Source organism: Canis lupus, chromosome 30 (assembly GCF_048164855.1).
Source record: "Canis lupus baileyi chromosome 30, mCanLup2.hap1, whole genome shotgun sequence".
NCBI lineage: Eukaryota > Metazoa > Chordata > Mammalia > Carnivora > Canidae > Canis > Canis lupus.
Genome location: NC_132867.1, coordinates 40,652,087 through 40,720,708, shown reverse-complemented (window position 1 = coordinate 40,720,708; position 68,622 = coordinate 40,652,087). Strand labels below are relative to the sequence as shown.

Genomic DNA, 68,622 nt, shown 5'->3' with positions numbered 1-68,622 from the left:
AGCCTGGTGTCTACACCTCCTGTTCTGGCCCCGGGAAAGCAATCGATCCATCTGGTCCCCCGACAACCCCACGACTTGGTATCAGATGAAGAGCCTGACTCTGAAGCAGCTACAAGAGTGGACCACGTGCCAGCGCCAAGGGCGCCCAGGCTGGGCTGGTTTCAGGGTCACCTCCCCGGGAGGGTCAGTATCGAGGTGACATTCACTGGCATGTGCCTGAGTCACTGTGTGGGCGCCACGGGGGGTGCTTCCTCCAAGCAGGGTCGCAACCTTGCCCCGGCTCGGGGGACCCAGGTGGACAGGACCAGCCTGCAGGAGTCATGACCCAAGGCGAGAAATCCGCTCATGTAGGGGGTGCACTGGGGGTGGGGGACCCCGGACGGGGCGGGGTCCTGGCCTGCTGGTGCCGGAGTGCGTGGTGACAGGACAGATGGCTGTCCCCCCGGACCTGTCCCCACTGGGGGGTGGGGCTCCAGAGTCCAGAGCCTGCCGCTGGCAATGACCCAGGCACAGACATCAGTAAACAGAGTGTGATTGACGCCGCCACCCAGGCCACCCCGCCCGCCCTACCCTGACGCCTCCCCCCTGCGGGGCTGCTGGAAAAGCGGGTCTGGGCGCAGAGAGAGAATGCTCTGCACCCCAGGCCCCCGGCCCGTCACTCTCGGCTACCTCCCACCCCCATGCCTCCACCGGCACCGTGAAATGTGTCCACCCAGTGGGATTCTCCCAGACGTGGGACATTACATCCCGCATCCGAGCTCCGGGTTCACGCGAGTTACCTCCTAGCTGCTCCCAGCACCTGCTGCTGCTCTGCGGGCTCAGCGCCTTCTCCTGTCCTGCCACCTCCCCCTGTCCCCCCGCCCCCGCCCCAGGCAGGAGCACAGCTCGGACGTCCAGATGCCCCCTGGCCCTCTCGGACCCCAAGTCTGCACCTGCCCCATCCGGGCACCCCTCACCCCCAGGCCTGCCTTCACCTGCAGCGGCCTGGGCGCCCTGGGGTCCTGCAGACCTGCTGCGGGAAGTAGCTGTAGAACCTTAGAGATCCTGGCACCCCTGCCCGCGCGTGGAGGAGGCAGGTCCCCACCCTGCCTGCAGCAAAGCACTCACCACCATCCAGGCCTGGAGGGAGTTCCTTCTAGTGTTGGTTGTTGTTGTTTTTTAAGCTTTTACTTATTTATTCATGAGAGACACACAGAGAGAGGCAGAGGCACAGGCAGAGGGAGGAGCAGGCTCCATGCGGGGAGCCCAACGCAGGACGAGATCCCAGGACCCCAGGATCAGGCCCTGAGCCAAAGGCAGACAGACGCTCACCCGCTGGGCCACCCAGGCGCCCCCGCTCCGGTGGTTCTCATGGGCACAGGCTCTTTCCCATCCCAGCCCAGGCACCACCGGGGGCCGCACTGCCTTCCCCCCAGAGGACGGGCCCCAGGACACATCGCCTCCACCCAGGCCGGCCCCCCAGCGGCAGGAGAGCCCTGCACGCCCGCCACCACCGTCAGCCAACCCCGAGAGAAAGAACGCAGGAATCCAAGATCAAGTGTCAGCTCACATGAGGCCTTCGTGCCCATTTCCGGGGCACAGAGCTGAGACCAGTGGGCACGGAGTCTCCGGCCCCACCCTGCAGTTTCGAGGGAGCCCAGGCCCCGGATTCGGGAACGGCCCTGCTGGTGCACAGATCCGCTTTGAGAAACAGTGAGGGTCACTGGGAAGGTCAACTCGCCGGTGAGGAGGGCGCGGCAGTTGGAGCCGTGTGAGAGCTGGGGCTCCTCTCTGGGGTCAGAAGCAGCTTCGGGGATGTCGATCCCACAGTCCGGGAGGGGCCGCGTGCCTGGGCCCAGGGCCCCTCAAGGAGCTCGGGCTGGGCAGGAAGGCTCAGCCTTGGAGCAGGAGGCAGTAGGGCCACCTCTGGCCTCGAGAACCACTGGTGTGTGGAGGAGGCGGCGGGCGGGCGGGCGGGCGGGTGGCTTGTAGGGCTGAGAACCTGCTTGCTTCCTCCTTGGAATCAGATGGGGCCTCGGAAGATGCTGGGCCCACTCACGGTGAGCAGGACCGGCTGGTTCCTTGAACAAACACTGACCGTGCTGGCCGTGTTCCGGAAACTCGTCCGGCCTCCTCTGTTGGACGTGCCCTGGGCTTGCGTCCTGACTGCGAGACTGTGGGGGACGCATCTGGAGAGCGTGGCGCAGGTGCCCGAGTGTCAGCTGTGTGGATGGTGAGGGACCCCGCGGCGCTGCTGGGGAGTCGCTCCAGCTGCTGGGTGGAGACAGGCGACAGCAGGGCCAGGGTGAAGGAGGCCCCAGACGTCACTGTCAGCGTCCCATATGACAGATTTGGACACTGAGGCGAGAAGCCCAAAGCTCCAAGCTGGGACTTGGCCCAGACCCGCCGGCCCTGAAAGCAGGGCCCCTGGCTCTCCCGCTCCCCGCATCACCTTGCTGCAGGGACCCCAGTCCCTGCCCACAGCCCCCCAGCACTCATCCCGACAGCACAGACTGGCCCAGCTTCGAACCACCCCCAGTCCCCCGGGTGACAGGGAGCCCCCGTGACAGCTGCTGGCAAGGCTGGGGGGCTGGGGGGCTGGGGGCTGGGGGAGGGCTGCTTCCTCCCCCCCACCCCCGTCCCCTCACCCCCCCCCAGGCACAAAGCTCAGCCCTGGGCTCCTCCCGGGAGGGGCGGAGTGGGAGGGGAAGCCCAGGCAGGAAATAGGGCTGTAGTGTGACCGCTGCCCTCCCAGGTCACAAGGGCCACGAGAAGCTGCTCCTTGTATGTCCCTGGGACTCCCCCAGGGACAAAAGCATTGAGTGATGTCCCCAGGGCCCTCCTAGTGGGCAGCTTGGGGTGCCACCTCCCCCCTTCACCCCCCACTGCCCGGGGCTTCGGGGATCTCTCTCCAAGACCAGGACTGAGTCATCGGCCATCCCACGTTCAGAGGACAAAAGACCCAGCCCGTCAAACCGGGCCCCTCAGAAGGAGCCCTGGGAGCTTGGCAGGGCAGCAAGGGCTCAGCTCACCGCCACCCCGACACACACGCACCCCCAGCTGGATGCAGCCTAGAAGGTTCCTTGCCCTCTCCAGACCTGTCAGTAAGGTGGGGCTGTAAGTGACAGTGACCTGCTTCTGGGGCCCGGGCGTGAAGAGCATCGTCTGGGGCCACAGCAGAAGCTGGTCAGCCCGGGACACCCCCACGTCATCCTCGGCACCTCGCTCCCTGCCCTGCCCCACCCCACCCTCTGCCAGAGGATCACCAACGTTGAGCAGGGGTGTCCAGTCGCCCCCACAGGGTACGCATGAGCTCCCCGACCCCCAGGCTGCTCCACGGACACCCCCCTCGTCCCCCCAACACAAACCGCTGGTCGGGAAACCCGAGGCACTGGGTGTTTCAGAGCTGGAGGGACCGGCCACTTCACAGAGGCCACCCCGGCTGCTCAAGTGCCCCTGAGGCAGCGTCACGTCCCCGGAAGCTGGTTGGGAAGGCAGGTCGCACCCCCACCTGCACCCACCAACAAGAAGGTGCCCCGCAACTGCACACACGTTCTCATTTGAGAACCGCTGTTCCAGAAAGCCTGTCGGATGGAGGGTGCGGGGGCTCCGATCCCGGAGCTCAGGCTCGGGACAGTATGGGTGAGGAGGGCGCCGGCAGGAGAATCGGCCTAGCGCGGACCCAGCCCCCCCTGGCACCCTGCCGCGGCCACCTGCCACCCCCGGGCACCGCTCTGCACTCAGGGCTGCAGGGGAGCAGCCCCCAGACGGGGAGGGGGAAGCAGGTCCCCACCCCAAGGGCGGCCTCCATCCGGGTCTGGCTCAGGTGGTGGGACATGGACACAGGACACAGGAAGCAGCCACGGGGGTCGGGGGCACGAGCCCCAATCCACTCACACCCGCGTCTCCATCCCCCTCCTGCCGCCCCCGCCCTGGGGGTGGGAGGTGCCCCTGAGAGCCACCTGGTGTCAACGGCACCCCACAGCCCCCGGGCTCGGGACTGCTCCATCAGGGTGCGGGGAGGCCGGGCGCAGGGCTGCGTCACCCCTCCTGCCCCCGCCAGCGCCCGGCACCGGGAGCTCGCCTGCCCGCCTGGGAGAAGGCACAGCTCTGGGCGAGGACTGGAGGCTCCCCGTTTTCTAAAGCGGAAGTCCTCCGACCCAGCGGGCCTCCGACGCCTCCAGGGGGACGAGTGCGTCTGTTTGCCCTAAATCACATCCGCCAGTGAGAGGAGGGAAAGGTGAGTGAGGGCGCCCGGCAGGGCCAGCGGCGGGGGGGGGGGGGGGGGCAAGGGCCAGAACCCGTGACCCGCGGCGCCCGCGCAGCAACAGGACACTTTGGAGCCCCTTGGGCAGCGGTGTCTGGGCCGGGTCAGCGTCCGTTACGAGGTGAATCACTGATGGACGCCAGACATCGGGTCATCCGTGGGCGGCCGACCGTGGATCGCCATGGAGACATCAAAACAGAAACACAGGCCTGAGCGCGTGAACGCGGGTCGCCCCGGGAGAGCCAGAGGTGGGCAAGCCCTGCCTCGAAGGGCCCCCGGGAGAGAGGTCGGAACGTAAACCCCAGAACTGCAAACGTGACCTTATTTGGAGAAAGTCCTTACAGACAGAACCAAGGTAGGTGTCAAGAGGACGTCATCCCGGATCATCCAGGTGTGTGGTGTCGCTAGGAGAAGAGACAGGGAGACACACGCGGGGAGGCAGGCCCGTGACCCTGGTGGCTGGGACTGCGGTGACACGGGCACGGCCAGGAGTTGCTGGCAGCACGGGCGGTGGGGGTGCTGCTGGAGGAAGCAGGAGGGTCTCCCGCTGGAGTCTTCAGGGGAGCACACCTGCCCACACCTGTCTCTGACTTCCGGCCTCCAAATACCTTCCTGTTGTTCAGAGCTGTGCAGTGTGTCATCCTCCCCTATGGTAGCTCAGCCACCCAGCCACCCAGCCACCCACCTACCCACCTACCCACCTACCCAGCCACCCCAGACACCCAGCCACCAACCTACCCAGCCACTCAGCCAGCCACCTATGCAGCCACCCAGCCACCCAGTCACCCAGCCACCCACCTACACAGTCACCCAGTCACCCAGCCACCCACCTACCCACCCACCCAGCCACCCAACCACCCACCTATGCAGCCACCCAGCTACCCAGTCACCCAGCCACCCACCTACCCACCTACCCAGCCATCCAACCACCCACCTACCCAGCCATCCAGTCACCCAGCCACACACCTACTCACCTACCCAGCCACCCAACCACCCACCTATGCAGCCACCCAGCCACCTAGTCACCCAGCCACCCACCTACCCAGCCACCCACCTACCCAGCCACTCAGCCACCCCAACCACGGCGGCAGGTCCCAGGACACAGGTTCTGTCCCCACCACGGCCGTGGGATGGGCAGGTAAGAGAGTGAGGACAGGACTCAGGAGACAGCTGGGATTCCCATCCCAGCCCCCACCCCCACCCCAAGAGGCCACACGTCCTCAGATGGCTCCAGAGGCAGAGGAGCAGCAGCCCCTGTACCTCCCCACGAGTGAGCTGGGCGCCCACACCTGGCACAGACCAGCAGAGAACCCCAAAGCTTGCCTATCCCAGCACCAGAAAGAAACCGGCCTCTAGGGACGGGGGGGGGGGGGGACACACACACACACACACTCCCTGTCCTCAGCATCAGAAGGTCACTGGGGCCCACGTGCGGTCTCCGAATTCTCACACATACGTAGGGGTGACCCGTCACCCACCTGGGTCCTCCAGGTCTGACTGGCCTCCCCCTGCTGATGCCCCGTGCACCCCAGCAGCTAGGGATCAGCAAGCCCACCCTTCGAGGTTTACCGGGCTCTGGAGAGGCCCACGCTGGCTTCGGAAAGCTGCGCTTCGGAGCCAGATTATATATTTTTTTATTGATTTCTCGCTCCCGGTGGGGGTAAAGGCACAGCGCTCCCTCCCGGGCTCCGGGTGGCTGACAGCTCCACGGAAGAACAAGCCGCCCCTGCTCCTCACGGCCCCTCCTTCCTGTGCCCTTGGGGTGCCCTTGAGCGCCGCCCAGCCTCTCTCTTGCCCATCTCCAGCACCCGAAAGCAATCGGGTGCTCCCAGCAGCACATAGGCTGTCGGGTCCCCCGAAAAGCTCCTTGATAGGAAAGAGTCTGCTGACCGGCACACGCACGGGGGGAGGCTTTCCCTCAAGGCGGAGACACGGGCGGGAAGTGTCTTTGTGCGATTGTGTCTTTCAAGTTCAAGTACAAATCAGACGCAGAGGGACGCCGAGGAGATGAGAGGCGGGAAACAAAGCCTGGAGGTTGCCCCCGGCTGCTGCCGGCGGGTCTGTGTGCACGTGAACACGTGTACGTGTGTGTGCGCGTGCTGCTTGGGTGTGTGGATGTTGTGCACCTGTGCGCCTGTACGTGTGGCGATGTGCCTTGCGTGCACACGTGCATGCGTGTGTGGTGCATTGAGCACGTGTGTGTCTGTGTGTGCCCATGTTGTGTGTGAGCGTGCATGTGTGTTTTGTGTGTGCACATGGGAGCGTGTGCGCGCGCATCTCTCCTATTGGGTTCTGTTCTCATGAGAGCAGCCTCCATGTGGGTGCAGGGCTCGCCCACCTCCCCCCCCGCCCTCCCCCCACCCCCCCACCCCCCCCACCCCCACCCCCGCAAACCACCCCAAGCCCTTGGAGGAGATCCTGCAGCAAGGCCTCCAGCCCGGTCGCCCCGCAGCTGGGGAGCTGGCCCTGCTGGGGGCCCCGTGGGAGCCGCAGTCTTCAGCTAGGCAACCCCCCAACACATCCTCCCCTCCGCGCCGCCCACACCCCACTCCCACCCGAAGGCCACGGGGGCATGGGTGGCCAGCACCTGTGCTGCAGAGAAGAGGCCGCCTGCCCTTAGGAAGCAGGTCCCGACCTCACCCCTTAGTTCCCAGACTCTGGTGTGCCCTCTGCCCTTCCAGCTGTGCTCCCCGAGTGCATGCACCTCCCCGGCAGCCCCTGCCTGCGGCATCTGGCTGGCGACATCTGGGGCCCTGTGACCCACTCCCCTGGGTCAGGTTCTGGGCTGCCGGCCAGGGCCGCATCCCCTCCTGAAAGGCGTCCTAGGAGTGGCCACAGGAGCTGGCAGGGGGGATGGGGGGGCTGATACGCTGCGTCATTCTGCAGGGGAGGAGACCCCGCCAGGACCTCAGGGGACCCACGGCCCAGGGCTGACCCCTCTGCCCCCTGCCCCCCCCACCCCTGCCCGCCAGGGGCTGCTCCTTCTTCAAATGATTTCACGAACAAGCCAATGAAACAAAGACGACTGGCCCCCTGTGCGGCCTTTCGTGCCCCCCCTGCTGGACATCGGTGCCTGGGGTCAGGGTGGGGGCTCCCGAGGCTCGGAGCCGCCCAGCCCGGCCTGCTGGCGCCTGGCCTCTGCAGAGGTGTGCGTCGGCGGCTGCTTCCCGGGGCTGGAAGCCTGAAGGTGACCTCTGGGCCCAGCCCGGTCTGGGGGCCCGCAAGGCCTCTGCTGCCACCTGGCGATGCACCTCGGAATTACAGGCGGCCTGGGCGGGGTGGCGGTGGGGGGGGCTACAGGGATCCTGGGGCTCAGCACCCTGAGCGACCACCCTGCCGAGGACCGAGGGCCGAGGACCGTGGCCTAATCCTCGGAGGGGCTGGGAAGTCCGTCCCCGGTCACACCGCAGGCCGCCCCACAGAGCGGGACCCCCCTGGCTTCCCCAGCGCCTCCCAGTTTCCCCGCGCAGTGGGTAGCACGGCGGACAGGGTCCTGCCCTGAGGTCAGGAGGACCGGGGTGCAGCCCGGCAGCCCTCACTGTCAGCCAGCAGGGACTCGACCGCCGTCTCCCTAGAGCCCAGGGCCGGCCTGCCCGAAGCCTGAGCGGAAGGAGGCCACGCTGATGCAGCCCGTAGTGGCTGCCCTCTGTGCTCTGGGAGGGGGCTGACAGCCCGCAGAGGCTCCCTGACCGGTGGGGGTGGACAGGGGGCCACAGCAGCCGTGAAACCGCCCGGGGTGGCCCACGCAGGAGGCTGCTCCGGAGCAGGCCCCGGACGAGGGGTCTCGGGACACCTGCTGACGAGGCCAGCATCGGATGGGAGGGGGCGGGGGGCGTCTGTGAACAGCCTCCGGCGTGTCTGTCCTACCCCAGATCCCAGGGCCAGCTCAGGAAGCAGCAGCGTCAGGGCCCCCCGGCCAAGCGACGCCGAGGCAGGATGGAAAGCCGAGAAGGGGGTGGCCACAGTTCCCGTCTCGGGAGCCACGCCAGAGGAGCCCCCGGTGGGGAGGCGTGCTCCCCGAGAGCCTGCTGCCAGAGAGCCCAGGATGGGAAGTTCTCCGGCACGTCCTCTTAGCTCCCCGGCCTGGACTGGGCCCCAGAGCCGCCTGCCCGGCTCGAGGAGCATGAGCCTCCGCCCCAGAGGGCACGGTCCAAGGCCGCGGTCGTCCGCACAGGTGCAGGCAACCACACTCCACGCGGGGCAAAAGCGCAGGCGCCTTCTGAGCACGGCCAGTCTCGGGCAGGACCAGGAGGTGGAGGGAGCCTCGGAGGCTCTGATTTTCCCAAATGCCCAGCCCCAGCCCCCAAGGGGAGTGGCCATCCTTGCCACCCAGCACGCAGCACCCCCACATTCCTTACAAATGTGGATTAGGGGACAGGACAGCAGGGGGGGCTTCTTGTAGGAAGGAGCCGGGGCGGGTGGGGGTGGGACAGTCTGGGATCCTCCCGGCGTGAGACTTCCTGAGATGGAGCCAGGCCCGGAGCAGTAAGTACCCAGTGTGTGCACATGTGTGTGCGTGAGTGCAAGTGCGCACACCTGTGTGCATGCCTCACGTGCCGCCTGCCACCTAATGTGGCGGCACAATGTTTCACCGCCTGTGAACACGGACCACGTCCCAGGAAATTCTCCCGTGTGTCCACCCTTCTTGGAGGAGTACGGGTGCCCCCCCAGAACCATCGCACGGGACCCCAGCAGGGTCCCCAGCATCCCCGGCCTCTACTGCCCCGGAGACGTACCCCGACGCAGCCTCACCGTCGCCTCGCCGTCCATCCAGCCCTAGAGATGCATCTGGGGGCCCACCAGCCAGGGGACCCTCTGCATGGTCACTGTGCAGCTGTGGTGCTGCTGGGGGAGCCTCTGCCCCGAGAGGCGGTGGGTCTCCAGGCCTGGTCGCCTTCCCCACTGGCAGGAGGCTGGACAGACGTGGAGAAGGCCTTCCCCCCGGGCTGGGGCAGGCTGCTGGGACACCAGCCCCAGTCACCAGAAGCCCCCCGAGGGCACCTGCGTCTGTTCCAGGGAGGGGGGCCCCTGAGCACCGCGCCTCCCGCTCGGCGAGGGGGAGGTAGACGTTCTGACCACGCTTGACTGCCCGTCCTCGGGCCATAGGAAGCAACAGGGCCAGGGTCCATACCCTGCAACCCAGGGGAGCCAGGACAGAAGCCCCCCAGAGGAGGTGAGGCCCCCTGCACCCCGACTCCCACGGGCTGCAGAAGGGAGCCCCGAGTCTCTCCCGTCTTCTCCATCCTCCCGTCCTCCCCCAAGGCCCATGTTCTCCACCCAAACCTCCGTCCTACGCAGCACGGGGTCCTTCCCACCCCTCAGCGCTGCCCCCGCACCCCCAGTCCAGGTCCCCGGTTCTCCACACCTCCCCAAAGGAGACAGCACGACCACCAGTCAGCAAGTTGCTTGTGTCACCTGCTCTTTATTGACTGCCACAGGCTGCATTGTCAAGGGTGCCCGGGTTCCCCGGGGGCGGTACTACGGAGAGGAGGGTGGAGGGAAGGTGGTCTGGGAGGAGCAGGCTGCGGAGAGCCCGGGCACACAGGCGCCTCTGCCAGACGGACCTCAGGGCACCCAGGAAACGTGGGTGGGACCCACGGCCGGGTCCCGATGCGGGCGCCCACCAACAAGGGTCAAGGTGCACCCAGAGGTCACCCAGAGGCCGCATCCTCCGGGAGCCCGGGGCTGTGGTCTCAAGCTGCCGGGACGGCGAGGGCCCTCACCAGCTGGCCGGCATGGGGACCTGGGTCCCCCCGAGGCCGCAGGACCTCAGGCCGAGGCCCCAAGCCCTCCAGGCTGCCCTCTCAAACCCTCGTTCCCTCGGAGAGGAGGAGAAAGAAATGGAATCAGGGAAGGCCAAGGGAGACGCACACCCCACGTTCTAGGGTTCCCCCCAGATCGGTGGGCCGTGGGGGCAGCAGCGGGTGGCAGCCGAGGCCGGGGCCGAGCTTAGGACGAGGGCGCAGAGCTGGGCTTCTCCTCCCGCGACACGGGGATGGCTCTCTCGCTGTGGCCGGCGTCCACGCCAGACGGGACCTTGGGGCCAGAGAAGGTCAGCATGCCGTCCGCGGACAGGGAGCAGGAGAGCGCAGACTGGTCCACGTTGGAAGGCAGGCGGTAGCGGCGGTGGAACTCGCGGGAGATGTAGCCGTGGTCGTCCTGGGGGGCACGGGGAGGGCTGCAGTCGGGGACGCCAGCCTCCCGTGCGCAAGGCCCTCGGGGCCTCCCAGGGTCCCACCCGGCGGCGGGGGAGGCCCAGTGCCCCGTGGAGGGCTCCGGCTGAGTGACCGCCCGGCCTCCGGGCCCCCCCGCCCAGCGGATCCAGGCCAGCCTGGGGCCATTCAGTGCCGTGGGGTTGGCTCCTCAGACTCACTTCAGTCCACAGTCACCCGAATGGTTCTTTCCCAGCTTTGCACTTGGGTCAGGCTTGGCCTCCACCCGTGACACCCCCGCCCCAGGCTCGGGGCGTCTGCTGTCCACCGAGCAGGGTCAGAAAGCCATGTCTGTGCAGAACTCTCCCTTCGGCTGACAGCCCTGGGCCCTGGACCCCGGGCCGGACCTCTTCCTCCACGCTGACGCGGTATTGGGGGTCACCCCACCGTATGGGGCCCAGGATGGGAGGGGCAGGAGCCGGGGGGGCAGGGGCTCACACACACACACACACACACACACACACACACACACACGGCTTCTCCAACTGTTACGGGAAAACCCGGTCTCCGACTGCCGGTGAGAGGCCACCCCACCTTGTGCCAGCTGTGGGCCAGCCAGGCCACCGACACCCCGCCCCCGAGCCTGCCTCTGCCACCTGCCCGACCAGGATAATGGGGCCCCTGTGGGGTGAACGCGTGAACACACGCGGTGTTGGGGGCACCGGTGACGGCCAGCCGCCCTGCTGTCACGGCTCACCCGCCCAAGTTAGGACCCTGTGAAAATCTGAGTTGGCTCAGAGCTCGCCGCATCGGTGCCTGGCGTTTCCTGGCATCCCCCCTCCTAGAACCCCCCCCATCACTCGAGAGGTTTGGAGGGAGCCCGGGACAGCAGGCAGGACCCAAGGGAGGCTCCCCGCAGGCCCCGCACTGCAGGGGCTGAGCTGTGACCTCCTGTCCCGGGGAGGCCGCTGGCTTGGGTCCTCCGGGAAGAGGCCGTCCGCCCCTCCCGGGGTTCCGGGGCCCCGAGAAGACAGGTGCACGGCAGCGTCTCCCCGTCGGGCTCACCTGCCTCTCGTTGTGCTTGCCGTGGATCTCCACAAAGTCCTCCAGCACTTTCACGGTGAGGTCCTCCGGGGAGAAGTGCTTCACATCCAGGAAGATGACGAACTTGTCCCGGTCAGATCGGACCTGAAACCCAGACGCTCGTCATGTGGGCCTCCCGGGGAGGAGCGGGGGGCCGAGGAGTTGGGGGTGGCCAGCCCCTGGGTCCCCGCTATCAGGGGAGAAACGCCTTCCACGCACTCAGGGGACAGAGTCCCAGGGACCTGACGGGGGACCGTGCGGTCGCTAGCCCCAAGGCGGTGGTGCGTCCCCTGACTGCCCGGCTGCTGATGAACTGAGGCTGGCTATGGTTAGCGGGGTGACTGGCTACAGTCAGGACGGGGCTCCGGGGCGGCTGGCTGGCTGCTTGGACCTAGCACTTCGGGGAAGGTCACGGCTCCTGGCCTGCCTAGTGTCTCCATGAGCAGCCCCCGTGGACGTGATATGCCCGGCGGCCTGCAGAGCTGCCACCGTGCCCACAGGCCGTCCCTCCGCAACCCCCTCGCTGCGCTCGCTGGGAACGCTCAGCTGGGCTCCTTCCGTTTCTGCAGTTGACCGGCCTTGCACCCGAGCCCGGCTGGCCTCTGCTTTTAGGCCGCGGCAGGGGGGACGACCTAGCCGCTCCAGACCTTGGACCCCAGGGTCTGCCCTAGGGCTGAAGGCCGGTCTCGTCGCTTCCCCTCAGGCCCGGCCCCGCACACCGGGATGGGCCTGCAAAGAGCCCACTCTGCAGCTCCACTGGCTGCTCACGGGGATCCCCCCTGGGGCCGGGGGGTGGCACAGCCCGCCCACCCAGGCTTCCCGGCAGGAGGAAGAGTGTGGAGAGCTGGGGACCCAAAACCGACATCTGCCCTCAACCTGCCTTGGTGGGGCTGCCCTTGGGGTTCCCAACAGCGCAGTTGGTGCATCACAAACCACATGCGGGTCGTGAGCTCATTGGAGGAAAAGACGGTGGTGGTGGTCGGGCTCGGGGTCCCCTTCCAGACGGTCAAGCTGGGCCCAGGCAGGGCGCGGCGGGAAAGCAGCTCCCTACCCTGCGCCGAGGACCAGGCACCTGGAGGACCTGCGCCCCCTCCTCTGCCCCCAGCCGGTCTTACCTCGGAGATGCCGGAATCCAGCACAGTGCGGAAGAGGGACTGGCGGTAGTAGGGACTGATGGTGGAGGACAGGAAGGGGAGCAGGTCATACTCGAAGAGGCCCTCGCCGAAGAACTGGTCAAACAGCCGGCTGGGGTAGAAGGGGCCCAGCGCACGTTTGAACCACGGGTGCTGGATGGCGATGTCCATGTTGGGCGTCGGCGATGCAGGGACCCGGGGCTGGTGGGGAGTCGGGCAGGGGCCTCTGGGCAGTGCACTGGAGAGCTGTGGGGTGAGGCCTCCCTATATACGCCGTGACACAATGGAAGCATTAGGGGGATTTGTCCAGAAAGCGTGAGCTCAGGAGGAAGGCTGCCCGGTCAGCAGAAATGTGGCCTGTGCTGGGCGCCCGCTGCTCCCAACCCCGGGGCCCTGGGGCGCTGACCAGCATGGGGCCCTGGACCCCAGGGGGACGCCGTCCCCAAGGAGCTTCTCCCCGGGGCTCTGCCCCTGCCCTCTCCTGGGGGCCGGGGAAGGCAGCTCCCACCTGCTTCCGCGGCCGTGAGTGGGCACTCATCCCCACGCCCCAGATGAGACGCTGGGCTCAGAGGCTATGCACGGGATCCCCAAATCCCACAGCTCCTGGGGGACAGTTCATCAGTTTCCTTTTTTCTTTTAATATTTTTTTTATTTATTCATGAGAGACACAGAGAGAGGCAGAGATACCGGCAGAGGGAGAAGCAGGCTCCATGCAGGGAGCCCGATATGGGACTAGATCCCAGGACCCCGAGGTCACGCCCTGAGCTGAAGGCAGACCCTCGACCGCCGAGCCACCCAGGCGCCCCCTTATTGGTCTTTATGCCTCTGCTTCCCAGCGCAGCCTCGAGCCCGTGTCCGCGGCATGCTGGTGGAGCTAAGTGCCTCCTCAAAGCACTCGGGCCTCTTTAGGCGTTTCCCTCCCACCCCTGGGCCCGGCCGGTCACGGAGGAGCACTGGGGTAGGGCCGTACCCCACACATCTAAGGTGGAGTCGGTGTTAGCAGTGGGAACTCAGAGCACCCCGCACACACGGCCTGTACCAAATCCTTCCTCCCCGAGCCTCTCAGCGCCTGCTAGGTGCGTACCGCCAGCTGGTGGAAAGGGCTCCGAAAAATCTAAAGGGCCAACCTCTGCTCTGCAAGTATGATTTGGGGGAGCCATTACCCACCCCCAGGCACCAGGCAACAAGGCAGCTGAGGGTCTGCCTTCAGCTCAGGGCGTGACCCCAGGGTCCTGGGATCTGGTCCTGTATCGGGGGTCCCCGCAGGAAGCCTGCTTCTCCCTCTGCCTGTGTCTCTGCCTCTCTCTCTCTCTCTCTCTCTCTGTCTCATGAATAAATAAATGAAAATCTTAAAAAAAAAAAAAAAAAAGGATTTGTCCCAATGGCCGTGTTTCTGGTGCCCCCGGCATTGTCACCGAGCGGAGAGCCTTGCTCTGCTCACCAGCCGTGGGCCTCCGTGGGGTGGCTCAAGCAGCCAGCGACGGCAGGCAGAGACGGAGCCAGACGTGCCCACCCGGTGCTGAGCGCCAAGGGTCTGCCCGCATCCTGCAGACTTGCAGGGGCGCCCGGGCACTCGCCCCCCTCACGTGCCTGCCCCTTCCAGGGTTCGGAATTCCATGTGCTGCAGCAGCCGGCAGGGGCAGGGGCTCCGTGGGGCCTGTCGCCGTGGCCTCCACGGTGAGCCGAGGCCGCAGGGAGAGGAAGCCACGGGCCTGGGCCTGGCTGCTGCCCACCCATGTGTGCAGACTCACCCCCACCTCAACCCCTCACTGCCCTGGATTCTGGGAAAAGAAGACCCTTTCCCTCCGGGCCGGGGGGGCCCCTCGAATCACAGCGAAGAGGTCCCTTCACGGCCACGGTGGCGGCGGAAGGAGCGGTTGGCCACGTACCGAGGGACCCACGGAGAAGACATCCCCGCGCCCAGGAGAGAGGCCTCGGGAGGGAGCAGCCCTGCCCAAGCCGGACCTCGGGCTGCAGCCTCAGGAAGCCTCCACGCCGGGCGGGTCACCAGCCGTGCCACCTGACACCACACAGAACCCTCCAGTAACGAGGAGCGGCCGTGTTTACGTGACCTTCACATTAGCACAGATTTGCTCTCATTCCCTCGCAGACATTTGCTGTGTGAACCCCCGCCCCCCCGCCCCCGAGACCCCTGGCCCCCCGGCCGGCCGACTGTGGGCCTGCTTAGGTCCCGGAGCCGATTTCCAGGGCCTGGAACTGGTCAGGCTCACGGGGGGGTGGGGCCCGTGTTCGGCGCCGACCTCCACGGCCACACCCGCAAGATCTCAAGTCAGTCGGGACCGCCCACAGGTGGACCCAGACCTGGAGTCACTTCGGTCTCTCTGGGGCACGGCTCGGCGCCCTTGTGGCCTGTGTAAGCCGCGAGGTGTCATATTTCGGGGCAAGTGTCACTTTGCACATTAAATATTTCACTGAATTTGAGTAGGATCTTTAAGACGGACCTATAGTCTTCCTGTTTGTTGTTAATTGTTTTAAAGAACAAAGCAGTGGGGCACCCGCGTCGCTCAGCGGTTGAGCGTCTCCCTTTGGCTCAGGTCGTGACCCCAGGGTCCTGGGATCAAGTCCTGCATCGGGATCCCTGCAGGGAGCCTGCTTCTCCCTCTGCCTGGGTCTCTGCCTCTCTCTCTGTGTCTCTCCTGAATAAATAATAAAATATTTAAATAAAAAAAAAGAACAAAGCAGCAAAGTTGTGCTTCTTTGTGCAGAGGGAACGTTCACAAAGAGACCTGCTCTGAGCATCCTGCCTAGGCCCACGGGCCTTGGGCTCCTCTGGGCTACACGTGGGCAAACCAGAAGCTTCTCGAAACTTTGAAACTTTACAAGAGTGCACGGGACCCCATCACTGACCAGGGCAGACCTGAAGCCCGTCGCACTGCCCCCCCACCACGGGTAGACATGACACTCAGAGCTCTCGGGCCCTGCCTCTGTGAGCCTCCAAGCTGCAACCTGCCTGGTCACCAGAGACCGTGCACAAGGCCACAGTCCGCTCTAGGATGTCACAGCGCCGAGGTGCCGAGTCCTGGAGGTAGAGCCACCTGCGTGAGCCAGCCTGGGGACGGCACAGCCCACGAGTCCCAGACCTGAAAGTAGGCCTTCCGTGATGAGATGTTTTCTGAAAAAGTTCTTTGTGAACCCAGCTTTCAACAGACCACTGACGGGCCCACTGGACTTTGATTTTTGTTTTTTGTTTGTTTCAAATAATGCTCTTACTTGAGAAAAGCGAGACTCTGCCACTGTTCAGAATCTGGACAGATAAATAAATTCAACAGTGGGGGAAGCACCCATCATCCTGGCAAACTCTGAGCACTTGTAGAGAGGAAATAGCCAATCTTTCCCGTTTGGCTCGGGGGCTGGTGCTCAGGGGCTTGGGAGCCAACCAGAAGGTGTTCCCAAAAGAAGATGAGCCACGAAATTCCAACAAAATACCAGGAGCCGTGGAGGGTGGGCCAGGGCAAGGACCACCGGGAGGCGGGGGTCCTGGGTGCCAGCTATCAGGCACAGCCACCCATCCTCACTGTGACAAAGAGGCCCCTGCCTCCGAGGCGGGCAGAGAGCCCCGCTGCTTTTGCACTGAGCGGGAGTGAGTCAGACCATCCCCAGTCACGCCCAGCCACCAGGCCTTGGACTGCGGCATTGTGTAAGCCCTGCTGACAAGGACAGGCTGTGCTCTGATGTTTGTGTCCCTCTGGCCCGTCCCGGAGACCCCAGCAGAGGTGTGCCCAGCCATGGCCTCCAAGAGAGAAAAGAAGAGGAAGTGCATGGGTGTGTGGCTCTGACTTCTGGGCCCAGACTGTGCAGGGCGGGGGCAGAGGCAGAGCTGGAGCTCCCGGGGAGGAGGGGGGGACCAGGCCCCAGGTCGCCGGGCAGGGGCAGGAGTGAGCAGGACAGGGGCTTACTCGTGGGTGGCCCCAGGCTGACACTCGGTGCCTCTGAGCCATGCTTTCCTCCCGGGAGCCTGTGCAAGGCTGGCACACGTGGGCCTGACTGTGGCCTTTCTTCCCTGGCCATCTCAGATCTGCCCACGGCTCCCCAGCCTCAGCTTTCTGGAGAGTCTTTGTCACCCTCCACCTGTGCCCCAGAACCTAGATTCTAAGGAGAGTGCAACTGGCCCAAGGCTGTCCCCTGCCCACCACCCACTGCCTGGGGCCCGTCTTGGCCTGAGAGGCAGGTAACCTTGCCATGGGGTGGGGAGGGGGCTGCAAAGCCAGGGCAGGTGGGCAGCCGACGGAGGGCACCAGGTGACCACGAGGTGCACCCTGGGGCTCAGCCAGTAGACGGAGGCCCGGAGGCCTGGAGTCCAGGTCATGGCCCCGCTGCACAGTCATGGTGGCCCCAGCAGACCCCCGCAGACCCCCGCAGGCCGGCTCCAGCCAGCGAGGCCCAGGCTGGCCCTGCCCGAGAGCCCCTGCTCCTCCTGTTCAGCCAAGGGTCTCCCGTAGGCTGGACCCACATTGCAGAGGAAAAGAAATAATTTCTAAAAATCAAAGAAAGGAAAAGTGTGTCTCTGCTAAAGCCGAGGAAGGAAACTGGACTCGGAGACGATTCTCTTTATTTCAGGACGTCTGCTGAGGCCCAGTCCCGCCCGGGACCAGACCTCCCAGGGAAACTGCTGACGCTGGGACTGGGCGGCCACCGAGGCAGGGCGGGAGGGGCGCCCTAGGGTGGGCTTGGCTGCAGTGCGCGCCGACGCCCTGGGCTCTGGCTGGAGAGGGCGCGGGCCGAGGGCCGGGGCCAGGGTGGGGTCCGTGGGTGTCGGGGCAGGCCCCTGGAGAGGCTCACACACGTCGGCGTCCGCGTGTCCGTAGGAGCGTGCTGTGCCTCCGTGTGCGGTGTTCGTGTTTGGGGGAGCATGAGCCACGGGCCCCGAGATCCCCCGTGTCTGACACCCGAGCGCGGCGGGCCCTGTCGGGGGCGCTGTCAGGGCTGCCCGCGCCGCGGCCTGCGGGGTGACCCCTCCCGTTGTCGGCGCGGCCGGCCTAAGCCTGTCCTCAGCAATCTGCTTTCCGCTGCACTCGAGCTGAATGCCAGCCCGGCGCACACAAAGGCTGGTATTTGCTTTATCTACAGGATTCCCATCGCGCCAGCAGTTTGCAGGCGCACTCACAAAGCCCTGGCACCCCGATTTTCCACTCCAGGGACCAGCGGGGCCCACCCGCAAATCCATACGCTGCGGGCCCGCGGGCATGGCCATGCGTCAGCGGGAAGGCACCTGGGCTGAGCCCTCGGCCGACTCTCCGCGGGGTCGACCCCACCACGGCCCCGGGGCGGGGAGGGAAGGCGCTGCAGAGCCCCCCGAACTGCGTGTGACCAGGACGCAGACGCCGTCCTGGCTCAGCGGGCCGTGGGGCCGGGGACAGTGGTGGCACATCTGCTCGCCAGCACTCTGCATTGTCAGTCATCTTTGCCTGGGAATAAAGGGCTATTTCTCGGAGTTTATTATTTTTTACAGCAAAAATCTTTCATACATTCTGAAAAGTGGAGAGGATGGAACAGCGCGCGCCCACACACGCAGCGGCCGGGGTCCACCCGGCTGGGTCCGCCCTGGCTTCTCAGAAAGCATCTCGGGGCAAAGCGAGGGCCCAACGTCCTGCTAGGGGCTGCGACCCCGGGGAGGCGTCAAAAATACAATCCAGGGAGTGAATAACCCAGGACGCAACGTGCAATAATCCACGCGATGCGGCGGACGCGATCCACCACTGGCCACAGCCCCGGCAGGTGCATCTCCGAGCCACGATGTAATGGTGGGTTCCTTCCTGCCGACACCCCACCCAGTGGACCCGCCTTTTATGTGCCCCCTCCTCCCGGCAGCTGCTGGAGAAGCACAGCCCCTAGGGGCCAGGCAGGGTGGCCCAGCAGGCACCCTCGCGACCCACACCACGCTGGGGGACCCCACGACCCCCTACTTCTGGCCGTGTTAGCGGCTCAGTCCCGTTTAGGATGTTGCATTGCTTCTCCAAATGCAACAGGCCTGCCTGTAGCTTTTCTTTCTTGATCTGTCCACACCCGGGTTTGCTATCAGAGCTGTGATCACCTCACAAAACAGGGCAGGGCGGGTGGGGGGTCGGGGGACAGGGGGTCATGCTTCTATTTTTCTTTCCTCTGGAAGAGTTTCTGTGAAATTGAAATTGTTGGGACGCCTGGGTGGCTCAGGGGTTGAGCGTCTACCTTTGGCCCAGGTCGTGACCCCGGGGTCCTGGGATGGAGTCCCACGTCGGGCTCCCTTCGTGGAGCCTGCTTCTCCCTCTGCCTGGGTCTCTGCCTCTCTCTGTGTGTCTCTCAGGAATAAATAAACAAATAAAATCTTCCAAAAAAATTAAGATAATTGTTTAAACGTTAGTAAAATGCCTGTGAACATCCAGGCCAGAAGTTTCATATTTGGGGACATTTTTCCTACCCATTCTGTTCCTTTTTTTTTTTTTTTTTTTTTTTTAAGATTCTATTTATTTATTCCTGAGAGACACAGAGACACAGGCAGAGGGAGAAGCAGGTCCCTGCAGGGAGCCCAGTGCGGAACTCGATCCCAGAACCCCGGGATCACATCCAGGGCCGAAGGCACACGCTAAACCGCTGAGCCCCCCAGGGATCCCCCCAATTCCGTTCCTGTGGTGGTTCTAGGACTCCGGGTCTCCCTCTGCCTGAGCCGAAGGCGGGCTGTAGCTCCTGCTCCTTCCGCACACCGTTCGGCTAGGCCACCTGCCGCACCTGCCGGCTCTAACCTCCCGGAGCGCCAGGACGCAAAGGCGCTCGCGTGCTCTCCTCCGGTCCCATCGTTGTCTCCTTCCATCTCTTCGACTTTTCCCTCGGTTCATCTGGGGGCCGTTCTCAATCTCATCACATTTTTTTTGACACTCAACTCTGGGCTCTGCTGACCCTCTCTAGGATATACTGTTTCCTGTTTCATGCATTTCTGCTCGTGTGGCTACGTGCTCCCTTCCATGTTTCCTGGATTTACTCTACTATTAATTTTTATTTTCTTTGATGTGGTTACCTGTTCGGTGTCTTCTTCGTGTCTCATGTGAGCACGTGGGATGGAAGCCCCTGTTCACCCCCCAAGCTGCACACCGACGAGTCTGTGGTGAGACCCTGAGGCTCGAGGGAACGTTGCTATGTGCTTATTTCTTCCCCATCCTGAGCCCACGCTGATGAGGGGCAGTAAGGGAGACTCTCTCGTGAATAAATAAATAAAATTAAAAAACAAAACTCTGAGGTCAGGGCAGTCCTAATCCCCAGGGATTGCAGGACGGCGGCCAGGGTGTGAGGGGAGTACCGGGGAACCCGCGGAACCCCGCAGGCTGCAGGGCAGAGGCCGAGGCAGGGCAGGCCCCAGCCACTTTGCTGCTCTGCGTCTCGCGGGCTCTATGCAAAATGCCTACCTCTGCTTTTCTGGATGAATCACGCCTCACTGCCAATCACCAGCATCAGAGGTCAGACCCCTCACCCACCCCAACCTTTGCTTCACCTTCTCCACCGGAACCAAGAGCAGAAACCCAGGCAGAAGGGATGTTGCAGGATTCGGGTGGCATTTCTCCCCGCCCCCCCCCCCAGAAAACCTCCGGTTTGCTCTGCAGGCCCTTCAACTGAACAAGCCCATTGATATGATCTAGAACAGTCTCCCTCCCCTGCTTTTTTTATTTTTAAGATTTTATTTATTTATTCATGGGAGACAGAGAGAGAGAGAGAGAGAGAGAGAGAGGCAGAGACACAGGCAGAGGGAGAAGCAGGCTCCATGCAGGGAGCCCGATACGGGGCTCGATCTCGGGATCCCGGGATCACGCCCCGGGCCAAGGGCAGATGCTCAACCGCTGAGCACCCCCCTCCCAGGGATCCCTAGAACAGTCTCCTTCAAAGCCAACTAATGGTAGAAGTTACGTGTCCCTACAGAACACCTTCCCACCAACGCCTCCCTCGGTGTCCCAGTGAATCCCCAGAGACCGTAGCCTGCCTCAGTCGCCCAGAAAACTGACCATCATGTGGCTGCACAGCCATGGGAATGGACGTGCCACAGACCTGCCTGCACCTTAAACCAGTAAAGACACGACATTTTATGTCACGTGTATTTACACACACACACGTGCGCGCGCACACACAGATCCCTGACCGTCACAGGCTCCGATCTGTGTGAATGCCCATGCCTGGAGACCACCCAGGACGTGTGACAAACTTCACCCGGAGGCCCAGAAGACACCCCCACCAAGGGATGCTGTGGCTGGAAGAGGCTGCAGTCGGCAAAGCGGGGTTTGCGGCCGCGGCTGAGCTGTGTTCGGGCTGACCCGCGGCCCCGTGCCCTCGGCCATGCGTGCAGCACCCCTGCCCTCCAGCGCGAGCTCAGCGCCAGCTGCCACTCCAGCTGCAAGGCTCAAAGGACCGTCCGAGGGTCACTGTGACTCTCCCTCCTGGGCTTTAATCAGCCGCTGTGGTGGGCAGAGTGACACCCCCCGAACCGTGCCCCCCCCCCACCGGATGTCCAACTCCTAATCCTGAGAACCTGTATATATGCTTATTCGGCACAAGGCTTGGCAGATGCGATGGAGTCAAACAGCCAGAGTGGGGAGACCCCCCAGGAGTGCCCTGTGCCCTCTTGGGGCCCTTAGACGGAAAAGTGGGAGGCGGGAGGGTCCGAGAAAGAGGACAGAGGTCAGAGCGGAAGGACCGTGAGTTAAGGAATGGGGACCTCCTCTGGAAGCTGGAGAAGCTGAGGATGGTCCCCTAGAGCCTCCAGAAGGAGCGCACGTCTACAAACTCCGTGACCTGCGCCCCGCGACACGCACTTTGGACAACTGACATCCACCGTAAGACAGTTTGTGTGGGTTTAAGCCACCGCGTTCGTGGTAACTTGTCCCAGCAGCCGCCAGGAAGCGACGCGGATGTGCCCGGCACGACGTTTCCTGCCAACCCTGCCAACTGAATCCAAGGTGCGGATCCTGACTTAGATAAACTCTCTGTAAAAAAAGACATGCTTGAGACAATGGGGGAAATTTGAACACAGACAATTAGGTTGTTAAGAAGTTATGTTGGGGAGGGCACCTGGGGGGCTCCGTGGTTGAGCATCTGCCTTCGGCCCAGGGCATGGTCCTGGAGACCCAGGATCGAGTCCCACATCGGGTTCCCGGCAGGGAACCTGCTTCTCCCTCTATCTGTGTCTCTGCCTCTCTCTGCATCTCTCACGAATAAATAAATAAAATCTTAAAAAAAAAAAAAAAAAAGCTATGTGGGGAATGAGATGGTGTGATGTGCAGATCCGGACTGAAACACTGGGGCTGAGAGGTGCCGGGAAATGGGGTAGAGGAAGGGACGTGGCCACGTCGCCGACCACTTACAGAGTGTGTGAGGCTGCAGTGACTTCAGGTCCTACGGGGGGAGAGCTCACCCCGCAGAACATCTTGCTTCTTCACTGCCAGGCCCTTGCTCCTCCTAAGAGCCGGTTGACACCCCACTTTGTGCGTGTGCGGGAACGCGACCAGGCACTGCCTCGGGAGCCACGCTCGGGGTGCCTCCAGTCGGGCTCACTGCAAATCACATCCCGGGAACTGCCTTTGCACTTTGCACACACGTTCCCGTATGAGCATTTCTGTAAGTGAATTCCCAGAAGTGAAATTGCCGGGTCAAATCACCACATTCCCGCCGAGATGAGAGCTACAGCTCCTTCCTCTCTATAAATTCATAAAGGCGGATATAAAGACAGCCAGTATAATGTTTATGTCTTCTTGTTCCTCCAGAGGAAATTGCACAACGTGGCTTTCCCTAAATCTAGTTAGCCACGCATGAAGAGTCCATCACCGGTTGAAATAGATGAGATTATCTCTAATGGTTTTTGTGGGGTTTTCCAAGACGCTTCCCCTATTAGAAGGGAAATAAAGGAAAGCCCCATGATGGCCAGCAGCGCAAAGCTGGCACCTTCGTTCTGCTCTGACAGCTCCCAGCGGACAGATCTGGGCTGGTAGGCGGTGGCCAGCCCTAGTCCTCGACCCTCCCTAGGGCACAGTTTTAGGGCTTTATGAATAAACAAGTTTTAGGGCTTTATGAATACACTTTCTCCCTCTATCTCGAGCCCTCTCAATAGCCAAGGGCTGACCAAGGTCTTCGATGCTCCGGGCAGCCTAGGGAGCAGGCACTCTCGCATCACCATGTTTGCAAATTTAAGAAGTTTGGGCAGAGATGGGACGCCCGGGGGGCTCAGTGGTTGAGCATCTGCCTTCGACCCTGGGCTTGACCCCGGGGTCCCGGGATCGAGTCCCAAATCAGGCTCCCTACATGGAGCTTGCTTCTCCCTCTGCCTGTGTCTCTGCCTCTCTCTGTGTCTCTTGTGAATAAATAAATAAATCTTTAAAAAAAAAAAAAAAAGAAGTTTGGGCAGAGAAATTCACTGGAGCCTGACTTCCACCCACCCCACCCCCCAGGACTGGGGCACCGCAGGCGTTCAGTAAATCCATTCTTGGCGAATGAATGAACGATTTTCCTTCCCTTCTGAGTCCAGGCTCACACCTCGGCCTTCCCACAAAACCCGGAGGATGCGGAAGAGGAGACTCTGGTCAGACACCAGCAGGCGTGGTCAACAATTTGCGAGGGTCATTTCTGCTTTTATCCACCTGCCCCACCTCTGCCCGAGGCTCACCCTTGGGCGCTGTTTGAGCAGAGCCGCCAGCGCCTGTCAATCTACCAACCAGAGGCTTGGGGGGATGGTGCGGGGGGCACAGGCCCGTCCTTGCTAACTCCGAAGTCCCACAGCTCCCATCATAATCTGTGCCGCGCTCCCCTGGCCGTGCCCCATGTGCGAGTGGCTAGGGAAGGCCGCCCCCCCCACCCGCAGGCCGACATCAGCCTCCTCCCCACTCGTGACCACATAGACAGATGCCCACACACTCGACAGCCACCTCCGACCTCTCCAAACCCTTCTGGGAACCCACAAAGGCACCTGAGAGAAACGATCGCCCTGAAACTTCCACAAAGCTCCCATTTCTGCATCCCCAGGCCTGGCGGCTCCCGAGAGCCTCTATCTACATCACCCGCCCAGTTCACGGAGGCCCCGTACTGAGCTGAATCAGGTCCCCCAAAAGATATGGGTTCCCCTCCAAAACCCATGAGGGTGAGCCCACTTGGAAATAGGGTGGTTACGGGTGTGATCGTGTTAAGGCGAGGCCGTGCTGGGTTGGGGTGGGCCGCTGACCTCGGCACGGCTGTCCTTATGGAGAAATTCGGACACAGAGACACACGCAGGGGGAAGAAGATGTGTGAGACAGTCAGGGTCTGTTATTTGACGCCCCTCCCAGTCCGGGGCACTTTGTTAGGCTCCCCAACACCCACCGAAGCCCCTCTGCCCCGGGAGTGACTGCCGTGAGACGTGGGTCCGGCCCGGAGGGGACAGCTCCGCCAGCACCGCCAGGTCGCAGCTCAGCGGCCTGCGCAGGCTCCATCCCCATCTCTGGGTCTCTGTCTTCTCTCCATAAAACAAGGGTCCACATGGGCAGCTCGAGGGCCCTCCCATCCGTGTCCCCGGGTCTGAGCAGGGCCTGCACCTCTGTGCTCTGAGCTCAGCAGCGCTGGCCTGCCCTCCCTTCCCAGAGAGCACCCACATCACCACACAGCTCAGGCCGAAGACCCGTGCGTCATAATCTAATGAGTCGAAATCATTTGTTTTGGCTTAAACTAATTATCATATTCGGTTCGGCCCTGCCCCGTCAACACATGTGGACCAGCGCATTTGGGTGCCTTCCCCCAAATGGGGAGGTAGGGACTGCAGGGGGGGTGGTGTGGTGGGTGCTGGGGTGCTGCAACTGGGTTGCCGGGGATCAGCTGCGTGTCCGCCAGGCGGGGTGTCCGTGCAGCTTGAGGAGGGCAGCACACCGGTGGGGGCACCTGGCGAGGGCGGTGGGCGAGCAGACTGGGCCGCCAGGAGGTAGCCTGCGGGACAGAGCAGCCCGGCCGCAGGACGGGGACAGAGCAGCTGCGGGGTTGGCTTCACCAAACGCAAACCTGCATCAAGGCATAAAGACGGGGACACCTTGGGGTCTCAGCGGTGGAGCCTCTGCCTCCGGCTCAGAGTGTGACCCCAGGGTCCTGGGATCGAGTCCTGCATCGGGATCCCCACAGGGAGTCTGCTTCTCCCTCTGCCTGTGTCTCTGCTTCTCTCTGTGCGATTCTCATGAATAAATAAATAAAATCCTAAAAAAAAAAAAAAAACAAAACTTAAAAACGGGGCTGGTCCAGCAGCGGTGACTGGCACCGGGCTTCTGCAGAGTCCTGGCGAGAATCGGAGAAGCACGCTGGTGCTGAGGGGGCACCAGGGAGGCGGGGGGCCTGGCTGAGTGAGGACCGCCTGGGACCCTTGCACAGGGCAGACTGTGGGTGGGGGATCGGCCACCCAGGAGCCCCGCCAGGAGGGAGCCCTGTCATCCTCACTGCAGGCCCCACCCCACCCCTGCCTCTTCGCCCCTCAACCCCCACCCAGCCCATCCCCTGGGCATCACCCCTTGGCCCCCTCTGGGCTCTTCCAAACACCTCCAAACCTAGGAGCCCCAGAGCCCTGGGGTGGGAGGGTGGCCCCTGCACATGTTGGCAGGTGGAGCGGGAGAGAGCCTGCACTGGCCCCTAGTGACCTTGGGGGAGGAAGAAACTGCCCCTCCCGCAGCCTCCCTGCAGGTCTGTGGCCCCCAGAGGACGTCCCCACCAGGTAGGACGTCCCCACCCGACCCAGGCCAGGAGCCGCAGCAAGGCGGGGCTGAGTGCCAGTCCCAGTCAATGCACGAGACGGGGGCCACGTGCACCCTGCAGCAAGGCCACCGTGCACGGAGTTGAGACAAATAGATATGCCGTCACCTGTTTAAAAGAACATGCAGGTGGCAGCCCGTGGGCTCAGCACCTGACACCCAGGGAGAGGCCAGGCTGAAGAGCAGGGCAGGCTGGGAGCCAGACGTGGAAAGAGGTCCCTAAGTGACCCCCCATGTCGCTTTCCACCTTTCATACTCGTTCTCCACCCGAAAACTCACCAGCAGATTCCGTGTGGCCTCCCCTTAGGAGACACCGATGTGTCGTCTCGTAGGAGAGTCTGGTCACTGTCATGCAAGGGAGCAGCAGCAGAAGGAAACCTCGAGCCTTCTCTGCGCCCAAACGCGGGAGCGTTGCGCCCCCTGCTGTCCACCGCCGCAGCCCGCGGGCTTTGGGGGCCTCAGAGTTGTAGCCTCAGGAGCTGCAAAAGTCGGGTTTTCCAAACCCTGGCGTGACTATCGCCTAGTAAATACTCCCACCACCCTGACACTGTCACCCGCAAGGTTTGGCACATGGAAACCAGCGTCCAACAGCTGCCGGACAAAACCGATCTAAACGCAGTGGATGCGCCAGAGTTCTCACGTTTCAAACGCACCTTAGTGTAGAAATGCACCCCACGAACACGTGTGGGGTAGCCTGTGCCCCAGGTTTCTTGGTACAGCTGTGTTTGCAACAGCAGAGAACAGACACTAGAGAACCAGGTGTCCATAGCGAGAGGCAGGCACGCTGGGCTCAGCTGCTCGGAATGTTCTACAGTGTTTTTGTTTTTGTTTTTGTTTTTAATTTATTTATTCATGAGAGACACAGAGAGAGAGGCAGAGACACAGGCGGAGGGAGAAGCAGGATCGCCCAATGCGGGACTTGATCCCGGGACCCCGGGGTCACGCCCTGGGCTGAAGGCAGACACTCAACCACTGAGCCACCCGAGCACCCCTGTTCTACAGTGTTCTAGAAACAGGGACGTATGCACATCATGTTCCCCACAGCACTACACACAAAGACTGAAAAAGGCGGACGACCCAAACACCCACCAGCAGATGAATGGATTAAAAGCAGGTGTCATATACGTACAACGGAATATCACCCAGCATTAAAGGGGAAGGGTGTTCTGACACCTGCTATGGCATGAGGACCCTCGAGGACACCAAACTGAGTGAAGTCAGTCCGACAGGAAAGGACAAAGGCTACAGGATCCCACTCAAAGCTGGTCCCTGGAGGAGTCAAACCCAGAGAGACGGGGCGGGGGTGGGGGTTAGGACAGTGGATGCGCCCAGGAGCTGGGAATGGGGGTGATGAGGAGTCAGTGTTTCATGGGGACAGAGTTTCATTTGTGAATGATGAAAACACCCTGGAGATGGGGGGGGGAGTGCACAACACTTAAAAACGGTTAAAATGCGGGGCGCCTGGGTGGCTCAGCGGTTGAGTGTCTGCCGTCAGCTCAGGGCGTGACCCCAGGGTCCTGGGATCGAGTCCTGCATCGGGCTCCAGGAGGGGAGCCTGCTTCTCCCTCTGCCTGTGTCTCTGCCTGTCTCTGTGCGTCTCTCATGAATAATTTTTTTTTAATGGTTAAAATGGGAAATTTGGGGCAGTCCCGGTGGTGCAGCGGTTTAGTACTGCCTGCAGCCCAGGGTGTGATCCTGGAGACCCTGGATCGAGTCCCACGTCGGGCTCCCTGCATGGAGCCTGCTTCTCCCTCTGCCTGTGTCTCTGCCTCTCTCTCTGTGTCTCTCATGAATAAACAAAATCTTTTTAAAAAATGAGATAGAGAACAAAGTGTATTGTGTGCTAACATTTACGCCAAAACAGAGCGAACACAAGTTACAAGCGGTGGATTGTAACTGCACAGATTGCGGGGCCCGGTGGAAGCTGGCGACACGGCTGCTCTGGGGGGACATGGGGACGGCACAGGGCCTGCGGAGCTTCTCATTTTGAATTCTGGACCATGAGAATGAACTACCCTCACATAAAGTCATTAAGTGAGATCAAAATGCAAAGAATAGGGGGCACCTGGGTGGCTCCGTCGGTTAGGCAGCTGTCTTCAGCTCAGGTCATGATCCCGGGGTGCTGGGATCGAGCCCCACATCATCAGGCTCCCTGCTCAGTGGGGGAGTCTGCTTCCCCCCCTCCCTCTACTGCTCCCCCTGCTTGTGCTTTTCCTCTCTCTTGCACTCTCTCTCAAATAAATAAAATCTTTTGGGCAGCCCGGGTGGCTCAGCGGTTTAGCACGGTCTTCAGTCCAGCATGTGATCCTGAAGTCCCTGGATCAAGTCCTGCATCGGGCTCCCCGCAGGGAGCCTGCTTCTCCCTCTGCCTGTGTCTCTGCCTCTCTCTGTGTGTCTCTCATGAATAAATAAAAGTAAAATCTTTTTAAAATAAATAAATAATAAAATCTTTTTTAAAATCCAAAGGAATAAAGATGGAGAACCCAGTATGGAAGGTCATGTGTGTGTGTGGACCACCTTTACTCTGCTGGAAATAAGGTGTCCCAGGGCCCGCATGCAGCTCTTAAGACTCCTTAAGGGTTTAACTACTGATAGATTATAAGTGCCTAAAAGAAAGCACACAGGCAGTTCCTTTTGTTGAGACAGGGTTAACTGGTTCCCCGTGGCAGGGCGCACAGTAATGTCGCCTGCCATCCCATCAGGGCAGCGGGCAGGACCCTTCCTGGCCCCCTCCTCCCCTTCCCCCGCTCTGAGACTGTGTTCAGGGCCACCTGGGAGATGGACATCGGCCTTGCTCTTAAACGCCACTGGGGAGTGAAATTTCACCGATTTCCTCAGACCCAGCAACAGAATCGAGGGTTTGAGAAGGAACATCGGGAACCGGCTAGTCCAGCCCCATTTTACAGATCAACAGACGAAGGCCCAGATGGAGGAAGGGACTTTTTCGGAGCTGCCCAGCTGGTGCTGACCCCCACTCGGCTCACACACGCACCAGGCCTGTGCTTGGCGCTTCCCCTGTCTCATCGTAGCAATCCCGGCAATACCCTGAGGTAGGTACACAGAGGAGCCCCATTTCACCAATGGGGACGCTTGCTTGAAAATCGCCCCTCCTGCCCAAGGCCTTCCAGTCTTCCCCGAGCGTGTGCAGTGGGAGGGGGGGGGTCCAGAGACAAGGCCCCGAGACATTGTTCACCTGACTCCTGGCCGGATGCCCATCCATCTAGACTGAGTAAGAAACAGCAACTCCAGGGGGACCCACTGCCCCCCACCCCACTGTTAAACCTGCTTGTTCAGGCCAACCTCCTCCTTCCACAACCTCGCCTCCATGGCCCACGCGGGTCAGTTCCTCCAACTGTGACACCTCCCAAACCTCCACCTGCATGCCTCCAACCTGGCTGGTGCTCACCCTCCCGGGATCCACTCCCCAGCCAGTCTTCCCCTGCTGCCTTGTCCTCAACACACCAAGCTCTGCTTTAAAAATAAAAATAAAAAATAAGGGACGCCTGGGTGGCTCAGCAGTTGAGCATCTGCCTTCGGCTCAGGTCATGATCCTGGGGTCCCGGGATCGAGTCCCGCATCGGGTTCCCCACAGGGAGCCTGCTCCTGCCTCTGCCGTGTCTCTGCCTCTGTGTGTGTGTGTGTGTGTCTCAGGAATAAATAACTAAATCCTTAAAAAAAATCCGTTTTGTTGAGCTGTAATTCACATACCATAAAGTTCACTCCTTTAAAGCGTACACTTGCGTGGCTTTCAGTCTTCCATGAATGCTACAAATCACACTGTCAAATTCCAGTGCACTTTCGTCCCCCCAAAAAGAAACCCCACATCTGTCGATACTGCCTCCCCCCCAACACCTCCTCCCTCTCAGGCCCTAGCAACCACTGATCAACTCTCTGTTGCTATGGATTTGCCTCTTCTGGACATTTCATATGGTGGAACCATGCATTACGTGGTCCTTTGGGTCTGAGCCTCGTGTCCCCGGAGTCCCCCCGCATCACGGCTTGTGTCAAAACCTCCCTCCTCTTGTAGCGGAGCAACAGGCCTGCTGCACCAGAGCGCAGGTGCTCATCCGCTCGACCGTCGAGGGGGCTCGGGTTGCTTTCTGGCTGTCACATCAGACGCGCGAGCCCGTGGACAAGCTTGTGTGAGACTAGATGCCGTCTAACAGGAAGGGGGTCTCAACTGTCTTCTCCTTCACACTCCCCAGGGGCACCTGGTGATTTCTGGGTGGCATCCAACCGAGGTGTCCCAGGCCTCCTCTGCAGCTCCCAGCCTCCCCCTGCATTGTCCCCCCCTCTTCACATCTGGGAGCCTCAGCTCACCTGTCATGACCTCCAGTGGCCTTCCACGCCCATCTCACCTGGTCTCAGCTGCCAGGGCCCCCCCTCCCATGCCCTCTGGGCCCCTACAAGCACTCATTCCTTCTCTTGGCGGCTCTTGGCAAGGTCTGACATCATGTCTCACATTTTCTTCTTGGTTTTTTTCTCTCCCCGTGAACATGGGGTCCCTTAGGACCTGCTCTCATTCACCCTGGACTCCCTGATGCCTCCAGCAAAGCCTCCCTCTTAGGAGGTGCTCCTTAAGAATGTGATGAATGAAGAAGTGGAAGACAGAACGACTGACTGGAAGCTCCCGGAATCCCTGGCCCACAGAGCTGCATTTCCTAAAGTGTCTTACGAGCCCCGGCTGTGGATGTATCGTCCTATCTGGTGTGTCCTTGTGGGATTTGGCTGGTTGGTTGGTTGGTTGGTGATTTTGATTGTTGTGGGGTTTTTCCCTGTGTCATCAGAGCGCATCTGTCCGTCCACAGAGGAAGCTCAACCGTCCATCCTGAGGTCTGTAAGACTTTGTAATGCTGCAGGGTGAGCGTGCTACCTACACGTGCACATCAGCATTTTCCCTTTTCTTTAAAGGTAAGATGGCAATGAAGAGACATGGGCTGATTGGGATGAACAGCGCTGGGCAGCAGCAGAAGGCAGTGTGAAAACTAATAAGGGAACCTGCGTTAGAGCCAGTCGGGGGCCAGCAGGTGGGCGTCCCAGGTGGCCCACCACGTGGCGTCCTAGAGGGGGGCCCTCATGGGTTCACAGTCAGCACGGTGGGCACACTGCCATGGGCTCCAGGCACCGGCAGGGTGACCCCAGCAGACACCGGCAGGGTGTGCAAGGATGGTCGGAGCTCCCCCGGGGATGCTCCTAGAACCCTGGGTCAGGAGACCCAAGAGGACCTGGGCCCCAAGGACTCCTCTACCGACCAAAACAGGCCTCCTTCCAGGACCTTCTGGCTGACTGGGACACGTGCACTGGCCCTGGCCTCCTGCTAGAGGCCTGTGGGGTGACAGCGCTGGCTGGTGACAGGCTGTAAGGTTCTTGACAGATGAAGGTCCCTCGGGGGACTGTCCCCTGGCCTAGTCACACCACTCTGTGTTTATTGGTCTCCCGCCTGAAAAGGAGCCACTGTAGCCTGTGAAAAGAGCCGTCCCCCTGAGGTCCTGGAAGGAACACAGTGCTCTAGTGGGGTCCGGTCTCAGCTAACTCAGGGTCCCCCCACCCTCCTCCTTGGGAAAAGACTTGCGTCGAGTTCCTTTGTGTCTCCACCTCCCACGCCCACCTCCAGCTGACCCAGCTTCCCCTCCTAAACCCAGGGGACCTGCCCGGGGCCAGCTAGTGGGGACAGAGGTCAGTAGGTGACCACCCCTTCCAAGGAGGCAGACCTCAGGGAGGCCTGCGTGGGAGGAGTCTCTGGGTTGCACTCGGTGCCTGGCGTCACACAGAACTCCTCAAGCCAACTATCAGGCCCTGTTCTGAAAGAGAAAACCAGCCTCGGATTAGAGTAGAAACAGCTCCAGAGATGCTTCCGGCCTGAGCCAGCAGGCCCCATTCAGGAGACAGAAACCACGGGGAAATCTGAACAGGGAACGTTCATTCCAAGGAATTATGAGCAGGGCATTGGAGAGCAACGGAGAGTTGGTAGCAATCGTTTCAGAGAACACTGGGGTACAAGACTAGCAGATGTGGGGAGCAGCCCTCAGGCTGGCAGGGAAGACCCCCACCCCAGCCCTCATAGGAGCAGGCCCCACGTGGCCCCAGTGTGGCCTGCTTAGGACCTCACCTGCCCCCTGGGGTGCCGGGAAGGTGCCACAGGAGGTGCTGTGCGCCAGGACACTCTGCCGAGCCACCCAACGGCATGTCAGGAGCAGCAGCTCACAGGACGCCCCTTGTCAGGTCACTCCCCTGCGGCCACTGGAAGAGATGCCAAGGGGAGATGTTGGCCACAGTACATCGCTGGTGCTGTGCACTGAGAGAGAACCTTCCCCTCCACCATGCCAAGTACCGACGGGGCTCGACGGCACCCCAGCTGGCAGAGGAGACGGCTCACAAAGCCCACCTCCATGATCCAGAGCAGGCAATGGGCAGATGTGAAAGTTCAGAGGCAAGAAACTGAGAGCTGACACGAGCTCACACCCTGCCAAAGTCCATCCCCACATTCTGTCCTTCCCCAGACATCTCTGAGCACCTCTGTGTGCAGGCCCAGGGCCAGGGGACCGGAGACACAGGTGTCTGAGACCCCAGCCAGCGTCACCAGACTTAGCACATAACAATGAAGGACAAATTGCAGATAAATGGTGGACGCATTTTTAATATAAATCCCTTGTGACATTCGGGACATACTTCCACTAAACAATTAGTCATAATTTATCTGAAACTCAAGTTGAGCCGGGCGTCCTATACTTTCTTTGGAACCCTAAGCCCAGCACTGCCCTCAGGGACACAGTTTGATGGACCCTCCTTGTACTCTTCTGTATCTAACCCACTCGGCGATTTCTCCATCACTCAGGAAGGCACTGGACCTGCTTCATTTCCAGGTTCAGCACGTCACTCTCCTTCGGCTTAAACTTGGGTTGGTAAACCTTTGGGATAAATAATGAGGTTTGCTATCACCCCGTCCTCTGACGGGCAGACTTCCTCTCCAGGTTCAGTGCCCAGCATCGTTTTATTTTTTTTTTAAGATTTTATTTATTTATTCATAAGAGGCACAGAGAGAGAGAGGCAGAGACACAGGCAGAGGGAGAAGCAGGCTCCTCACAGGGAGCCCGACGTGGGGCTCGATCTCAGGTCTCCAGGATCAGGCCCTGGGCTGAAGGCAGGCAGTAAACCGCTGAGCCACCCGGGGATCCCCCCCAGCATCGTTTTAGATCAAAGTTGTGCCAAACGCGTGTTAGAGGAGCTCCTGCACCTTCCAAGCAGCAGCAACAGTGTAAGCGGCCGTCCTGCTGCTCAGGAAGCCCCGCTCTGGCCACCGCAGAAGCATGCATTTACCCCTCCTCCGGGAAAGCTTCTACATTCAGTCTTCACGGGACATAAAACTCCTTGTGCAAACTGGGGAAACATGTCAGGAACATTACTTTTCCCAAGACATTCAGAGACAGCACATGTGGAACAGTTGCACAGAAATAACGTTAGTCCTCTTGTCTGCGGCGAATCGATGCTGCTCGTAGAACGGGATCGTCACACCAGGCGGAAAACATTTCTTGCGTTACCAGGACATGTTTGCACAAGGAGACATGGGGACGCGGCACATGCCTTTGAGAACCGTGGCCGTCCCCAGTCGAGCCCAGCTTTACCCGAGCGCCCAGCCTGTGCTCTGCACCTTGAAACCCTACCCCGCGCCTCCCTCCACCATTCTAATGGCCTTTCTAGAAACAGGGCCCCGGACCCAGCTGCCTCACAGGCACTTGAGGACCAAGGTTGTCGCCTCATACAGTCATAGCAAAGCCCATCCGTAGGATTTTCAGATGGTTCCTGGTCCCTGATTCCCGCCACAGATATTCAGGCTGTTTTGTATCACAACGCGGCTTCGATTTGTACAGCCAACCTTCTGAATGTTCATGCTCACCTGTAACGAGGATCTTCCTGCTAGATCCCAGCTGCCTTGGTGACCCTTCGCCTTCTGCATCGCCAACACCGCTCCGGTTGCTCCTGCTCGGCACCTTCTCCCTCCACCGCCACGCGGAGTTTTCCGGGCGGTTCTTGGTCATCACAGGCACTGTAAGACTTCAGCGGCTCATCCTCCGATTTCCTAAGTCTTATGGATCTGAGAAACAAAGGGAGAAGGAAATGGAGACAAAATTAAGTGTCCTTATAACCTGCAGCCCATTGACAAGTACCGGAGGCCGGCAGAGTAGAAAGTTCCTCCAGGAAGCTCCCTGGGGTCTTAGTGTTAATGCCCCGTTAGAGGGAAAAACAACCTTGGTTTGACCAGAGCGGGGCCTCCTTAGCCTGTGAAAGTCCTTTTGGAGCTTCCCTTCCCTTTACTTCCCCCAACCCCAAAGTATGTAACAGTCACCCCTCCCAATCCCAGGGCACCAGCTCTTTCTGCACCTGGTCCTGTCTTCCTGCTTTACTGAAGTCACCTTTTTGCATCAAAGACATCTCAAGAATTCTTTCTTGCCGGTGCCCCCAGGCCTCAGCAACACTGCCCCCAAAACACATCAAAACGTCTTGGTGGTTCTTGCATCCCAATCGGGTTCACCCGAGGCAGCACAAAGGAGATGGTTTGTTAGATACACCCCAAGGGAGCCACCAAGGAGGGACTGTCTGCCCCAAGGCCATGGTGGGGGCTGTGGCTCACGGGGAGGAAGGAGGTAGAACATAGAGAATTTTCTGGTAACCATGCCAGTTATGAGTACCCCAGGGGTCAGCCAGGGCCCATGGCTATTCTGAGGTGGGGCACCTGATAGGCCTGTTCGTGTGCAGCCCGGTGGTCACTGCGATGTCGTTTTGGAATCTAGGTGAGGTTTGGTGGGGGCGAGAGAGAGGATCCTTTAGATTCCTTGGTGCTAAAAGGTTGTTTTGTTAAAAGCACAGGGACAGGACTGGTAGGCAGAAAGAGCTGCCCCGGCTTCTGAGGGGTGACTCTGATTACATATACTTGGGAGTTGGGGGAGGTGAGGGAAAGGGAGATTTCCAAAGGATTTTCATGTGTTTTTTTTTTTTTTTTTTGGATTTTCATGTGTTAAAGAAGATTCACAGACACAGAGGCCTTGCTATTGTCAAACCAAGGTAGGTTTTTTCCCTCTAGCCAGGCAGTAGGATCAAGACAGTTGGGAGCTTCCGGGAGGAAGGTCGGGAAGAAGGTCACAGGCATCACACCCAGGGCTGGGGGGCGGGGGAGGTTGAGGGTGTCCGCTGGTGCCTTGTCCTCAGCTGCCTTCTGCTCCCTCACCAGCTGCGGGCCCTTCTGCCTTCCTCACATTTCCACTGCTTTAGCCTGTTGCCTAAAAGCAGCCTCTAGGGTTCCTGGTATCGGTTCCTGCTATGACAAGGACCGAATCTTACATGTCCCTCCCCCAGCAAGCAAGGGGGTATCTTTCCCTCTTCTTAAATTCATTCATCGTGCTCTTAAACCCAAAGTCACAAAAGGAAAAACACGTCACTACATACACAGTAGAGCACTGGCGGGGGGGTGGGGTGCTCAGTGGTTGAGCATCTGCCCTCAGCTCAGGGCATGACCCTGGGGTCCTGGGATCGAGTCCCGCATCGGATTCCCTGCAGGGAGCCTGCTTCTCCCCCTGCCTGGGTCTCTGCCCCTCTCTCTGTGTGTCTCTCATGAATAAATAAAATCTTTAAAAAAATAAAACATACAGTGTCAGTGACCAGAAGAGGTCCCTGCACGCCAGGGGGTCGCTGGGGCATTAGCCCCCTCGGGTCAGGTCAGGTTTTGCAGCAACTTGAATTTTGGCACCAAAATTACAAAAAACAGAAACAAAACCCACAACTTTCTGGTTTTGGAGCTTTTGTATTTCAGAATTGCAAGTAAGACTGATCCTGAACACAACACTGGTGGAAATGTGGGTGGTGAAGGCCGCTCTGGTGGTGCGGCAGACGGAAATGAGACCCATGGTCCTGGAAACTCCGATGCCGCCGCAGGTGACAGCTGGGCTCGGTTGTGTCCTGGTGTTCGGTGGACAGTGAGCGCGAGGGAGGAAATTGGACCTTTGGCTGAAAGTCTGTGTAAGCAGAGTGTGGAAGTTGTGGCTTGGCTGCTCCCGAGGCCTTACTGTAAAGCAGACATGTCTTAAAGATGGATTTGCTAATCAGAAAGGAAGCAGAACTTTCAGATTTGGGAAACTCCCAGCCTATCTGTATTGCAAAAACTAAGAACATGAAGAATGTGTTCAAGTGACCGTCATCATCGATGAAGAGATCAGACATTATTCTCTAAGACAAGGGAGAAGGACGCTGAGGCCTTCAGGGACCATCAGAGCGACTCTGCCGCTGGCTGCCCAAGTGCACTGGGGTCAGGGGCAGGGTGGCTTCAGGGAGGGGCAGCAGCCCCTGCACGGCCAGGCTAGTGCAGAGTGCAGCTCCACCCCCACACTCTATGGCTGCAGGTGCTTCCCCCCGCCCCTGCCCCTGCAGAGTCCTGGGACAATGGCTGCCTCCACCTAGATTTCAAAGGACAGGGCTCCAGGTAGAGCTGTAACTCTATGACCCCAACCCCAGGGAGCCACCACGGGGGCAGGGCCCTGGCACGGAGTTCCACCTGGGGGGAGTGGCACCCAAAGCTAGGGGGCAGGGCCGCCTGAGCCTTGGGGAACCAGCCTGGCCTAGCAAAGCCCCAGGAGTCCTGGAGGGCAGAGGATCCAGCCAGAGGGTTCTTCTCAAGCCTCAAACTCTCACAGATTTTCTTGTAGTTTAGACTTGCTCAGCCCTGTCACCCCGTCCTTCCTTCCAGCTGCTCCCCCTTCGGGATGGGAATGTCTGTCCTGTGCCCCAGCACTGTGTTCGGGCAGGTTCAGAGCTGGGAGGGGTCTGCCTCGGGATGAACGTGCCTGGGGTCTCCCCACCCCTGAACTACATGAGACTTTGGACTCCGACCCTAGAGTAGATGCTCGAATGAGTTCAAACTCAGGCTGTTGGGATGGAGTGAGCCCATCTCTCATGGGGGAAGGACATGATGTGGGGGCCAGGAGTGGACTGCTATGGTCTGAACCTGCTCTCCCGAAGCTCACACGCTGAAGCCGACCCCCAAGGTGATGGCAGTAGGGGCGGGGCCTTTGGGGTGATTGGGCCAGGAGGGGGACCCCTGGTGATGGGGTGAGCGCCCCTAAGAAGGAGACCCCAGGGAGCTCCCTCGCCCCTTCCCCACTGTGAGGACACAAGGAGAAGATGCCATCTATGAACAAGGAAATGTAGAGAGCAAGATGAGTCACTCACGTCAAGCAAGCATGACACAGCAGCCAACGGTACTGAGCTAAGACCAGATATCACTCAGACCAGCGCAGGCTGCCAACACCCGGACCCGACAGCCTGCAGAAGCACAGGAGGCCTGCAGGGGCCCCAGACGGATGACATCCCTCGACAAGGGAGGATTTTTGCAGCAAACCATCAGACTTCCCAGACGTTGATCCCTCCACATCTGACCACTTCAAAAAGGCACCCGCTGCGGAAGGCCCTGCCCGAATGACCTCCACGAGGAACAGAGATCCTTCCCCGCTGGAACATAAGAAGCGGTGCGTGCCGAGAGCGGACCCAGACAGGCCAGAGGCCTTATCCCCACTGCACACCCACACACTCACTTCGCCCTGGGATGGTTCACTTACGTCCTGTTCCACCTCATTTGTTGTGCGGCCTGTGTCTTGCTTCACTTCGTGGGACGTGCAAGAAGTCAAGTTCCACACGTGGTGAAATGTCCCTGAGTTTGGAATCCTGGACCTGCTTCATCGTCACGTGAACCTTGCTTGAGGACCGAATAAAGCCGGCCCTGGGGCAGACACACCTCGTGTGCACACCTTCATAGCGTGCTAACCCTAACCTGCCATGAAATCTTCTGGTGCCTTGATCTTGAACTCCCAGCTTCCAGCAGTGGAGGACATACCTGTCTGTCATTCATTAGCTGCCTTGTCCTTGGTCTTCTGCTACGGCAGCCTGAGCAGATGAAAACAGCAGCATAAGGACTACTGTGGTGACCCAGGGGTACTGAAGCCCGGCCAAGAGGAGCAAGGAATCAGAATGGATGTGAGAATAAGGGAGACACAAAGCCAAGGACCACCCATGCGGATGTACGGTATGGATGACGAACAGTCACTAAAGGCTGAAGTAGGCGAAGTTCTGGAGTTGGGAGGAGGAGAAAATGAGATCAGCCGGAAACACGTTGAGCTCAAGGTGTTTGGCAGACTCCTAAGTGGAGACCTGTGCTCCCACCTGTATTTGTATAACTGCCTCAGTAACTGGTACAACAGGTATCCCCCCCCCCAAATATTAGATAATGGATGGACAGATGGGTGGATGGATGGATGAATGGATGATAGATGGGTGGGTCGATGGGTGAGTGATGGATGGGTGGGTGGTTGGGTGAATAGACGAATGATGGATGGGGGGGTAGATGGTTGGATGGATGGATGGACGATGGAGGAATGATGTTGGTGACCCTGGTTCTAATAACCATATATTTTTTAAAGATTTTATTTATTTATTCATGGGAGACATACAGAGAGAGGCAGAGACAGAGACAGAGGCAGAGGGAGAATGGGACCTCTTGCAGGGAGCCTGACGTATGACTTGATCCTGGACTCTGGGATCACACCCTGAGCCAAAGGCAGATGCTCAACCACTGAGCCACCCAGGCGTCCCTCTAGTAACCATATTAATTCCTTGTGATGGAACCTTGTATTTGAGTTCAGTTCCCATATGCAGTGTTTATCCTGCCTTCCACCATTTTTCCCAGGGGTTCTACAGCTGACACCCTATATCCAGCTTCCAAGGCTTCAGGAGTCATCCTCCCTGGACCATGCCGTGCATCTGCACCCTCTGGATGACACAGACTGCCTGCTGGACTGGCATCTGTCTTGTCACGTATCAAGCCTTACCTCTGAGTCCCCGTTCTTCCTCACATACAGAATGTTTGTTCTGATGCCGAGTGAACAGGTGAATTCATCCAAACGCTGGAGCTTAGCCTACAGCCCCCTTCCAACCAAGAATACCCACAATCCCGCTACATAGCCTACTTACCACATCTTCTTGCTCTCTCTTGGGACAACTGCTTTTGAGACCGTCTGGTCTCCTGGCTTCCCAACTCTGGCTCTCTTCCTCCAGATGTCACTGCCCAGGCTCCTCTGAAGGGTCCTGCTGCCACCCTCCCCCAGGCACTGCTGCCCCTTGGAGCTCTGGCCCTTGATCCACTCTCAACACTTAAGAGTCCTGAACCGGGATCCCTGGGTGGCGCAGCGGTTTAGCGCCTGCCTTTGGCCCGGGGCGCGATCCTGGAGACCCGGGATCGAATCCCACGTCGGGCTCCCGGTGCATGGAGCCTGCTTCTCCCTCTGCCTATGTCTCTGCCTCTCTCTCTCTCTCTCTGTGTGACTATCATAAATAAATAAAAAACAAAAAAACTTTAAAAAAAAAAAAAAAAAGAGTCCTGAACCATCAGGCAACACTGCAGGGCCCAGAGTTTCTCTTAATTTTGGAAGCTAAAGATCCCCTTAGGAATTAGACAAAACCATGGACTATTTGCCCCCAGGAACACACACATGTACTGAAATTCTGTATATATGGTCCAGAGTTCCACACATATTTATACATACTAATTCCATACATGTGAATGAATCCCAAATATGCTACTCCACCTGGGCCTCTCCCCAGAGCCTGCTTGCTATCTATCTATTTATTTATTTATTTATTTATTATTTTTAAGAGGGTTTCATGCCCAGGGTCACCTGGGTGGCTCAGTGGTTGAGCGTCTGCCTTCTGCTCAGGGCGTGATCCCGGGGTCCTGGGATGGAGCCCTGCATCTGGCTCCCTGCTCAGTGGGGAGCCTGCTTCTCCCTCTGCCACTCCCCTTGCTTGTGCTCTCTCTCTCTCTCTCTGTCAAATAAGTAAAACCTTTGGGGGGGAGGAAATCCGTTTTAAACAACAAGAAAGTATGGCTTAAACAGCACACATTTATTCTCACCTAGTGCTAGAGGCTGGAAGTCCAAGGTCAAGGTGAGAGCAGGGCTGCTTCCTCTTGAGGCCTATCTCTGGGGTCGTAGACAGTCCTCTCCTGTGTCCTCATGTGCAACTTCTTTTTTTTTATTATTTTTAAAAAGATTTTATTTATTTATTTATTTATTTATTTATTTATTCTTATTTTTAAAATTTTATTTTTTATGAGCAACACAGAGAGAGAGGCAGAGGGATAAGCAGGCTCCCTGTGGGTGATCCCAGGACCCCTGGGATCACGACCTGAGCCAAAGGCAGACGCTCAAACACTGAGCCACCCAGTTGCCCCTGTGTCCGAACTTCTTGTAAAGACCCCAGTCAGGTTGAATCAGGGCCTCACTTTACCTTAATCATCTCTATAAAGGCCTCATCACCAAACATAGTCCCATTTTGAGGGAAATTCATATGGCAAGACTTCAATGTATGAGTTTCAGAGGGACATGGTTCAGCCCATCACAGCAGCCGTATTCAGTGCCCGCAGCTTGCACCCAGGACTCTGACCACCACCGCTGCCACCCCAGCCCCAGTTCTTGCTCCCCATTTCTCACCAACATAACTGGCCCTCTAGCCACTTGTCATCTCTGGTCTTATTACCCTCAAAGGAGCCTGAGGCCGGGTGTTTAGGGTGCGCCGAGGATCTTAAACAGGGCTATGAGCATGTTGGACTTTGGAAAGGTCCCGGCTGCATAGGTAACGGCGACTGGTTTCCCATTGGTGCTCTAACCGTCGCCCACCAAGCGGCTTACAACATATTATTACCTCACGGTGTTGTAGTTGGGAAGGAAGCCTGCTGGCCTCGGCAAGGCTGGGATCGGGGGGTCAGCCAGGTGGGCTTTATGGGGACTCTGGGGAACAGTCGTTTTCAGGCTCATTCAGGGTGTTGGTAGAGTTCAGGTCTATGCGCTTAGGGACAATTGCCTGTTTCCTTGCTGGCTGTCCTTCAGATTCTAGATGCCACCTGCATTCCCTGCCTCACGGTTCCCTCCAGGGACAATGGGTTGAGTCTGTCTCATGCTTCGGTCCCTGCCTCTGCCTCTAGTCAGAGAAATCTCCGCATTTACGGGCTCTAGTCACTGGTCTGGGCCCAGCTCGATGGTCCAGGATACTCTCCTATCTCAGGGTCTGCGACCTTAATGACATCGGCAGTCTCTGCACAGCAGAGCTCTGCTGAGTCCTGAGGGGATGAGACTCCTGGGGGGGACGTGAGTCCTGCCTGGATTTGAGGGTAATAAGACCAGAGACGACAAGTGGCTACAGGGCCAGTTGTGTTGCCCTGGGTTTCCTTTGAGGCTCCCCGTAACTGCATTTGGGGCCACCCCAGCATCTCACTAGCATCTCTTCACACGCAACCCGCTCTCAAATGTGTTCTATATCAAATTTTAACAGAACTGGAGAGACACCCCCCCCCCGCCCCAACATTGAACATTTCCGCCAGGATAACTCACTTTTGTGCAGTCCTCATCCCAGAACAAAACTGGGATTTCTGGGATCCCTGGGTGGCGCAGCGGTTTGGCGCCTGCCTTTGGCCCAGGGCGCGATCCTGGAGACCCGGGATCGAATCCCACGTCGGGCTCCCGGTGCATGGAATGGAGCCTGCTTCTCCCTCTGCCTGTGTCTCTGCCTCTCTCTCTCTCTCTGTGACTATCCTAAATAAATAAATAAAATATTTAAAAAAAAAAAAAAAAAAACTGGGATTTCTCCATCTGTTTACTTACGAAGGCCCTGAGATTGCAAGCGCAGGTGCGGTGCACTCGCCCCGGAAGACGCACGCGGGAGGCTCTCTGTTGCAGGACTGCACACGGAAGACGGAGGCTGCCAACCATCCCCGAGCCCCGCAACAGCTGGATTAAGCGATTCGCCACGCGCACGGCACACGGCGGGGCACCAGCAGCTGCAAAAGCAGCGAGGCCGCTCGCCACGTACTCCTTCCGACCCAGCCATCTCCAGGATGGAGGCTACGCGAGGAAAGGCGGGCGGAGAAGAGTGGATAAGGAAGGAGGGACGGCAACGGACATATGCATCTTCTCATATTAAAAAGAATAAACGAGGGATCCCTGGGTGGCGCAGCGGTTTGGCGCCTGCCTTTGGCCCAGGGCGCGATCCTGGAGACCCGGGATCGATTCCCACGTCGGGCTCCCGGTGCATGGAGCCTGCTTCTCCCTCTGCCTGTGTCTCTGCCTCTCTCTCTCTCTGTGACTATCATAAATAAATAAAAAAAAATTTTAAAAAAAAAATTAAAAAAAAAAAAAAAAAGAATAAACGAAAAACACTGGAAATGTCTAGATCCACAGAAAGGACCCAGCGTCCCCTTAGACTGAGGCCTGGTGCTGGGAAAGGGGGGGTGGCAGTGAGGATGGAGCCTGGGGGCAAAGTGAGGATGGGCCCCTCTCTGGTGGGGTGGGACAGAACAGTGAGGGTGGGCCCCTCTCCTGGGGGGGACACTGAGGACGGGCCCTGGGGGGGAAGGACAGTGAGGACAGGCCCCTCTCCTGGGGTTGGGGGACAGTGAGGACAGGCCCCTCTCCTGGTGAGGGACGGTGAGGATGGGCCCCTCTCCTGGGGGGGGGACAGTGAGGATGGGCCCTGGGGGGACGGACTGTGAGGACAGGACCCTCTCCTGGGGGGAGGGGACAGTGGGGATGGGCCCCTCTCTGGTGGGGTGGGACAGAACAGTGAGGGTGGGCCCCTCTCCTGGGGGGGACAGTGAGGACAAGGCCTCTCCTGGGGGGACAATGGGGACGAGCCCTCTCCTGGGGGGGACAGTGGGGACGGGGCCCTCTCCTGGGGGGACAGTGTGGACGGGCCCTCTCCTGGGGGGACAGTGGGGACGGGCCCTCTCCTGGGGGGACAGTGGGGACGGGGCCTCTCCTGGGGGGACAGTGGGGACGGGCCCTCTCCTGGGGGGACAGTGGGGACGGGGCCTCTCCTGGGGGACAGTGTGGACGGGCCCTCTCCTGGGGGGACAGTGGGGACGGGCCCTCTCCTGGGGGGACAGTGGGGACGGGGCCTCTCCTGGGGGACAGTGGGGACGGGCCCTCTCCTGGGGGGACAGTGGGGACGGGCCCTCTCCTGGGGGGACAGTGGGGACGGGCCCTCTCCTGGGGGACAGTGTGGACGGGCCCTCTCCTGGGGGGACAGTGGGGACGGGCCCTCTCCTGGGGGACAGTGTGGACGGGCCCTCTCCTGGGGGGACAGTGGGGACGGGCCCTCTCCTGGGGGACAGTGGGGACGGGGCCTCTCCTGGGGGGACAGTGGGGACGGGCCCTCTCCTGGGGGGACAGTGGGGACGGGCCCTCTCCTGGGGGGACAGTGGGGACGGGGCCTCTCCTGGGGGGACAGTGGGGACGGGCCCTCTCCTGGGGGGACAGTGGGGACGGGCCCTCTCCTGGGGGACAGTGGGGACGGGGCCTCTCCTGGGGGGACAGTGTGGACGGGCCCTCTCCTGGGGGGACAGTGGGGACGGGCCCTCTCCTGGGGGGACAGTGGGGACGGGCCCTCTCCTGGGGGGACAGTGGGGACGGGCCCTCTCCTGGGGGGACAGTGGGGACGGGCCCTCTCCTGGGGGACAGTGGGGACGGGGCCTCTCCTGGGGGGACAGTGTGGACGGGCCCTCTCCTGGGGGGACAGTGGGGACGGGCCCTCTCCTGGGGGGACAGTGGGGACGGGCCCTCTCCTGGGGGGACAGTGGGGACGGGCCCTCTCCTGGGGGACAGTGGGGACGGGGCCTCTCCTGGGGGGACAGTGTGGACGGGCCCTCTCCTGGGGGGACAGTGGGGACGGGCCCTCTCCTGGGGGGACAGTGGGGACGGGCCCTCTCCTGGGGGACAGTGGGGACGGGGCCTCTCCTGGGGGGACAGTGTGGACGGGCCCTCTCCTGGGGGACAGTGGGGACGGGCCCTCTCCTGGGGGGACAGTGGGGACGGGCCCTCTCCTGGGGGGACAGTGGGGACGGGCCCTCTCCTGGGGGGACAGTGGGGACGGGCCCTCTCCTGGGGGACAGTGGGGACGGGGCCTCTCCTGGGGGGACAGTGTGGACGGGCCCTCTCCTGGGGGGACAGTGGGGACGGGCCCTCTCCTGGGGGGACAGTGTGGACGGGCCCTCTCCTGGGGGGACAGTGGGGACGGGGCCTCTCCTGGGGGGACAGTGTGGACGGGCCCTCTCCTGGGGGGACAGTGGGGACGGGCCCTCTCCTGGGGGGACAGTGGGGACGGGCCCTCTCCTGGGGGACAGTGAGGACGGGGCCTCTCCTGGGGGGACAGTGTGGACGGGCCCTCTCCTGGGGGACAGTGGGGACGGGGCCTCTCCTGGGGGGACAGTGTGGACGGGCCCTCTCCTGGGGGGACAGTGGGGACGGGCCCTCTCCTGGGGGGACAGTGGGGACGGGCCCTCTCCTGGGGGGACAGTGGGGACGGGCCCTCTCCTGGGGGGACAGTGGGGACGGGCCCTCTCCTGGGGGACAGTGTGGACGGGCCCTCTCCTGGGGGGACAGTGGGGACGGGCCCTCTCCTGGGGGGACAGTGGGGACGGGGCCTCTCCTGGGGGACAGTGTGGACGGGCCCTCTCCTGGGGGACAGTGGGGACGGGGCCTCTCCTGGGGGGACAGTGGGGACGGGCCCTCTCCTGGGGGGACAGTGGGGACGGGGCCTCTCCTGGGGGACAGTGTGGACGGGCCCTCTCCTGGGGGGACAGTGGGGACGGGCCCTCTCCTGGGGGACAGTGGGGACGGGGCCTCTCCTGGGGGGACAGTGGGGACGGGCCCTCTCCTGGGGGGACAGTGGGGACGGGCCCTCTCCTGGGGGGGGACAGCGAGGATGCCCCGCTCCCTCCCCCGCCGCCGCCTCCTTCCGCGGCGGGGGACTTCCGCGCGCCCCGGGCCCGCACCCCGCACCCCGCCGCCGCCCCGGTCCCTGCGCAGCCCGGTCTGGGGTCTCCTGCGCTGGGCCCCGCGCACCGGCCCGGCCCTCCCGACTCCAGCCCCGCGGGCAGCGCGCGAGCCCAGGGGTCGGCCCGCACCGCCCGCTCCCGCTCCCGCTCCCGCTCCCGCTCCCGCTCCCGCTCCCGCGCACAGGGCGCCCGCCCGGCCCGCAGCCTCTCCCCGCCGCCCCCCGCGCCGGCTTCCGGGGGAGGAGAACGCGGAACGGGTCGGGGGGGACGGGGGCGGCCGCACGCAGCGCGGGCTCCGGGGCCGAGGGGGCGGCGCCTCGCCCGCGCCAAGCCCCGCCCACGCGCAGGCAACGCCTCTCCCGATTGGGCAGCGCCGCCAGGCCGTCGGGGCGGGGCGAGCGTCGTCGCGTCCGGGTGACGTCTCCCGCGGGCGTCGGGCAGGGTCGGCGGCGTCGGCAGCGGCGGCGGCGGCGGCGGCCGGTGGGAAATGGCGGAGTACTTGGCCTCCATTTTTGGCACCGAGAAAGACAAGTGAGTGGGAGCCGCCCGGCGGGCTCCGGGGCGGGGGCGAGGGGGCGGGCGGGCGCGGGCGGCGGCGGGAGGCCCGGGCGGGCGGGGGGGAGGGGCGCGGCGGCCCTTCCGGCCTCGGGAGCCGCGCGCCGCCGCCTCGTGGGCGCCCGGGCGGGCGGGCGGGCGATGGGTTTCCGCTGGGCGGCGCGGCCTCTCCCGCCGGGGGTGCTCTGCGGCCCGGCCCGTCTGGGGGCGCCCCGGGCCCGCGTCCCGCCGCCGAGCCGTCGCGGGTCGCGCCGAAGTTGTCCACGGGAACCGGCCCCCGCCCCCCGCTTGGGCCCCGAACGCGGCTGCGGGCCGGCGGCCTTGGACAGCCCGGGGCCCGGCTGCTCGGGGCCGCGTCCGCCCCGCGAGCCTCGGCCTGGACGCGGCGGGTCGGGAGGACCCGTGAGCTCGGCCCGCAGCTTTGAACGCGCTCGGACCTGTGATTCCAGCATCGAGAGAAACGCGGGGTCCCTCCTCGCCGTCCCCCCCACCTCTTTTTTTTTTTTTTTTTTTAAGGTTGCATGCCTTTGCTACCCGGTTGTTGGGTTAAAAGCAAAAAGCAAAAAAAAAAAAAAAAAAAATTTGGATTTTGATCTTGGAGGTTTTAATTCCCGGTGCGCTGGCGGAAGTTTGGACTCCAGGGTAAATGTCTTCATTTAGGAGCATAACTCTTATTTGGAAACCTACTAAAGACTAGACTAAGCTGCGGCTCGGTCTGCATTTTGGAGAAGTAGTTAAGGGTGTTGGGATTCTTCTGGGCTGTACCTTGATGAGGGCTCTTGATGATCCAGCCCTCGGTTTGTTATAATGTTGTAAAACCACTTTTTGTTTTTCTTTCTTTCTTTTAAGATTTTATTTATTCATTCATGAGAGAAAGAGAGAGACACAGGCAGAGGGAGAAGCAGGCTCCATGCAGGGAGCCCGACATGGGACTCGATCCCAGGACTCCAGGATCACGCCCTGGACCAAAGGCAGACGCTAAACCACTGGGCCACCCAGGCTGCCCTAAAACCACTTTTTCAAACACGGGTTTTTTTTAATTCTATCTTACAGATTTTACTTTATTTTTAAAAGATTTTATTTATTCATGAGAGAGAGGGAGAGACACAGGCAGAGGGAGAAGCAGGCCCTATGCAGGGAGCCCGATGCAGGACTCTATCCCAGGTCTCCAGGATCAGGCCCTGGGCTGAAGGCAAATGCTCAACCGCTGAGCCACCCGGTGGCCCTTTAAAGATTCTATTTTTAAGTAATCTCTACACCCAGCGTGGGGCTCAAACTCAGAAACCTGAAATCCAGAGCCACGCACTGCTCCGCCGACTGAGCCAGCCAGGGGCCCCTGAAACCCTTTAAATTCTTTGTCTTCCAGGATGCAGTCTGTCCTGTAAAACATCTTGTGTTTGGAAGAGGGGGTTATATATTTTAGTGACAAAACCATGTGACGTGATCATTAGTCGTGGTCACTCCAGAAACACTATTGAGTCCATCTCTGATGACTTAAAGATGAATGAAATTTGGGTCTTGATCTCCAGGAACTGGAGGGGCGGTTGTATGTCGGGAAAGGGAAATTAAAGTTAGATGCACCGATGTGATGCTTTTTAAGCACTGTGGACGGGGCTCAGAGGAGGAAGCTACCTGTAAACATCACCCTGAATGAATGGGCCAGCTCTGCTGGAAAGAGCCTTCTCGGAGTGTAGAATGATTAGGAAGATGCGTCAGTAACTTCCTCCCTGAGCTTGTAATAGTGTGGGCCATGACTTGTAGTCCATAAAGTTTTTTTCCTTATTCTTGTAAAAAGTTACATCAGATGGTGCCTTCACTGTACTCTGCAGAACTTTTAGAGGTTTATTCCGATTAACCTTTTTTTATATATTCCTGATGTAAGTAACCACATTTTAGCCTACTAAAGCCGAATTGTAAAAGGCTTTAATTCAGAAACTTGATTATTTAATCTGTTACTCGTCTCATTTCGGGGAGATTTGTGGGGTTTTAGTTTCCAGGACACAGTATCAATGCCTAAAAAACAAAGATGATGATTCTTGCTAACGTTTCCCCCCGCCCCCCCAAGCTATAAGTAAAATGTAGGTGTGTGCCAATTAAAAAGATTTAGGTAGTCCTACATTTGAACTTATGGTCATTTTCTAAATTCAAGCAAGGTTGGTCCTCTAATATCTTCTCTGTAATGGTCACTTTTTTAAAAATCTCTTTTATTTCAGTGGTTTAATAAGCGGATTGCTAAAAGTTTATTACTAGGACAGCTTTGACTGATATACTAAATTCTAATCAAGTGCTATGAAATTAAAGCCATTTCTGAAAGTACAGAAACAAAGATTGTTTTAATTATGTAGAATAGTTGGGTGTTGTTCAGGCGGGGGTTTTGCCCATTCTGAGGTATTTTTAAAATAAGCTCTTAATTTTCAGGTGATTTTCTGAAGATGTAAATTATGTATTCAAATTATACGTGAAGTAAGACTTAAGGATAAGTTTGCAAATGCGTAATTTTCCTCCCCTGGTAAATTCAGACTTTTCCATGCTTATTGATACCTGATAAATTGGTGGCTAATTGATCTTTGCAGACCATCAAATTTTAAGACCCTTTGATTCTAACTCTGGATTGACTGTCTGAACGTAGAGCCCTTGCTAAAAAAATTGAACCTACGAAGTGACCCTCCCAAGTCTGCAAATCTAGCTTTGAGTGGTGCTCATCCAGTAAGATTTCATGACCCATCACAGATCTGAGCCATCTGACATTGCTGTCACGGTGATGGCTGGATTGCTAGTTTTGATTTGATCTGGATCATCCAGGTATTTGAACGGTCCTAAGGGAGAGCTTTGTGATACAGACAGGAGGTGGCCTTGTGTAGGAACAAGCAGATGAGTTCCCCTGATAGCTTGTGTCAGTGTATTGAAACCAGGAGACTGCCGTACTTCAGACCTGTGTTTGGAAATTTCCTGTTGGTCTGGCGTCATGAACGAGAGAACATGGACTTTGTTTTAGTGAGAGATTGCATTTAATGAGCACTAAGTATGAAGTGTACACATGGCATGTGATTCTTGGAACAAAGCCAGCTTGGCATTTTCCTCATTTTACAGGTGGCTCCTGGGACCAGGAGAGGTGGGGTGACTTGCCCAAGCCCAGGTAGCTAGTGGCAGAGTCAGAATCTCAACCCTCACTGTGCTGTGTTGGTGTCCTCAAGAGAGAATTTCATCATGGAACGCTAGAGAATAGATATGTTTTGAATTAAATTTAGTTTTAAGCTTAAATATTCCATTAAGAAGAAACAGCAGAGCAGAGCAAGTAGTTGAGAGTGGAGTGGCTTTGGATGGGGGGGTGTCTGGGGTGGAGTTAGAGCACTCTTCATTGAAGGACTAACGTATTTGTCAGAGGCAGATTGAGGGGAGGGTCACCCAGAAATGCTGCTAGGAAGGGGAAGGGACCTGCTACCCAAGAAAACTGTATGTCTGTGTTTTCTCAGAGCAAAAGAAAAGTAGTTCAGAAGCATATGTGATGTTGACGTATTTACATCTGTTTGATGCCTTCCCAGCAAAATAATCAGCTCTTATTTTCCCTTACAGAGTCAACTGTTCATTTTATTTCAAAATTGGAGCATGTCGTCATGGAGACAGATGCTCTCGGTTGCACAATAAACCGACCTTTAGCCAGGTTTGTTTTTTTCTTTCTTTTTTCTGTATTCATGCAAATTATCAAAACTTCATGTACTTTACAGAGGCAGTTAATGCTTTTCCATGTATTACATAGGACATTTTTTTCTCTAGTAGTTTTAGTCTCCATTGTGTTTGTATGTTGTTCTGTTTAAATGAGAATGAGACCAGTGAACCACCCCCAGGGAGGAGGTCTGCAAGACAGGTCCTTCTTCCGCAGGTAGAGAAGCTTTTTACAAAGAAGTGATTAATGTTTGCTTGTTGGCTGTGACTGGTCTTTGCCGCCTTGCCACCCCTTCTCCCCTCTCATAGACGTGGGTCCAGTGGGGGCAGCCTCGCCAGCGTGGACTTAGCCTTGTTTTCCTGGCACCGATTGAAGCCAAGTGGGCTTTCTGCAATTTGCTCTCTCCAGGCAGCAGAGACGGACAGAGCCACCCACAGGGGTGCTTGTGCCATTCTCAGCACATGCTCGGGTTCCCCAGTAGTCCTGGGTGTGCCCCCTCTTGCAGATGCCCAGGTGAGGGGTTAGCCATGACATCATGTCATAGAAACATTAAAAATGAAACTTAACATTTGAAGATGGGCATTTACCTTCAGTTATTTGTAGCCGGTCTATTTGGTTGGTTGAGAGGTGCCTGTTAGCTTGGGCTTAGGTCGTCCATTGTGAGTTTAGATCAATCAGAAATTGTAGATTTTTTGGTTGGCTTTGTTTGTTAACTGAAGAACAGGTGGGATTTGCATCCTACAGGTGATCACTGAGGAGTTAGGGGAAAAAGCACCTGTAATAGGAACAGGAAACTTCTGCCCATGTTTATCTGGATATTTAGACTTTGAAAAATTCTAGTCTTTCCAGACTGAGGACTTAAGTTCCTTCCCACTGGTGGTGACATCTGAGTGAGCATCCTCTGAATCATTGGGTAGCTATTGTGTGTAGCCCCTGGAAGCTGCCAGACCCTGCCTCTGAGCTCACATCATCCTGTTCACGTGTTCTTGAACTTCTGCCAGAACAGATGTTTACATTTTACTATAAGTATTTAGGAAAATCAGCCAATTGCTGTAGGAAAGAGATATTTGTATTTTCTAATTTAAGCCCAAAGAAAACCCCACAATATGTTTTAGAAACATATGTAATATGTTTTTAGAAGAGGGGTGATGGCTTCCTCTCCCCCATTATTCCACTGACACAGCATGGTTAGTATAACAAGAACCTATCTTTAATTTAGGAGAATACGTCTCTTTTTTGAATCTCAGAATATTGTAGATATTGCTGTAAACCTTACTGCAATTTTTTTTTAAGTGGCTTGATTTCTGAACTAAATCTCCCCAGCTAAGCCAGTGATTATAGATTGGGCAGTTAACAAACATCTTACGTGTCCATTGAGATTTTTGATTCTGTGGGTTATTTCCAGATGTGCCAAGTGTTGGGCTGAGAGAGAAGTGATCCTGGTAGGAAAGTTTTCTTTAAGCTATCCAGAGCCATTTGGTTTATTTTCTGTGTGAATCACTGATACCTCAGAATGTTAATGTGAAGTTAATCTGAGTACTTTGGATCAAGAAGAGGCAGCGATTCCATTAACGTTGGGGTCAGTTCTATGTGTTCACCTGAGCATCTCATTGTTACGGGCTTGGTTGGTTTCAGGCAATCCTGACCCCAATTATAATGGAATTGCAATGCCCGCTCTGGGTATAGTTTCCTTCACTAACCAACCACTGCCAGATGACCCGAGCAAGACCTATAATGAATTCCTTGTTGAATATTTGGGCTCTGTATAGCTTTCTGTCAGAGTTGTTAGGCTTACTGGTGATTCCCATTGAAAACTGAGTCAAGTCAGCTTTGGGAAACAGCCGAGGCCAAGATAAGTTGACCTGGGGCAGTACTTGGTGGCTGGGGGAAGATGCAAGGCTCTGCAGGAAGGGGTGTGTGTGTGTGTGTGTGTGTGTGTGTGTGTGTGTGTGTGACCATCATGTACATGGTCATGGCCTGGCGGTTGATGTTTCTCCCGTGTGGGTTTCCCCATAGCAGACCTTTGGGGTGTGCCCACACAACTTCTTCCTTTAAATGTAGCTAGAAACGGAACTGCAGGTTTTGTAAAGCCACTCACAAAACTGCTGTGGACCTGTGTTGTTGAGACTAAACATTTATTTTTCTGAATCATGCAGTATATTGGTTCAGCTTGTAAAACTCAGTGTGGGTTTCTTTTTAAGCTTCTTGCAGTGATGTGGACGTTAAGATTCATGTAATATATTAGCCTACTAACTTAAACATGGTTTGTTTTTTCAGACAACTTGATTTTAAGAAGAACGGTACAATGTAAGGTTTCAAGTCTTCCTGATCCAGTTTAAAGCACAAGGGCTAAAAGGATTTTTTTCCCTTAAAAGAAGGATCGGAAAAGAACAGATGTTTAAGCTATTGTATTATGTAAACAGAGGTCCCACCAAGCAAACAAATGTGGGATAGGTGTCCATGACAGTCAGGACACCCATTTGGTGCGCCTGTTTCCTGTGAGACCAGACAGCTTGATGGACTGCATACAGTTGACTTACGCATTTGGTTTTCCCAAAAAATAAAAAAAAAATAAAAATCATTTTGTGTGGGGAATATGATTAGCATGTGAATTTTTCAACATCTTAGTGTCTGCTAGCTTGGAGTATAAGAAAACCGTTAGTTTGCTATCATTTATTTTGCATTAAAACGCTGGAATAATGTGGGACTACTGAAAAAATGGCTACAGTTTCTTCCTGGTTGCTGGCTAACTTGACCTAAGTCACTGCTCACACTCTGTTTTCATAATATGATGGTTTGGGTGTGCTCTTCAGAGGACAAGTGTCTGACTTGTGGGAAACAGACAAGCAAGCGTTGAGCCATTTGCAAACAAGTTGTCTCTTTGCAATTGTCTAATACATGCACAGCAGCCAGTAGAATTCCCCTTTTTATTTTTTTTTCCCCGCAGACCATCTTGATTCAAAACATCTATCGTAATCCCCAAAACAGTGCACAGACGGCTGACGGCTCACACTGTAAGTCCCACAGTTGGAGAAATTTTTTTAAAACAATGGTGTTAAAGAGCCCACTCTTAATTGAGACAAATACTGTTGGCTTCTGAGCTGCTGACGTAGAGCTGTTGCAAACAGGACAAGGTGCTGGAAGGCCTTGGTACCTACGGCAAGAACCTGATACTTGGCCACGTTCAGGAGGCTGTCCGAGGCAAGGGCTCTGGGGAGGCCTCTTCCCTGGGTTGACGTTTGTTAACGAGAGGGAGGGGGTCTGTCCATGTGACACTTGACAGTTCCCAGCCAAACACTGGTCTTTCCAGTGCCTGAACCCCTGGCCTTTATTAAGTTCTTTCTGTAAAGGTAAAAATCTTAGGAATGTTTAGGAATCAATAAGGTAAGTTGCCCAATAAGTGTGGGTTTTATTTCACCATTACAATTTTTCCTCTAGGAAGTGGAGATTTCATGATATGTAATTATTGTATTTCTCTGCTCTCATGGTTTTTGTCATCAGTTTATGCAGGCACTTTCTCAGCTCATGAAGTTTTCTGTAATAGCGAAGACCATTTTGGTAGTAACCTGCCAAGTTGCTTGCACTCGTAACTGGGTTGGAACTTGGAAATGGGGAATCTTTGCGTCCCGTGAACAGAAATACAATATCAGCATATCATGGGATCTCTGTGACGTTGCAGTGTTAGGGTGCTCCAAGACAGCCACCAACTAAGAGAAAAACCTCTCTGCTTCGAAAGAAAATAACTTGCTCTTTTTTCAGCACTGAGTCTTGACTGAAGTGATCGCCACAGGAAACCGGTTAAGTGTTTAAATTTAATTTTCCATAATATAAAGTTGTTGCGTTTTGTATTTCAGACCATTGCCCTCTTGAACATTTACCGTAACCCTCAAAACTCTTCCCAGTCTGCTGACGGTTTGCGCTGTAAGTTCATACAAGTTCCTTCCCTGGTTCCCTGGGCTTGCGTGTCAGAGCTCAGTGTCAGCTCCACCTGGTCTGCCGCTGTAGTGTCAAGGACGGCCTTTCACTAGAGGTGTCGAGAGCTTGTGTCCCACTGACCCCATGGAAACCTCTGAGATTTGAACTCCTGCCCACTTTTTAAGAAACAAAAACTGACCAGAAAGGATACCCTCCCTGTACGATAGCTTGGAGCTGCTGCTCTTGCTACCTTGACCGTCATCCCAGGGGAGAATATACTTGGAGTTAAATGTGCAGCTGTGTTCTTCCCCTCTTAAGAGCAATAGTATCCGAAAGTTTCTCTCACGTTAAAAAGCAGTATCCTGAAATTATTTTTGAGGTTTTATGTCTTATCAGACTTTTTCTTGAACTCCATTCTGGAGCTCATGCTTTTATTGTAAGAGCATTGTTCTGAGAGTGTTTCCCAGTGAGGATCTTCCGAGTTGCACGGACTCCTCTGAGTTTTCCTCAACGCCAGCCCTATGCCGACTCAGTCTTTAACCAAAGTCCTTTACGTAGCTTTCTGCAACTTGGAGAAGCTAGCTTACTACGTGTGGAAAAGAAAAGGTGTACTTGGTGGGGAGATGGAGCTAGTCTGGGCATTTAGTAGACCCTGCTCGTTTCTCCCTATGTTGAGAAATAGTAAATTTAAGTTACAAACGTTGTGTTTCCTCAGGGGTAGTTTTTCAAGAACAGGATCCATATTAGTATCCCTGGAAGTTTCGAAAAGCTAAAATTTAGATTTTATGGCTCTTGAGCCGTGGAATGAATTCAGTCATCTGGATACATTGAAAGGATCATCCTGGACTCCTACTAAAATCAAGGGGTCCAAACCAAACAGCTTCTCATTTTCTAGTTTGTTTTGAAGCTGCAAAATGTAATAGAAAATGCTGTCCACAGGTGCCCCTGAATAGCCACAGACCTAAGTCCCACACATCCTTGGCCCACGGCTCCTCAGCTCATAGGGCAGTCTACACCGCCCGCTCGGGCCACCCTCTTTGTGCGGCTGTGTGAGTGCACAGTGCACGTGTCTGTGTGGGGGAGGGCTGGGAAGGTTCTCCTGCCAACACACCGTGTTTCTCCATGCCGTGCTGACCTGATAGCAGATCATTTGTTTCCCTGAATCTGATGGCAACAGGATTTACGGGTAGCCCTTGTTTTAAAATACTTGGTTTTGCTTTGTTTTTTAAAGAAACAAAATCAATAGGTGGAGGGAAGTACTTACATATGGACTTATTAAATAATTTTCGTAACAGCCCTGCCCTGGGGTAAAACGAATGAGAGGTTGACGATTGAGTAATGACAATTAATCATTCTTTGCCCTGATCGTTTACTTGGGGACTGCGGATGCTTCGTTGACAAAACAATGTTGGATTAGTTTTCTTCGTGTCTTTACCTGCGATTCACAGTGCTCTTGTTGTGCGTATGCTACATAATAAAAGTTGAGCTGTACCAAATATTCCGATTATGGGCTCCAGATTCTACAAATTAAATGAAGTTCTGATCAATTTAGGTAGAAAATCCATTTAAGCTGATGAACCTGCAACAGAGCCTTCGAGTAAATTTCAACCAGCCGAGTTCATCAGTTTCCTAAATTTACAACTTTTTAACATGCCCTTTCGTGTATAGAAGTATGAATCCCAGTTGAAGAAAGTTTCTGTGAGAAAACTAGGTATCTTCAGGTGGTATTATGTAAGATCCATGGAGTCATGTAGATGACTTTGCAGTTGACCAGTGTCTTAATCACTCATCTCTGTCCTGCCCTAGTTATATGGTTGACTGGAGATTTTTAACCAGAGTCTAGAAGATAAAATATGCCCACTATCGAGCATTTTCAAATTGAACTTCCCAGAAGTCACTAAGGTACAATGCTGTTCTCCAGGGAGAGAATTAGAAATACCATGACTACAACAGTCTTTGAACCACCACCAGAGCCTGACTCAACAGGGCTAGCACTTTGAGCATGCAAATGTCTTTTCTCCTCATTTTTTTCTGATGTGAGAAGGGAATGTAAAGATTAAAATCTGCCCTTTGGAATGGGCATCTCTTCTCCCGACTACTACTTCTTAAGAACTTGATTTGCCCGAGGAAGGAGGTCATGTCCACGATAGCTTTTAAATTGTACCGGGCTGTCAAGAGGAGTAGTTGTTGCCTAATGCAGTCAAGAGGTTTTGGGTTCTAAAGCAAGCTGGGTTCCCCCGGAAATTCAAAAATAACTAAGATGGCAGGAATCACCCCTCCTACCCCCTCCCATGCATTAGAAAGTAAATGTCAGTCATTCTCAGAATCAAAAGATAAAGTTTTCCAGGGAAACTGCCCCAGGCAGCATGGTGGATACATCCGCGTGCCTCTGCCCCAGTGCCCTCGCCGCCTGATGAGGCTGGGCTGCCGGTCCAGGACTGTGGTCGGGGAGGGGACAACTGAACAGTAAGCTGGCCCAGCCTTGAAGCCACTCGGCCTTGGTAGGCTCCGTGATCGGGCTGTATGGGACACTGGTTCATTGACATGCCAGCTTTGTGATTTCTCAGGTTTAGGTAAGAGAATTGTAGAATTTGAACGGTAAAATTTGGTAGAATGATAATGAGGGTAGAATGTAAATTTGGAAAATCTGCCCACACAGTGGACATGATTGATTACACTTAGTGCATGTGCATTATGAAGAATAAACTTGATGGGAATAGTTATGGAATATAAAATAAGAATGCTTCCTTCAGCAAAGCATTGTAACTTTCCCTTTATTCAGAGGCATTCGAACTACTGTAATTGAACTTGGTAATTATCCTACTGAGTCTTTATTTATCGTCATTTGGGTTTTAATCGCATCAGAAAGAATTTTATAATAGCATTGTGTGGCTGCTAATCTGTAAGAAATTAGTCAGGAACATTAGCTCTTAATCACGTACCCTGATTTCAGCTTTTATTTTAGCCTGTTAAAGAGGAAAAAATCAGTGTGATTCCTTGGCCTCTATTTTAAATCATAAAAGGAAGAAAATTTTCATTTAAAAATTTCTTGAGGGTAAACTTTTTCCTTAACACTTTCTGAAAACGTGGCCCTTTGATGCTGATTAAAACTTGCTGTGATTTTAATAGCCAGAACTGAGACCGTCATAGGGGGCATTTAAAAACTTCACCACACTTTAAAATTTTTAACAATTGGCTGTCACGCAGTATCTTCAGTGCTCCAGTAGAATGCAGCTCTGTTGTGTTTCCTCTCTAGACAATCTAATGTGTGTTACTGTAGCAGTTTGAGTTAAACGCAGCGTTGTCTTTAAGGCTCCGTCTCTAACCAGCAAGGTTTCTGTTGTTCATAGGTGCCGTGAGTGACGTCGAGATGCAGGAGCACTATGATGAGTTCTTTGAGGTGAGATACTATTTGACAGTGACCAGCCTGTTCGCCTTCTGTATCCCTTTGCAAGGAGTTAAAATACGTTCCTATTCATAGATATGCTTAAATGGGAGTTATGTGCAGGTGGTACTTTAAGTATCTCTTGAGCCTTAAATTACTGTGTCGTCTCCCCCCCCCCCCCCCCCCCCACAGGAGGTTTTTACAGAAATGGAGGAGAAGTATGGGGAAGTCGAGGAGATGAATGTCTGTGATAACCTCGGAGACCACCTAGTTGGGAACGTGTACGTCAAGGTAGGAACAGACTGACAGGTGGGAGTTCTGTCTCTTGACTGATGCAGACTAAGGAGCGAAGACCGCCTACCTTCGGATGTTAGAACTTCAAAGTTCTGAAAGCTCGCTGCTAGTCATGAATGTTAATGCACTCAGTCCTTGGCTGGCCAGAGCCTGGGCATGACAGCAGCCGTGGGTGCCGGAGGGATGGATGGGACACCACAGTCACCGCACTTCGGTGTTGGGGTTTTCATCGCTGTTGCTGACGGGCTGTCTGGATGCAGGAGAAGTTGGTTTATATGTGTGGTTTCTTGTCCCCCCCCCCTTTTTTTTTTTTAAGCCCCCATGGCCCACACAAATCATCGCATTTGCTCTTTTAACTGATCGAAAGCCTAGGCTGTGTGTGTCTGATCTCAGACCATCACAGAATTATGTGATCCGATTGCAGATAAAGATAGTCTGTCTTTAAATTTGCTGTGCAGCAGCATCCCACTATATTTTGCCCCCGTGAAGGTGTCACGTGTATTTGGAGAGGAGGTCTTTCTGGGTGAGTGTGGGCAGCAGGCATCTCTGCTTCGTTTTTTCAGTTTCGCCGAGAGGAAGACGCGGAAAAGGCCGTGATTGACTTGAACAACCGCTGGTTTAATGGGCAGCCAATCCACGCTGAGCTCTCCCCGGTGACTGACTTCCGAGAGGCGTGCTGCCGCCAGTACGAGATGGGGTAGGTGACGGCGCAGGTGCGGGGCCCGCGGGAGGGCTGGCGGGGGACTAGCAGGCAGCGCGCGGCATGGTGGCCTCTGCTTCCCCGCAGGGAGTGCACGCGGGGCGGTTTCTGCAACTTCATGCACCTGAAGCCCATTTCCAGGGAGCTGCGGCGGGAGCTGTACGGGCGCCGGCGCAAGAAGTGAGTACTTCCCACAGCCTTCTCTTGCCTCCTGGCGCTTTCTGTTCTGGAAGGTACTTTATCAAGTAAAGCATGCCCTGAGTGTAAAAGTCACTGTTTGGGACATAGTATGTATTTTCAGGTATGAAATGTACTCTTAAAAGAATATCCCACATTGTCCTGCGAGCCCTTGGGACCTGCGTGAGGGGGAGGCAGTCCAAGTGGGTTCGTGAGCACAGGGTTTATCCCTCAGCATAACTTCATGTGCTGCGTGTTTCCTCTGGGGGCTCCCATTTGGTGCCCGTTTGCTTTGGGGGCAGGGAGCGTGGGCGGAATCGGGCAGGGTCCCATGTGTGGTCCCGGTGGTGAAGGGCAGCCTGCGGTGCCACAGAACAGAGAGTGAGCCCGGAAGTCAGGAGAGGCATCTTATCCCGCCTGGCTGAGTTCTGACCCCAGGGCTTCTCGCCCCCCTCCTGGGAAACAGGTCCCAGGAGATGTAGGGCTTGTTGGTGATTGTTTCATTGTCAACAGAAAGCATGGGAGAAGACGAGCCCTGCCCTCCGTGCCCCAGAGCCCAGCGGGGGAGGGGCCGGGGCCTGATAACAGCTTCGGGGGGTGTCAAACAGCCCCCGACCCTTGGAGCTGGCATCCTGGAAGCACAGGCCATGGAGGGTCACCTGCCTCATGATCCTGACAAGCTGGCTTTCTGCCCTGGCCTCTGGGTGCACGTACAGCGTGGGTGTGCAGTTTCGTGGGAGCGATTTCCCTTTATTGGTGCCATCCACTCGGCGGGATACAGTATTCGGAAGCGTTAATCATTGTGAGATACCGTTGGATGCTTTGCTTTGGATGACACAGTTTTGTTTTCTTTGGTTGCAGGCATAGATCGAGGTCCCGGTCTCGGGAGCGTCGCTCTCGGTCTAGAGACCGTGGTCGTGGCGGCGGCGGTGGTGGCGGCGGCGGCGGTGGGGGACGGGAGCGTGACAGGAGGCGGTCGAGAGACCGTGAAAGATCTGGGCGATTCTGAGCCATGCCGTTTTTACCGTATGTCTGCTAGACAGTGTTGTAGTTGATTGACCAAACCAGTTCATAACGGGAATTTTTTTTAAAAAACAACAAAAAAAAACAAAGATGGGTTTCTGAATAAAATTTGTAGTGATACAGTATCCTTGGTGTAACTTATTTCTTGTGGAAAGTCACTCACTCCCTCTCCCTTGCTTGGCAGCCACGCACGTCTCCGTCCTGGAGGTGAGGATTAATACCCGTCAGTGACTGGGGTAGAAACGAAGCCATGGTTTCAGACTCAGGCTGAGACAGACACCCCCACCTGTTAACCAGTTACCTCCATGTTCACTGGTGACCCAGCATTTCTCCGCTGAGGCTCCCAGAGAGCCGGGGACGGGGGGGCCTGGGGTCACAGGAATGACTGCTAGCTCGGTAGGTACTTGCGGCAGGGACACCTCCGGAGGCCCCATCGTGTTCCACTTCTCTTACCAGGAGAGTCTCCAGGTGGCCTAAACCGGGCTGTGCCCAGAGCTCACGAGAGCTGGCGGTGCATCCCCTGACGGCTGCGGTGACGTGGGCTCGGTGTCCGATGGTGCAGGGCCGTGCCAGTGACGACAGCCATTCGGGTACTGGGGTGTGACATCTATGGCTGTCCGCTTGGTCCGGGCCCACGCACACCTCGGCCAGGGACACTTCTCAGGAGGTTGCCTTGTAGGGCACGCCACCCCTGGGTGCCCACATGGGGGCCTGGCTGTCCCCTGGCTCTGGGGCTGGGAGCACCTGCTGGTGCTGGGGGAACAAGGGTCCGTCCGGGTCCTGCCTTTGTAGTGTGGGAGGAGCCCCCCGGCTGTAGCAACAGCACACGGGCACCCAGGAGAAAATCCTACTTACCTGGCGAAGGGGGGGGGTTGGTTTTGTTTTATGAACATCTAATTTTATGTGATGAAATTTTTTAAAGTTCTAATGGCAACGTTCTGTTCAAGTTCAGTCTGTGTCAAAACCAGTTCTGTATCTGTGGTTATGGGCAGATGATTTGGGATGAATTGGCAGCAGTTCTCAGTTGGTCTAGGAAGCTATGTTTGCGTCACCTTTCTGCACACTCCCGAGCGTCAGCAGTAGGACTTAAGGTTTATCTGCCCAAGTTTGGTCAGAGTTGTAGAGATGATTGGGTAATTTCCACTATATGTAAATGGAGGGAATGTGGCAAACATTTTGATTTTTTTATTTGTTGATTTTATTAGCGCGCAGGAGGAGGGGAGGGCAGAAGGAGAAGCCGGCTCCCCGCTGAGCAGGAGCCCGATGCGGGACTCGATCCCAGGACTCTGGGATCATGACCTGAGCCGGAGGCTGACGCTTCACTGGCTGAGCCCCCAGGCGCCCCAAGGACAAGCAAGTTCGCCGAGGTTTTGTGTAGCTGGTAATCAGACAACTTGGGACTGGAACCCAGTAGGCGCCGCTATTTTGTATTTCTTAACCAAGGTTAGAATCCCCCCTTTCCTGTAAAAGTTGTTAAAACACACAGAAATCCCACCACAAGTGCCTTTAAACATCACCACTGACGTAACATAACCCGGGAATCCTGCGCCTCGGGTGGGAGGCCCTGGGGGCGTCTGGCCTCCGCTTCCCAGCACAGTGTCCCCGTGTCTACCGGCGACTGTGGCGGCGCCCACACACACCCCGGGCCCGTGGGGATTTCTGTGGGAAGGGAAAGAACGCCCCTGAAGTCATGGTGATTTGTAAGGAGTCTAGGCCCAGGAGAACGCTAAGAGGTTTCTTGTCCTGAAATCGTGCCGAGGGGCGCCCGGAGGCTCAGCGGTGGAGCGCTTGCCTTCAGCCCAGGGCGTGGCCCGGGGTCCCGGGATCGAGTCCCGCATCAGGCTCCCTGCATGGAGCCTGCTTCTCCCTCTGCCTGCGTCTCTACCTCTCTGTCTCTCGTGAATAAATAAATTAAAAATAAGTATATATTTTTAAAAAATGAGTATCGTGCCAGGTGTTCAGACTGGAACCACACGGAGAGCAGGAGCCGCAGGCAAGCTGTGCTCTCACGCAGGCCGCCCGGCGGTTGGTTCTCTCGCTAACTTGAAGCCCGTGTTTTGCGTGCCCTCGACACGGGGCCCTAACTCACCGGCTCGCTGTGTGTGTAGTAGGCAACACTCCTAAAAGGTTTCTCACGGGGGGACGGGGTCACCTATGCCTGCAAATTGCTCAAAATTCACTTTTGAATGAGCTCCTATTAGAGAAAGATGGGTGACGTGATTGCAGCGTCTACACTAAGTGGTTAATTACCTCGTCACCATTCGTGATGTTCAGGGTTCCTCATTTACCGAAAGGGGATACAACTGCAAATGATTCCTAAAAAGTAAGGTCTTGATTCACTGCACGAACAGGATAGAACCACACGTTCGCTTCTGGAACAGACAGGCCGTCCCAGGGGTGCAGGGTGACTCGGGGCCGTCCCAGGGGGCATGGGGTAACTTGGGGGGCCATCGCAGGGGGCGCACCTGTAGCCCAGCACTGCCCAGACACGGGGCTTTTCCCAAAGACACGGCCCTGATCCGCGTGGGAGTCTTCGCTTGTGATTTGCCAAGTGAGACCGTTTCAAATGCTCTTGTCAAATTTCACCATCATTTCATGAAAGAAACAGCATTTTAATTTTTTATTATGGAAATTCCCAAACACGCAGAGACGTCGAGACCGTCAGGAAGCCCCAGACGTGTGAGCTTGGGAGCTTTCGGTGTGCGGCTCCGGCCTGTGGACTCCGCCACGCGGCAGCGGCAGGAGAGGGTGCCCCGGGTCCTCGGCTGGGCCTCCCCACGGTGTGGGTGCCCCAGGCTCGGCCGGCACCGCCCATAGGGGGCACCGAGTGGGCCGGCTCAAGGAGAGGCCCAATGGCACTTAGGCTCCTCAGCTGCGCCTCGGGGTGAGACCAGGGCTCTGAGAAGTGGGCGTCGATGGAGAGGGGGCTCGGGGACCGGCGGCTGCAGACAAGCCCCTGGGATCGAGCGCCGAGCTCCCCGGGAGACGTGGAGATGAGACACTCTGGGGACTGGAAGTGGGAGGCAGTCTGGGTCACGGAGGGTCACGGAGGTCCAGCCCCTCCTCGCCGGTCCGAACAGGTGCGGGGCTTTGGGGCAGCCCGGACATGGCAGCGGTGGGGGGACCTCGTGGGATCGGGCTGTGTCCCGGGTCACACACCACCTTTCGAGAATTGAGGAAACCGCCTTGGTGATTGACCGCTGTCCCAGGGCACGTGGTTGCACGACGCTGCCAACGCTGCCTGTGTCTCTGCCTCTCTCTCTCTCTTTTTTCTCTGTGTCTCTCATTAATGAATAAATAAAATCTTAAAAAAAATCAAAATCAATATGCCACCGTGAAGTGGGATTTGTCCTTGGGGTTCCAAGGTGAATGACACGCTATCAGGTACCTGTTTGCTTACGTGGTGTGTCTGGCCTCCCCACAGGGCTCTTCTCTTCCCAGAGGAAGCCACTCAGCAGCTGCGGTCCCTCGGTTGTCACCAGCTCCTTAAACCCGCTTCCTTAAACTTCCTTAAACACGACAGTGTCCTAGGGTTTTTTTTTTTTTTAAGATTTTATTTATTTATTCATGAGAGACCCAGAGAGAGGCAGAGACACAGGCAGAGGGAGAAGCAGGCTCCATGCGGTGGCGGGGAGCCCGATGTGGGACTCGATCCCGGGACCCCGGGGTCACACCCTGGGCTGAAGGTGGCGCCAAACCACTGAGCCCCCCCGGGCTGCCCTATGTCCCCAGGTTTTAAGTTTTCCAGAAACGGAACCGTTACGTCTGACTTGCCTTGCTCTGGCCAGGCTGCTTCTCAGCGCTCAGTGTGGCTTGGACACAGCGGACTTGCCGTCTGCAGCCCGAGAGAAGGGAGCGGGGGAGCGGCGCAGGGCCGCGGTGGCTGCAAGAGCGGGAGGCGCAGGAGGACGCCCCCGGGCGGGGCGGGGCAGGCGGAGGAGTCTCTGCTGGGTGCACCCGGATCCCTATGGGCACCCCTGACGCCTCGGCTCCCTTCCTACTCACCGCGTGTCCACCCCGGGAGCTGTGGTCCTTGCTGGGGACCGGCAGGGGGCAGTCCCCGCCGGGCCGGAGTGTGGGCGGCCGCAGGCTCAGGGAGGGCCGCTGGCTGGCCCCGCAGGCCCCGCTCAGGACGGTGCTGGGGTGGGGGAGCCGGGGGGAGCGCCCACGGAGGCGGGCGGCAGCAGCTGGCACAGCCCGTTGAGGGCACACCGTGCCGGAGGGAGTGGGGGGACATCCCGCAGGGCCCGGGGGCCCAAGGACGGGTTTGCACGGGGGGGGGGGGGGGGGGGGGGGAGCGATCTGATTGATGTGTTTGAGGTCGCGCCTCAGGCGTGTGGACAATAGACCAAGGCCCGGCGGGGTGGCCGGGGCAGCGGGGGGCGGGGGGGCAGCTCAGGTCTGGGGGGCACAGCGGTTGAGTCCGGGGGAGGCCGCTCCAGTTTGGGTCGCTGAGGCTCTCCTGGCGGGCGCGGGCTCATGCTGTGGCCCCTCAGCCACTCAGCCTCCCGGGAGGCACCTGTTCCAGGCTTGGCCCATTTTTATACAAAATGAAACACTGTCTTTTTCTTCTGTGTCACGGGAGTTGGTGACACGTGGTGCACAGAGGCGGCCGTGGTCGATGGGCGCTGCGGGTGCTTCTCTGGCCCGAGGCTGGCCTCTCCCCGCTCAGGGCTGTCTCTGGAACTTAATCGGGTCCCAGCGTATCAGCCTTGGGTCTGCGGACAGTGTTTTCTGGCCCCCGTTTGCGGGATCTTCCCCCCCAGGTTCCCGCCGATAATCTTTGCCATAAGCTGGGTGGTCTTGCCCTCTTCACGTTGGGTCCGTGGCTCACAGCGGCTGTGTGGCGTGGGGTTAGCTACGGTTCCGTGTGCACATCGTGTTGCTCCAGCACCGTTTGGAGGTAAAAAACCACCACCTCGGGCAGCCCGGGGCCTCAGCGTTTTAGTGCCGCCTTCAGCCCAGGGCCTGATCCTGGAGACCCGGGATCGAGTCCTGCGTCGGGCTCCCTGCATGAAGCCTGCTTCTCCCCCTGCCTGTGTCTCTGCCTCTCTCTCTCTCTGCCTCTAATAAATAAATAAAATCTTTAAAAAAAAAAAAAAAAAAAAAAAACACCTCTTCCGTGCCGAGGCGAGGCGTGCCCTTGCACACACCGAACAAAACAGCACAGCATCCGTGGTGTGACCTTGGGACCGCTCGCCCGAGGCTGAGTCACCATCCCTGTTCCAGGGCCTCTCCCGCCACCACTGCTCCTGTGATGGAAGCGTTTCCCCCGGACAGTCCTGAGGCCCACCGGGTGCTGCCTTCCGTGCAGGCTGTTCTAGGAGCAGCAGGACAGGCCCGAAAATCGAGCCACTGCGTGTCTGCAGAGCCCATCAGGAGAGGTGCCCGGCCCAGCCTCCGTCACACCCGTACCCGTGCCTTGCCATGGGTCCCCACAGGACGGATGACTCATAGGCATGCACCGGGGCAGGGGGGGAACTGCCCTCCGTCCCCGTGGGACGTACCGTTGGAGCACAGGAGCTCTCCCCCGAAGCGGGGCCCCCATCTCAGCACACGCCGCATCCTTTGGCTCAGAAGATGCCAGGAGCGCCCAGGTGTACTTGGCTCACGCGCAGCTGGATAAATCCACGCCCACTGGATAAATACACTCAGGCACCTGCTTCAAATCCCAGCTCTTTTTTTTTTTTTTTTTGTTTTAAACAAGTGAAATCATATGAAATTGCCATTGTTTGTAGGTCGAATAAGGTCACACATCAGCAGTCTGACGTGGTTCAGCCTGACGTCCCAAGGTTGGGCTGCTTGCCTGGCGGGAGGAGCGGGCCGGGTGGCGGGGACAGGCGGAGGCTGGAGGTGGAATCCTGGTCCGGAGGCCGGCCCTGCCCGGTCAGGTGACGATGAAGCAGCGGGCACCCCCTCAGGCCGCCGTAGGAGTCTCTGCTCACGCGGGTGCGGGTCCTGAACAGCGCGGCGCACCTGCTGGCAAGTGGGCGCTGGGAGCACCGCGGCGGTCCCCGGAGGCAGTGCGTGGGCCACGCCGGGAGGGACGGGGAGAGGGGCCCAGCCCCCTAGGCCTGCTTTACAAAGCCAAGAGCTGGCAGGGAGTGTAAAAAGTTGTGAGTTTAAGACTCACACGCTGAACGTGACAAATCACTGTTGAAAGAGGGTGGACCCGCTCTGTCCTTGAGCTGGGACAGCCACCTTCTCCCGCCGTGGGGAATCCGCTCTCGGGCTCCTCTGGCCTCCGCAGTGGGGCTGGCTTCCCTGGGACTTCAGCCTGCAGATGGCAGACGGTGGGACTGCTCAGCCTCCACGACTGCGTGAGCTCATCCTTCTGCGTGAGCTCATCCTTCATAGTAGAGCTCTTTCTACATATTTATAAGAAGAAGGAAAGAGAGAGAGAGAGACAGAGAGAGAGAAAGGGAGGAAGAAAGAAAGGAAAAAAATAAAGGAAAGAGAAAGAAAAAGAAGAAAAGAGAAAAAAGAAAGAAAAAAGGAAAGAGAAAGTAAAGAAAAAAAAGAAAGAAAGAAAAGGAAAGAAAGAAAAAGAAAGAAAGAAAGAAAGAAAGAGAAAGAAAGAAAGAAAGAAGAAAGAAAGAAAGAAAGAAAGAAAGAAAGAAAGAAAGAAAGAAAGAAAGAAAGAAAGAAAGAAAGAAAAAAGAGAGAACTCAAGGAAATAGACATCCTGGGGCACCCGGGTGCCTTCAGCTCAGGTCACGATCTCAGGGTCCTGGGATCGAGTCCTGCACCGGGCTCCCTGCCCAGAGAGGAGTCAGCTTCTTCCTCTCCCTCTGCCCCCACCCTTGTGCTCTCTCTCTTTCAAAAATAACTAAAATCTTAAAAAAAAAAAAAAGAAATAGACATCCCATGTTCACAGACCAGGAGACTCACTCCCCACATCCAAAGGAGTAACAGCCGGGAATACACTTAATTAAGGAAGTGTAGGACTTGTACGCTGAAAATTACAAAACATCGCCGAAAGACATTAAAGACCCACGATGGGTGCCCGGGGGGCTCAGCAGTTGAACATCTGCCTTCAGCTCAGGGTATGACCCCGGGGTCCTGGGATCGAGTCCCACTTCGGGCTCCCCTCAGGGAAACTGCTTCTCCCTCTGCCTGTGTCTCTGCCTCTCTCTCTATGTGTCTCTCATGAATAAATAAGATCTTTTTTAAAAAATAAGGACCCAAATAAACAAAGTCAGCCTGTGTTCACAGATCAGAATATTTACCAGTGTTAAGACGTCAGTACTCCCCCACGGCCGTCTGCAGATCCGAAGCAGTCCCTACCACAACCCTAACGGCCCTCTTGCAGAAATGGAAAAGCTGACCCTAACATTCATGGGGAATTTTATTTATTTTTTTATTTTTTTAAAGATTTTATTTATTTATTCATGAGAGACACAGAGAGAGGCAGAGACACAGGCAGAGGGAGAAGCAGGCTCCATGCAGGGAGCCCGATGTGGGACTCGATACCGGGTCCCCAGGGTCATGCCCTGGGCTGAAGGTGGTGCTAAACTGCTGCACCACCTGGGCTGCCCTCATGGGGAATTTTAAAGGATCCTAAATAGCCAAGAAGATCTCAAAAAACCAAGTTGGAAGATTTGTATTTCCTGATTTCAAAACTTACTCCTGGGATCGAGTCCCCCGTCGGGCTCCCCACAGGGAGCCAGCATTCTCCCTCTGCCTCTCTGTGTCTCATGAATAAATAAATAAAATATTTCTTTAAAAAAGAATTAAAATCCTGAAACACTTTGAAGACAACCTGGGGACGGTTTTCATGACTTGGATTTGGCACTGGTTTTTTAGATCCGATGCCAAAAGCACAAGTGACAACAGGAAAAATACACGTAAATTGGAGCTTATCAAAACTGAGGAATCGAAGCACTTTTGTGCAAGACACACCATGGAGACAGTGAAAAGACACCCCACAGAATGGGAGGAAATATCTGCAAACCCTGTCATGGGTGCAGTATCGAGAATATATACAGAACTCCTAACCACTCAGTTGTTGAAGACGACCCAGTTTAAAAGGGGTCAAAGGATCCGAATAGACAGCTGCCGGAGAAGATGGACAAGTGGCCGATAAGGGCTTCTTGCTGTGGTGATAAGAATGTCCTAAAAGTGACTGGTGATAGTTGTGCGACTCTGTGAATACACCGAAAGTCACCCAACGGTCCACTTCAAATGGGTGATTGTACAGTGTGGGAACTGCAGCAATACAGCTTACAAATAAAATGTTGTTGGGACAATACATGGCATTTATTTTTACTATTTAAAATAGATATTGTCAAAAAATAAAATAGATATCATATGAATTTCCTGAATCAAGGAAGAGAAATACAGGTTATTTATCTCTGTTATGGAGATGAATACCATAAGGATAAAAAAAAGGTGGGGGGAACGCCCAGGGGGCTCAGAAGTTAAGCGTCTGCCTTTAGCTCAGGGCGTGACCCCGGGGTCCTGGGATCGAGTCCTGCATCGAGCTCCCCACAGGGAGCCTGCTTCTCCCGCTGCCTGTGTCTCTGCCTCTCTCTGTGTCTCATGAATAAATAAAATCTTAAAAAATAAAAAATTTAAAAAATGGCCAAAGAGATTGGCTCTGAGCCCTGGAACTGGGGTGGGCAGAGGCCAGAGGCTGCCCTGCCCCGTGGGGACAGTCTCTCTGCGTCCTGCACCTAGAAGACCCCCATCTCCCGATCCCACCTCCCCAGAACGACTCCCACCTTCCTCGGGCCCCTGCTCCTCCATGAGCTGCACAGCCTTCTGCAGCCCTGGGGGTCCTGGGTGCAGTGGCAGGAAACACCCGCCCAGCACCACCACCAGACACCTGTTCTCCCCCAGTCGGGGAAGTCTGAGGTCGGGGCCTGGTCAGGGCTGGCTCTTCCGGAGGCCTGGCTCCTGGCCGTGTGGACACTGCTGCCTCCTGTGTGCACATCCCTGCCTCTCCCGCGTCTTAGGCCACCGGTCAGACCGGGTGCAGGTCTGCAAACGCTGAATGGCCGTGTCCCCCACGCCCACCCCCGCCCCGGGTTTGAGGACTGAAGTGCCGGTGCTCCCAAGAGCCCTCCGCAGGCCCGCGCCGTAGCTGGACCACCAGCCTCCCGAGTGTGAGGAATGCGCGTGTGTGTCGAGGGAGCCAGGCCCCTCCTGTTAAGGACGCTGTGCCTCCCAGGCTGCGTGAACCGTGAACCGGTAAGGAAGACTTTCTGTTGCAAGTGATCTCCGCTCCCAGCGTGGGGCTGGAACTCACGCCCCCAGGATCAAGAGTCACAGGCTCCGTGGACAGGTGTGTGGTGGAAGGAGAGAGTCTGGGCTCGGCCCCAAACAGGAGGACAGCTGGGGGCTGACAGCTGGGGGGGTGGGGAGCATGGGGGCGGGGCCTCGCGGAAGGCAGGGAGGCAGGCCAAGGACTTGGGCTGCGCTGGGGGGTCGGGTGGCATGCGGCACTCCATCAGGTGACAGCCATTGGATGGGGGTTCTCTAAACTGACCTTGTGGGACTCCCGCTAAACCCGGGGGCAGGGGGCTGGTGGAGGTCAGAGGTCAGAGCAGCCTGGCCACAGGTCACTCACCCCGGGGCCTCATTTTTGCCATCACCTCATTAATGACTACCTACACACACAGTTCCCATCTCGGCTGTGGGGCTGCGGCTCCGCTCAGGAACCCGGGGAGGGCACAGCTCAGCCCGCATGAAGGCCCACGGGGGACGTGTCCCCGTCATTGCAGGACTGGGGCAGGGAGTCCAGGTGGGCTGGAAACGCACAGGGAACAGGAGGCGCTCACGGCACGACAGACACAGGGTCCTGTCCAGTCCTGATCCAGGGCCATTTGGGCCTCAAAACAGTGACCAGTGGGCCCAGGCCACTGAGGCCTGTAGGCGCCTGCACTGGGTGCCCCCGGGGCTACAAGCAGGCACAGGGCTCCTCCAAGTGACAGGGACCTTACGGTGCGACCTCACGGTGGCCTGGCTGTGCCAGTCTGAACACTGATTCTCCTTATCTGCCCGCTGACCGCGGTGTGCACCTTGAACAGTAGGGCAGGTGATTTTTCTAAGTTACTTTTTAATGTTTTTAATAGTTTATGTATTTATTCATGAGAGACCCAGAGAGGGAGGCAGAGACACAGGCAGAGGGAGAAGCAGGCTCCATGCAGGGAGCCGGATGCGGGACTCGATCCCGGGACCCCGGGGTCACGGCCTGAGCTGGAGGCAGGCGCTCCACCGCTGAGCCCCCCGGGGGACCCGACCCCCTCTTACATTGATGATATACTCAGTGACCCTATTTCCAAATCAGGTCCTATTGACAGATTCCAGGAGTTAGTACAAGTTTAATATTTGGGAATCTGGGTGAGCATCTGAGAATTCCCATCCTGTTCGTGAGTGACCGGCAGAAATTATGCCAGAAAAGAGAGTAATTCAGAGCATAATGTAAACCCCCCCTGGCCGGAAACCCTCTGCGGGCCTGGAATGTGGAGGCTGAAGCCTGGAGCCTGGCCCGCCCCCTCCGCTGGGCCACCCGCGTTCCCTGCTCTGGCCACCCTGACCTTTCCTCAGCTCTTCTAGCCTGAGCGTGTTCCCGCCCCAGGCATTCGCACGGTGGCTGTTTCCAGCCTGGAACATTCCTCCTTGAGAACAAGAGGTGGCTGTCACCTGTCGGGACAGAGAGACTTCCTGACCACCTGATCTAATACTAGGCCCCATTCTTGTC

The 68,622-nt window shown here is 57.4% G+C and overlaps 2 protein-coding genes and 2 long non-coding RNA genes across 12 annotated transcripts; 2 read left to right on the top strand and 2 right to left on the bottom strand.

The window, feature by feature from the left end:
* Window positions 1-9,656: 9,656 nt before the first annotated feature.
* Window positions 9,657-12,883, bottom strand: CRYAA (crystallin alpha A). The gene is made up of 3 exons (XM_072806432.1): window positions 12,597-12,883; window positions 11,464-11,586; window positions 9,657-10,405 (listed from the first exon to the last, which is right to left on the bottom strand). Exons 1-3 carry the CDS (start codon window positions 12,783-12,785, stop codon window positions 10,196-10,198), a joined length of 522 nt encoding a protein of 173 aa, XP_072662533.1. The 5' UTR covers window positions 12,786-12,883; the 3' UTR covers window positions 9,657-10,195.
* Window positions 12,884-27,227: 14,344 nt separating this feature from the next.
* Window positions 27,228-42,068, bottom strand: LOC140621746 (uncharacterized). Of its 7 annotated transcripts, XR_012021507.1 has the most exons (7): window positions 41,035-42,068; window positions 39,291-39,401; window positions 36,943-37,267; window positions 33,234-33,431; window positions 31,449-31,579; window positions 31,051-31,140; window positions 27,228-30,800 (listed from the first exon to the last, which is right to left on the bottom strand). It is a non-coding gene; the product is annotated as an uncharacterized lncRNA (long non-coding RNA). The 7 variants fall into 7 exon arrangements; XR_012021503.1 differs by having other exon boundaries at window positions 27,228-31,140; window positions 36,943-37,450; XR_012021502.1 differs by having other exon boundaries at window positions 27,228-31,140.
* On the top strand, window positions 36,585-41,508 carry LOC140621747 (uncharacterized). The gene is made up of 3 exons (XR_012021509.1): window positions 36,585-37,406; window positions 38,067-38,266; window positions 41,039-41,508. It is a non-coding gene; the product is annotated as an uncharacterized lncRNA (long non-coding RNA).
* Window positions 42,069-44,597: 2,529 nt separating the features above from the next.
* U2AF1 (U2 small nuclear RNA auxiliary factor 1) lies at window positions 44,598-58,042 on the top strand. Of its 3 annotated transcripts, XM_072807117.1 has the most exons (9): window positions 44,640-44,735; window positions 48,333-48,420; window positions 51,371-51,437; window positions 52,278-52,344; window positions 55,689-55,738; window positions 55,916-56,014; window positions 56,581-56,714; window positions 56,805-56,897; window positions 57,756-58,042. In XM_072807117.1, exons 5-9 carry the CDS (start codon window positions 55,709-55,711, stop codon window positions 57,901-57,903), a joined length of 504 nt encoding a protein of 167 aa, XP_072663218.1. In that variant the 5' UTR covers window positions 44,640-44,735; window positions 48,333-48,420; window positions 51,371-51,437; window positions 52,278-52,344; window positions 55,689-55,708; the 3' UTR covers window positions 57,904-58,042. The 3 variants fall into 3 exon arrangements, with proteins under 3 accessions (XP_072663216.1, XP_072663217.1, XP_072663218.1); XM_072807115.1 differs by lacking the exon at window positions 51,371-51,437 and having other exon boundaries at window positions 44,598-44,735; XM_072807116.1 differs by lacking the exon at window positions 52,278-52,344 and having other exon boundaries at window positions 44,598-44,735.
* The last annotated feature ends 10,580 nt before the right edge of the window (window positions 58,043-68,622 follow it).

Excerpts from the sequence above, each read along its gene's own strand:
- CRYAA (XM_072806432.1), bottom strand. The coding sequence starts at position 12,785 with ATGGACATCGCCATCCAGCACCCGTGGTTCAAACGTGCGCTGGGCCCC. Across the intron at positions 11,587-12,596 it reads TGGATTCCGGCATCTCCGAG|GTCCGATCTGACCGGGACAA; the intron begins GTAAGACCGGCT and ends TCTGGGTTTCAG. Across the intron at positions 10,406-11,463 it reads GCAAGCACAACGAGAGGCAG|GACGACCACGGCTACATCTC; the intron begins GTGAGCCCGACG and ends CGTGCCCCCCAG.
- U2AF1 (XM_072807115.1), top strand. The coding sequence starts at position 44,692 with ATGGCGGAGTACTTGGCCTCCATTTTTGGCACCGAGAAAGACAA. Across the intron at positions 44,736-48,332 it reads TTTGGCACCGAGAAAGACAA|AGTCAACTGTTCATTTTATT; the intron begins GTGAGTGGGAGC and ends TTTCCCTTACAG. Across the intron at positions 56,898-57,755 it reads TACGGGCGCCGGCGCAAGAA|GCATAGATCGAGGTCCCGGT; the intron begins GTGAGTACTTCC and ends CTTTGGTTGCAG.